We start from the raw sequence: 72,089 nt of genomic DNA, 5'->3' as shown, positions 1-72,089 counted from the left end.
GTTAAAGATCATTTTAGCAAATGCAGTTAAAACAAACACTAATATGTGTGTGCCCTTACACTGAATGTGTATCATCTGTAAACCTTGTATCACAGTTATTGCTGTAGATGTCTGTCCTATTACATTCTAAGATTTCTGAGAGCAACAGACCATGTCTTTTACATCTTTATAATCCACAGCAACAGGCATAGGACCTCTAGGTCTTAATATTTACTGATTTACTGGCTGATTGATCAAATAAATGCATGCAAGTTTTGGTGAAGCGACTTCCTATCTATATTTTAAAACCCACATAAATTTCTATTTAAATAGGTTCTTAAAATGCTTTGTTTTGAAAGAGACTGTGGCCCATTTAGAAAGCCATTTTGCTAATAAAGGAAGATTGGGTAACTACAAGGTATTTCAAAAGAGGAGCTGATTCTGAAAGCAGATGTATTTGATTGTGTGTGATGGTTGCTAAGGAAACAACTGAATGTTAATTTCATTTTCCATAAGACTCAGCTAAAATATTGATCAGAAGAAAGGGAAGAAGCTTCAAACCAAGTAATAAAGTGACTGAGAAACTGCTTTCGGACTGGAAGGGTGAAAAAAAGATGATATTTCATGTAATCAATCTCTCTATTTCAGCCATTGTGCATAGATACAGAGAGGAAAGCTGGTCACAAGGACACAGAGAGGATATGCTGTCCTTCTCTTACTCCTTCACAGCTTCTGTCTCATGGCAAGATTCAGAATAGGAGAAAAGGCAAAATGGCTAAATGCTAGAAATGTTATCCATTCAGCACTTAGTGATGTTGATGTCAACTTAAATCTCACATCTTATGGTAAACCTGGGTTGTGTTCAGAAGGGTGAGGTGCCATAATGTGTGTTCTTACAGTACACGCAACCTCTCCAGTCAAAGCACTCATACTGTATCATACTTTATTATTTCTCTGTCTTCTCCTCTTTAATACACATTCTAGGAGACTGGGCCTATCTCACTCTTGCCTGTATCCCTAGGACCTGACCCAGTGACCTGCTACCCTTTTCAGCTTCTTATCTTCCCATTACCCCCATTACACTCTACTCCCAATGGGACTGAAACCCGGTGAATTTCTACAACAGGGCATTCTCTCTCTCACCTTTGGACCCTTCCACCTCTCTCTACCTTGAGTCCCTAAGCCCCATCATTCCTTGCCAAAATATTTCTCCTCTTTAACCTCTCTGCTTATAAATCACTTCCTTCTGGTCCTCCCTAGCTTTCCAAGTCTGAGTTAGGGGCCCCTCTTATGTGTTCCAGGCCTACCCTAACGACACACTCATCTCATCTCATGGTATTGTAATGATTTAAGTAAAACCTGAGTTTGTGGGCATAATTCATCCTGGAAACATGCTTGTAATCTAAAGCACTTGTATATCAAAGTGAATTTCAAGAACCATTGGCTCAGTTGTGATCATGTGAGGTTTGGTGTCATGTACTACTCATATTGCAAGACATGGCTCGTTTATCAAGTTAAAATTTATTAGAAATGTTTGCTCGTCTTGTGGAACAGTCAGAACAGATTACTCACAAGCCAAGGCTTTATTGTATTTCATGGTTGGGAAGCCCATCATCTCATCCTGGGCACCTAGCAGTGCCTGACACTTCATTTGAGCTTAATAAATAGTTGATGACTGCCTGAAAAAAATGCATGCTTAGCCTAGACAAAGGAATCTGACAGGTGTGGGGTGATACAGGGATGCATGTGACACAAATTCTCGCTCAACAACATCAGGAAGGAAACAAACAAATACATAATTAATGCCAACACAAGGCAGATGTAATGAATGCTACAATTAAGGCAAACATGCACTCTGAAATTTCTAGAACCATCATGATTTCAAATAATCTATCACATTGTTCCTATAAGTATACTTATACCCGGCAAAGCATGTGTCCTGATTTTCGAGTTCAGCCAATGCAGTTGCTGTAGCTGTAACTAAAGTGGAAGCAAAATGCTATGAGGGATGAAAGATGGAAACATGAGTTCTGAGGAGGACTTATTAGAGGAAGTGCGATTTGCAGTGGGTTTTGAATAGGGACAGTGAAAGGGAGAAATGAGTGGAGGGAAGGGGAATTTCGGGCAAAGGAAATGAGAATAAGCAAAAGCCCTGAATCAGGAAGGGGCAGAATGGGGCCAAGGAATAATGAGTAAACCAGTATGACCACAGAAGGGAACACGAGGGCATCTTAAAGCATAAGGAGCATTAGAAATGGCAAAAGAACTACTGACCTTTGATTAGTTGTAAGCACAGACTTATTCTCACCAGGCAGCTGAATTGATGATCTACACAAGAAGAAAAGCCACAAGGTCTGGGACACTTGGTGAAGGTTCCAGAGGTGCCAGAGCCATGAAAACTTCTTGGGGATGGAGAGCAATGTTAAAGCTAAGAGGCATTATAAAGAAGCCTTATAGGGCAGAAGGATGGGAAGACTAAGAACACTGTATTTATTTTTCTTAATTTATCTTAAAAGAATGTCTTTAATGGTGATGTAAAACTATCTACATTTTTACAAAAATTTTAATGTTTTATTTTTGAGAGAGAGACAGAGTGAGAGCAGAGGAGGGGCAGAGAGAGAGAGAGAGAGAGAGAGAGGGAGACACAGAATCCCAAGCAGGCTCCAGGGTCTGAGCTGTCAGCACAGGGCCTGACACAGGGCTCAAACCCACAAACCGAGAGATCATGACCTGAGCCAAAGTCGGATGCTTAACCGACTGAGCCACCCAGGCGCCCCTATGTAAAACTATTTATTAAGGAAGTTTATTGGGGCACCTGGGTGGCTCCGTCAGTTAAATGTCTGACTCTTGGTTTCGGCTTAAGTCATGAACTTGCGGTTTTTGAGTTCGAGCCCGGCATCAGGCTCTGTGCTGATACTGCAGAGCCCGCTTGGGATTCTCTCTCTCTTCCTCTGTGCCCCTAAACCACTCCCTCTCTGTCTTTCTCTCAAAAATAAACTTAAAAAAATTAAATAAGAAGCTTATTTAGGGGTTGAATATGATTGAGTAAAAGAACATGCTAATCAATTTTATAGTAAAGCTTGGCTACAGAAAACATCATTTAACTGAAAGCAACCAAAGTATCTAGTAAGGAATACTTGTGAGTCCTAATATATCGATCATATGTGTATATATATATATATATATATATGTATATATATATATATAGATTCACATCGGCAAACTATGCCTTTAATTTATTGATGGGTAGCACATAAAATAATTGCTTAATTGCTTCATTAAAATGGGTTTTGGTAGACAACACCTAATTCACTTGAGTATCTCTTTTTGAGTCTATGAAGCTGGTTATACTTAATTTTCACGCAGGTTACACCATAGCAAAGAAAGCCTTCAAATCAACTCACTTAACCATGTCCCGACTTCCAGGGATAGTTGAGAAAGGAAATTTTTGTTCCTTCTGTTAAACGCATGAGCTGCAGTTCTGAACTGATTCTTCATGGCAAGGAGAAAGTGAGCAGGGGAACACAATGGCAAGACTAGGCCCTTAACCCTCCAGCTCCAGGTCTTCAAAAGCCGTGTCTTATTTGGTTTATTCTACAAATTCAGTTCATCCAATAAGCACAAAATCAAATACATATTTAAAATTCCCCACAGCCGGGGATGCCTGGGTGGCTCAGTCGGTTCAGCGTCTGATTCGATTCCAGCTCAGGTCACGATCTCACGGTCTGTGAGTTCAAGCCCTGCATCGGACTCTGTGCTGATAGCCAGGAGCCTGCTTGGAGTTCTCTGTCTCCCCCTCCCTCTCTGCCCCTCCCCTTTTCGAATGCTAGCGTGGGCACATGTTCTCTCTCTCTCTCTCTCTCTCTCAAAAATAAATATTTAAAAAATTATCCAAAGGCAAATAGTAGTTATTTTTTAATTATTTACACATTTACACTAGACCTTCACCTAGAAGAGCCCAGTGACCACACAGTTCAAATCTCAAATCTTCATGAGGAACATAGAAAACAAAACCCAGATAGGTTAAAGAACTTCCTAGGAGCACTTACATATGACTACACATGGTATTCACTGCATATGGCCAATATGGGAAGAACATGCCTTGAGCCGTGGACTGTATAACCTGACCAACTGTCTGAACACCATGTAGATACTTGGTCATAGAGCTCGTTAACTACAGAACCAGGAAGGCAGTATGATCTCATGGCTAAGTAGTCTCTGGAGTCAAGTTGCGTGAGTTCAAATGCCACCTCAGCCACTGGCTAGTATAAGCTAGCCACCTTATGCAAGTAGCCAAACATTTGTAAACCCCAGTTCACCCATATTTAAGACCAATATTTAGGAACAATGGTATGACCTACTCGGGGTTGTTGTAATGATTAGACACTGAGCAAAGGCCTACTGAATATTAACTTTTTGTTGCTATTGTTATTACTGTTACCAATCAGATCAAAGACCAAGTCAGACCAGCCTCCTAAATTCCACTCATTCCTTTCTATATCTTCCTCTACATGAGTAGGTAGAAATTCACTATATAACAAAGTATTTACTAACTGTGCAATGTTTTCCAGGAGGTATTTCACTCGGGACCCATACTAATAATAAGAATGATAAACATGTAGGGTACTTTTACCAGGTCCAGTGACACGCACATTTTAACACATCTCATTCAATCTGCCCAACAACCCCATGAAGGAAGTTTTATTATCACCATTTTACAAATGAGGAAAGCAAAGTTCAACAGGAATAAATAACCTTATTAAGATCACTCAGCCAGTAAATGGCAGCCCCAGAATTCAAAACCAAGTCCATTTGATCCCAGAGCGCATACCCCTATTCACTGTGCTTCCTCATCCAGTATGATGACAATATCTGAGTCTCTTCCGTATTTCATCACAGGGGCCTTTGAACTGGCCCATTCAGTCCCTAAAACTCTGCTCACTTGTTCACCCAGCCAGCCTTCAAGTCAGCTCTGAAAACGATGTATAACAACCTCCTTCCTTTGCTATATTATCCCATAACAAATGGTAAAATCTCAATCTGCAATGTTACACAAGGGGCTACCATAAAGGGTAAATATTTCTTAGGTGCTAATTTCCTATTCCTCTCATCTTTCTTCTTGTGCTCCTTTGCTGTTTAATGTTTTGAAAAATTAATAGTTTAATTTCCAGTGTTGATTTATTAAAACAACTCTGACAGGCACATCTTAACTAAATATCTTTGAGCTCATCATTTCCTGCCAAGCAGGTAATGGTATTGCTGGGGAGAGAAAAGGCCAGGGAGAAGAGAGCAGGGGAGAAGATCTTCCTTCTCTTTGCTCTGGAGGGAAAATTAGGGCCACGGTTTTGAGCCAGAAGTGTTACTGAGAAACAGAGAGCAAAACGTAAATCCCGTCTTTGCTTTTCATTTGACTCAGTGGCTTCTCCGGGTTTAACATCAATCATAGTGAAGCCTGAATGCCAAGTCAAATGAAGAGAGTTTGATAAAATATGTACATTGTCTATATGTATTATAGATACTGTATGGGCAAATGTCAGCTGAAGATGAATCTTAACATAAATGTGTATAGCTTCTAATTATCAGTGATCGACAGCTATTAATCATAGTCATGACAAAGTTTTAAACAACATCTACAAAAACTATGAATAGACATGTAATTTAAAGTTGTTCCTAACTTTTATAAACTCTCTATGACTTGCAATAACCGGATCAAATACAGCACGGATGAGTTACTTTTCCCAGTAATGGTGAGCTTTCTCGTGCGAGTGCTCTATACACTGGATTAGCTCCTTCTCTAGGGCAGGGGTCCACATGTTTCCTCCTTAAAAGATCAAATAGTAAATGTTTAGCCTTTGTGGGTCACTCAGTCTCTGTAAACTAGGCAGCTCTGACACTGCATCAGGAAATCAGCCATAAGTCATATATATAAAGGAATAAGGTTGTGTTCCATGAAAACTGTATTTACGGACACATAAAGGAATAACCATGGTTGTGTCCCATGAAGACTGTATTTATGGACACTGCAATCTCTATTTTATATAATTTTCACATGTCACAAAATATTATGCTTTATTGCTTTTCCATCATTTAAAAAGGTAAAAACTATTCTTAGCTCACAGACTGTACAAAAATAGGCAGCAGACTGGATTTGGACTTTTGGCCATAGTTTCCAACTCCTAAACTGGGTATGGACCAAGCAAATCCCAAAAGTAGACAGTATATATTTTAACTTTGCTATTTAATCTGTAGAGTCAGAAACAGATAACGATGGGACTTAATGGGATACGCTAATTATCAGGGTCACCTCATGTGTTATGTCTCATGATCCTGTAAGGCTCAGGTTTGCGGAAGCACAAACCCCTCCATAACTGCTCTAAATCTGAGTAGGTCCTAACTAGGACAGTCACTGATGAAAGGGGGGAAAAAACTTGCAACTGGCAGGAGATCCATGTTAACAGATATCTTTTGGCTCCAGAGAAACACCATGAATAAATGTTTTTCAATCATTTCCTTTTTGTTCGATATATAATAGGAAATTGATAGAGAACAATCACCTTCACTTTCCTATTTCGTCGACAGCTGTTCATCTTGGCATCCTTAATTTAGCTTCCTAAAACATGGGCCTCATCCTTCTAGGACTAGTCACTCAATAGCTGGTCTACTCACTTCCTGTAATTGCTTAGCCATGAACATCAAAAAATAACACATCTCTCTCTCACTCATTCAGTCAGTCACCCTGGAATTCTGGCTCACATTACTAAGATAACAGCGGTACCCATACAACGATAATGATTTCCAAACAAAAGAATCCAATTTTCGTTGCGGTCCTTCTAACATAGATTGAAGTTCCACGAGAGTAAAAATCATATGTGCTTTGCCTATGACAGAGTCATAGCACAGTGCCCGGAATACTGGAAGTTCTCAATAAATCAGGCATTATCATATAGTGGTGAAGTGTGTGCACGTCCGAGTTAGACATGGATCTGAATCCCGGCTAAACTTGACCTCGCAAGTCACAGAGGCTCACTGAACCTGTTTTGTCATCCATAAAATGAGGATAATAACACTGAATTGAAACGGGTGTTATCTATAAAATAACAACATGGACCCTGGCAAATGGAAAACGTTAAATAAATACCAGCTGTGATTCCTCTTCCTCTTGCTCCTCTTCTGCTTGTTCTTCCTCATCACCATTATCAATAATGTTTCTCCTCTAATTGGTGCGTTCCAGCTTATTCCCTGAGTCTCAAGAACTTTGTTTCACTGTGGACTAGGGGATCTACTGATATGGAGACCCAGCCCTTCAGGCTGCCAAGGTTTTTCAATGGAGACTATCTTGAATGTTGTTTCCGGATAGGTTCAGCCAGAGAGTCAATAGTCAATCCTGGTTTGACCAGAACTGAGGGGGTTCCCAGGCCTTTCAGTGTTAAAACTAGAAGACAACCTGGGATGAATCTGTCATCATACCCTTAATTTCCCATTCCTTGTCATCTTAACATTAAGGCGCCACCCATAAAAAAAATCTATTTGCATATAGGGGTGGGTGTATCAGAGACAAGGGAAGATGAGACAATGTCTCTGGCCAGGGGACAGAACAGAATGCCAGACAAGAGTACCTGTTTTTCCTCCTGTGTCAAACTTGAAGCTTTTAGCACTCCATACAATGGTTAATCAACTGGCTCCCTCAAAGATGCTAATTGAAATTATTCACAGCTAAGGGAAGTTTGAAAACTCCTTTCATTATATAAACAAAGCCTGAGAAGGTAGTTTTCTCTAGTTTATTACGAGCTCTTGTGCCACAGATCAAGGAACACCCAGGCCTTTTGCAGCTGGCACTCTATTCCTACGAAAATCCACATGTAAGCTTCAGGGCTGGCTGCCAGGGGGCCAGAATCCCTTCCTTAACAAGTCTCCCTCCATATAACTGCAGAAACTGTCCAGGACTGCATTTCTGCTGCATACAGCGCCTCATGACTTGCTTTGGGATAGGGATGGCCTCAGAGAATGCTCTTGCAGTCTCTCTCTTTCAGTTTCCCACTGAAAGAGGGATTATCTCTTTTCCTTTTCCCCAGCAGAAATCCTCCAGAATTAACTGGAGACTGTAGGCTCCACCTGTCAGGAGGAGTGTGAAAACCTGTTGCAACCAAAATAACCCGGCACCTCAGGCACTAGTTTATAATAACAACATATTACATAATATATCATTAATATATGATAAAATACATTACCAAGTGCTGATATTGACTCAACGTTTACAATATTCCAGTAACATTGCTAATGATATTTCATTTAATCTTTTCAAGAAAGCTGTGAAGTAAAGGGCATTATTATCCATGATTTACTGGGAAGAAAAGTCAGATTCTAAGAAGTAATCTGTCCAAAAATCACACATCTACTAAGAGACTGAGCCTAAATCCCTCCTCCAAATTTTACACCTATAGAACCTACAAGGATAAACAAAAACAATGACGAATGCTCCCTTTTTTTCATCGAAGAAAATGAAATTGGAGAGAGATAGTTGCAAGATGATGGAGGGTGGGGAACATAATGTAATCACAAAAAGCCTTCAGAATGTGTTTTTTCACGTACCACTTAAAGGTCAAGAATGACATCTAGGCAATCAGTAGCCTACAAGACATTCCTTGAGACAGAAGTTTAACTACCAAGGTTATATTTTCAGTGGCAATTCAAATAATTTTGAAGAAGAATCAAAGATATGCCAGGATTGGAATGGATTCTGTAAATTTTTTTTAAGTTTTTTTTTTTTGAGACAGAGAGAGAGGCAGAGAGAGAGAGAGAGAGAGAGAGAGAGAGAGAAAGAGAGAGAATCCCAAGCAGGCTCCATGCTGCCAGCACAGAGACCAACACGGGCCTCTATCTCATGAACTGTGAGATCATGACCTAAGCAGAAATCAAGAGTTGATGCTTAATGGAATTGAGCCACCCAGGTGCCCTGATTCTGTAAATCTTCTAATCCAACCTCGTAGTTTATGTTTGAATCTCTGTATGACATGAATTGTCATTTAGTCTACATTTGAACAACTCTATAGGGAATTATTAGAACATAGGGAGAGGGAATGCACTACCACATAAGATCATTTTTTATTATGTCTATAAGACAAATTATCTTTACACTTAAAGAAAATCCATGAGAGTTTTCAACCACTGAGCTGGATTTAACTGCTTCAGGACACACAGACCCACTCAAACTTCTCTACTATGCCCCTCCTCGCTCATATAAATTATATGACATTTACTATATACCAAGAACTGTTTTAATTGCTTTGAATATTAAATTAATTCCCATAGCAAGCCTGTGAGGTAGATGCTGATTATTATGCCCAATTTTACAAATTAGGGAATTGAAGCAAAAAGAACTTGTAAAAGTGAACCAAGGAAACCTCATTGAAAATGGAATCCGGAGGACAAAAGGGAGAGCTCTCCTGCCCTACCGCTCCCTGTAGCCCTTTGCTGACCCAACAGGGAAAGATGTCCTTGCATTTTCAACAGGAAGGAGGCTACGTTACTATTCCAGCAGAAGTAAGATACTCTCCTCACCCTGAAAAGTCCAGAGAGAAAAGTCTCTCTCCAGGAGAGACTGCCACAACTTAGCCAACGAAAATGCATTGTACTTGGAACTCCCAGATTACTGCAATGGCACTATTATAAACAAACAGACAAAGCCCCTCCCACCTCCCCCCTTCCCCCGGTTAAGATGGGTCCTCTCCTCTCCTTTGTTCTTTGGACTGGCCCATGGCTTCTGTGATAGCTTACTCTTCCTGAATTGCAATCCCTCTGCTGTCACGATATAAATCCATTTTACAGGTAAAAGTAACTAGCTATTTCACTTTTAAGGTGAACAGAGTTAAGTGGCTTGCTCAAGGTCATGCAGTTAATAAATTTAGAGCTGATTCGAGTCTGTACTCTTAACTATAGTGTTTTATGGACCCTCAAATCTTTTCTTTTCTAGAAGTAACATTGCTACTTCTTATAAATATTTTTACATGGAATACTTTTGATTCCTCTCACTGTATTGGCTTTCTTTCTTTGAACACATTTTCTGAACCAACAGCCCTGTTTAGTCAGAACTAATTACTGCACTCTAGATGGAGTCACAGGAGAAAGGAGATGTCATCTTCATGGTGAATATCCTCCCTTTACCTTTTCCAATCTATCCCCTACCTGCTGTGTAACCTACAAGATTGAGCTCCATATACTATATTAACTGCACTTCTGTGCCCTATGGCTTCTAGTTGGTTTCGGCTTGTGGAAATCACTGGAAAGATAATGGAGGAGTAACTTGAGGGAGAGAAGGGTATTTTATTCCCCTAGTACTCACCCCTGTTGGGTCACAGGCTGGCTGTAGTTGTGTTTCTCTAATCAAGGCCACTGTCCCCATCAGTAGATCCTCTGTCTAAGCTAACTTTGTGATGTTCCAGGAACAGCTCTCTACCCTTTGCTCCTTCAGGTCTAGGAAAGTTATTGGTTCTGAAGGGGAACAGAATGTACCACCTCAAAATGCACCTCCTTAGCATAAAGGTTATTTTAGGCTGATTATTTTTAAGAAACGGCAGACATAGGAAAAGCTCTGAAAACTGAATAGAACTTACCTTTTGGTATAAGAGACATTTACATTTATAGGTAAAATCTCAATTTGTAAGTGTCTACTTCTATGTAGCAGGAAGAGGGAGATGATTCTCAAACTCTAGAATCTCTTACCCAAGGAAAAGTCAAGGACTTAAATGTGCATAACAATCTTACCCTTGTTTACTGGGCTTATCCTGATAAACTCCCATGGCATGCCTTTCACCCCTTCAAACTGCCAACATCTTCTTTTGTCTTTAAGTTACTCAGTTTTCCTGGGTCTTTCCCATGTACACAAGAGGTATATACTGGAAAGCTGAATAAAGGAAACCTCATTTAAAATGGAGACAGGAGGCAAGAAGGGAGAGTTCTCACGCGCTACTATGTGACCAAGACTTACCTTGGAGTCCCACCGGGAATAAACCTACTTTACTATTCCAGAAGGAGCAAAGAAGAATTTCTCCTTGCCCAGCAACAAGATTAGCCAATAAGAAAATACCACAATACAGCCAATCATAAAGTGCCACCACCCTGAACTCTCACTTTCTTCCAATGAATCTTCCTTGAAAGCACCCCTCTTGGCTTCCTCCTTTTATCCATAAAGTAACATTCCTCTCCTTTGATCTCTAAACTTACCTATGGTTTGCCATAGCTTGCAAGTCAAAATTGCGATCCCTCTGTTATTCCAGAATAAATCCATTTTCCTGAGAAAATAACTAGCTGTTTTACTTTTAAGGTTAACAACATATTACAAAATTTGTGTTTGTTTTTCTCAAGTTAATCTTTTTATGGAGGGGTGGGAGGTGCAGCCAATTACATATTTTTCTGCCCTGCAGTTCCCTACTATTGCTAACCTCGACGTAATCCACTATTTCTTGTTCTTATCTATATCTGTCCCTATGCCTAGGTAAATACCCCTTAATTAAACCGCTCAAATTTGTCTTCAAAGGATATCATCCGTTTCCTGCCAGGTATCTGAATGAATCAACCTCATTCCCTCCACATTTTATGCTTGATTGAATCCAACCTAAATTTGAATTCGCTTGCTGGGGCTATTGTACAGGAGACTGATCCGAGCCTCACATAAGAAATTAAACCATATACCTTGAGGGTTTTCTCCAACCCTGAAAAGCAATAACGCTATGGCTTAAAATCTGTTCTTAAATGTTCAACAGAGAACTCATTCATTCCCTAAGTCTGGTATACACTGAAACTAAAATGAGTAAGCAGAAATCAATAAAACATAATATAGCTGAACCCTGTTATTACGTGGTTTTGGACATACATAGTTCAAATTAAGCTCTTTGAGATGTCAAAACATTATATATTAAAAGTCCTTTAAGAGAATTTGCCTTATGTTAACACTAATATTATAAAAGGGTTTCATGAAAACATAAGTAAATCAACCTCCAAAAAAAAAAAAAACAAATGGCAAAAATTTACTTTGAAAACTATTTCTGGCCAGTCTGTATTTGTAGTTACAGGTTCTGAAACACTAGAATCTAATGATCTGTTACCAAAAGTGAAGTGTGGAGACGGTATTGATTTAGCTTTAGTTACTTAGAAACAGTATCGATCCTTAAGAGATACATTTCAACATTCTGCATTCAGGGCATAAAGTAGTTCCATCCAATTGATTAATAGACACTGTATATCATTTTTGTTTTTAATGAGATCTTTTTCTCCTGGCCAAGAGAGTAGTACTCCAGTGAAAGATTAAAAGTGGATTTTAAAGCTGAAAAGTTAACATAAATGAGTTCCCATTCCATCTTGTAAAAAGGGAGGGAAAGAAACATGGCAAATTCATTTTCAGAAAATGAGTGACTGGTGAAAACTTGATACGATGGTTTAATGCCCATGGAGAAATAGCTACCTCTGTGTTACCCAGACAATCATACCATTTTCCATGCACATTTTCAAATTCACAGATGAAGTGAGAGATTCAAACTGTGCTTCCCCAAATCTCCTTGAGGATACAACAGAAAACACAGAAAGCATTATGAGAATTTCAAGGTTTCTATATTAGACAAGGCTCAAATGGGGTTTAGGGTCCACTTTTTTCCAGTTAAGTAATTATGGCTACTTTCTAACACTGCTCACTAACAAAGAGATTCTGGGTCACTTTTCCATCAGCTGAAACACAAGGAGTGGATATATTCTCCCAAACACTAAGAGAAATCATAGAGCCAGATAAAAAGGACAAAGGGGCACAAAAGACGAAAAAGCACTGACGTGGAAAGGAAATACCTGGTTTTCAAGCCCCAACTCATCATTGGCCCGTGGTGTGACCTTGCACAGGTTTGCTTAAACTCTTGGCATTTCATCTATAAAAACAGTGATAAAAATTCCATTTCGCACAAATGTCCTGAGAAGTCAGTGAAATAATGTTTGTGAAAGAGACTAGGAAAATAATCATCACATAGAACTTGTCTCAGTAAATGACAGTTTCATTTCATAAAAAAAGATTTGTTTTCACATCACATAATCTAGTTCGAGCAATAAACCACATGTCCTGGAAATAAATGGGGGACATTATGAGGCAATATGGACTGAGGTGTCACGTGGAGTAATCTCAGGCCTCGAACTCTGTATTTTGATGAGAACCCACTCCGTAGATAAGTCAGAGGCATATTTAATTCCTAAACTATCATCTCTGCATGTTCTATGTACCTGTACTCAGAGAAAGACAACCGGTAATTCTATCGGTTTCAGTAAATCACAAAAGTAAATCTGTAAATCCCTGATTCGAGTATCAAGGATGTCTAAATTATCTGCTGCTCTTGGATTGATTGTACCAATGGTGTCCTCCTGTGAGTACAGCTAATAAGAAATTTGCTCTTTTGTGTCTGCACTTAGCTCAGCCTGCTAATGAAGAATTTTCAGTGGCTATCCAGTGTATTCAGGTATTTGTTAGCATCCTTCCGATTTATAAAGTGGTTTACGGTTTTCCAAGTGATTTGACATGCATCTGAATTTCCTACTGAGTACTGCAGACAGGACTTACAGATTTGGCTGTTACTAGACTATTTAAATCTACAGAGAAACATTTGCACAAGCTGCCCCCGGTCCACAGAGGCGCATACACAAAATATAGCAAGAGTAAAAATACAGGTTTACTTCCAACACACATGTCTTGGGTCATTCAGAGCAGATAGCACATTCATTGAGCTTAATTCTAAACAGTCTAACTTAAGAATGGCCATAGAGCAGGAACAAAGGAGCATCTAAAATTACAGCAAGCCACAGAAGCATCTCTTACTGATAACAGTAATTTGAATTCAGGACAAAAAATGCAATAAGCCTACTGTGCACAAGCAAACAAGCAAGTGAAGAATTGGGCTCTCTAAACACTCAAGAGAAGGTCAGGTGGGGGGAGGAGCATGTGTCTCCCCTCCCTACCTAACTGTACTACCGTTAGAAATACACTGAACCAGGGGTGCCTGGGTGGCTCAGTCAGTTAAGCGTCCGACTTTGGCTCAGGTCATGATCTCACTGCTCGTGATTTCGAGCCCTGCATCAGGCTCTGTGCTGATAGCTCGCAGCCCGGAGCCTACAGCCTACTTTGGATTCTGTGTGTCCCTTGCTCCCTGCCCCTCCCCCCACCTCTCAAAAATAAATAAACCCTAAAAAAAAGGAATATGCCGAACCAATCTTTATGGTCCTTTTTCTCTTCTACTTTTTGCTGCCAATAGAAAGCATTTATATTCACAAACTTTTCTATGGCTTTCATTTCCTTTAAAATGTCTACATTTTATTCATATAGCTACCAAATTCCAAGGGATCAGAGATAGGACCATGCTTCCTTTGGATACAGTCAGCTCTGAACAGAACCTGGACAAAGGTAATGTGTATCTTCATGGTCTCCGTCAGCAATTGTCTCAGGAGCCCACAGTTTTCCTGCATCCACAGTCACCCAGATCTGCTACTAGAGCATGGAAAACCCTTCCCTGTCCTTACTGAAACATCACTCAGGCTCCTACTTATCACTTTCCAAAGTCATAACCAAAACACCTAAGTCATTTGTGCCAAATGATTGTCATAAGAGAGTGAATGTGACACATACCCTGTGGGTACAGGTATTTTTCACAAGGGTTTATTTCCGGTACACATTGCACCTTGAGCACAACAAAAGACCTCTAATAATAAGGAATTAAGCTGCTTGTAGCAGGTCAGTGGGAAGAAGACTTTGGATCACATCTTCAACCAATTCTGAACTCCTTGCCACTTGCCCTTTGTGTTATGGCCCTGACATTTAAGCACTGGCTTTCCCCTAAAAACTTTGGTTTTGCCCATTCCTCTGATACTAGCTGTTCCCAGGTGCCTTCTCCAGCATTGGCCCCTCAAAATTCACACTTCAACCCCAACACCTGGTCGTGTGGCCCTACCCTACCCACCACAAGGTGGGAATCAGACAGAAACAAAAAAATGAAGATAGAAGAAACAGTTCTCTTTCTGAGGAAAATAGTTTAGAGGGACGAAATAGAGGCATTCTCATTTAAAGACTTCATGTGAGTAGTTCCATCGGAACTAGCAATTTCAGAAGGCTTTATGTAGGAAGAAACATTTACTGTATCTTTAACAGCAATGGGGAGTTTGTGAATCAGGGAAGAGAAGGATATTTCAGACAATGAATATGAAAAAGCCTGGTGTGTTGAGGAAAAAGCAAGACATTTGATGATACTGGGAGATGCCTGACACTTAGTAAGAACTCAATAAATTTTTGTGTATTATTGTGGTAAAATATACATAACATAAATTTTATCATTTTAACCATGGTGAAGTGGAAAGTTAAGTGGCATGAAGGACATTCCCATTATTGTGCAATGACCAATATCAACAGATTCTTGTGAAAGAATGAATGAATATAATGAGACTCTACAGGACTTTGTAAGCCATGTTAAGGAGTATGACCTATATTCTATATGCAATCGGAAAACATTGATGGGGTTCAGGGCAAGCAGCCCCAGAATATGCTACTTTGGCATGTGAGTTATTTCAAGATAAAGACAATCCAAGACTCAAGCAGAGCTTTTTCCCTTCCCTTTAACAGCCTAAAAAAAGTTAGAGAGTGCTGTTACCAAAAACGAATTTTTTCTTTTTATTTCATCAGAAGGACTCTTCCAAAAGAAATGACAAAACTTGGTTTACCAAACATTTGATCTTCCCATCTTCTCCTATGTTGTCTTCCTCCTCTCTCCCTCCCCTCCTTCAACCCTTGAAACCTAACCTCCTATCTCCTACCCCTTAAACCTCAGGACTTCATATGTGCCTCAACAGCCTGTCAGTGGGTTTCATATCTTTGAGGCCCACATACATCCAAAACTAATTTTGTTTTTCTCTTAATCTGTCCTGTTACTTTGATTATTACACACCAGCCAAAGAACCAAAAGGGGTAGCAGGAAACATTAGCATCTCCAACAATATTTAAAGATCATGGGCCTAAAAGAAAAAGAAGGAATCAAAAGTTATTTGGGAGATAAAATTTATAATAATTCTCAACCCTGATTATACATTAAGATATTTAAAAATCACAATCTTTGTTGTCTTATTTTTTTTAATTGCCACAGCCACCCCAACCTTTAGCAATCAATACCTCCAGCAGTCAGCATCCATCAACATCAAGGAAAGACCCTCTACTAGCAACAAGATTACAATTCACTGAAAGCTCAGATGGTGGTTAATTTTTAGCAATTAAGCTTTTTTTAGTTGAGGTATGCACTTTTTTTTTTAGATATAATGCTACTGCACACATAATAGACAACAATATAAAACTACCTTTTATATGCACTAGGAAACCAAAAAGTTCACTTGACTCACTTTCTTGGGAAATTCACCTTATTGCCGTGGTATGGAACCAATCCTACAAAATTTCGGAGGTATGCCCATATTATGAAACGCCAAGACTGAATGCTCATCTGATTTCTTCAGTGGTATGCAGTGATGGTATATTTACTAGAACTTTCTGCCTTCAAAGAGCAGTTCACAATTCTCTGGGGGTTCAATCTCAAATTGCTTCACAAGAGATTTAACAGCAAGGCTTCAGACAAACTTGCTGCTTGAAGCCTACTTCAGTATGTGTATGCTGTAATCAATCAAATTGACTGACAAAGGTATTTGTAATCAGTTTACCTATAAAAACTTCAATAGTTCTTCAGTCTTGGATATTCCTGTTGTACTTCTGACTTGCTTCAAAAAAAAAAAGGGTGGAATGTTTATTAATTAAGTAATTTCCCTTTCCAAGCACAAAACTGACAACTTTAATTTTGCCACAGGAGAGTTAGAGTCTCCTCTTAATAAGTAAATGTGAGGTCCATGGAAATTGATCAATGTGATATTAACAAAATGACTTCCAGAGAAAGACAAATATCATATGACTTCACTCATATGAGGACTTTAAGACACAGAACAGAGAAACACAAGGGAAGGGAAGCAAAAATAATATAAAAACAGGGGGACAAAACATAAGACACTCATAAATATGGAGAACAAACAGAGGGTTACTGGAGGGGGTGTGGGAGGGGGGATGGGCTAAATGGGTAAGGGGCATTAAGGAATCTACTCCTGAAATCATTGTAGCACTATATGCTAACTAACTTGAATGTAAATTAAAAAAATAAAAATAAATGACTTCTACAAGTCTGAAACGAGTAAACACTATGAGCTAAGCTTCAAGCCAGATTTCAGAGCACTCGTTCTCAACTGTGACTACACATTGGAATCACCAGGAAAGTTTTATACATGACTAATCCCTGCATCCCACCCCTAGAAATTCTGAAATAATGTGTTAGGTGAGGGCACAGAGATTTTTATAAACCCCCAAGACCATTCTAACATATAGCCAAGGTTGAAACCACTTTATAATAGAATTTTTAAAAATGATACATAGGTATGAGGTGCCTGGGTGGTTCAGTCAGTTGAGCATCCAACTTTGGCTCAGGTCACGATCTCGTGGTTTGTGAGTTCGAGCCCTGCATAGGGCTCTGTGCTGACAGCTCAGAGCCTGGAGCCTGCTTCAGATTCTGTGTCTCCCTCTCTCTCTGCCCCTCCTCTGCTCATTCTCTCTCTCTCTCTCAAAAATAAATGTTCAAAAAAAAAATTTTAATGATACATAGGTAACTGTGGAGAGCAATACAAAGTCATTTATAAAAAAAATCTATTTGAAGACGAAAAGATACCAAAATCTAGAGTCCTGAAAAGCATTACTTAGATTCTTAAATAGGGCAGACAAATGATGGAAGCAGTTTTAGGAAAGGTAGTCTAATACTGCTACTCAAGATGAACTGAAAAGGAGAATGAATCAAAGTATAGAGAAAAGTGGGGAAACTACTAAAGGGGAAAAAAGCTAAATCATTATCCCATTATTTATACAATTATACAACGAATTTGAATCCTCTTGGGCATAGTATTGGAAACTGTAGCATATTCCCAATCTATGTTTCTAATCTTATCTCTTACCCTACCTCCTTAGGCAAGCTAGAGTCTACCCCAGTATTCCTCAAAAGGGAGCTGGAATGCTAATAGGTATTCTGTATAGAAAAAGGTCCCATGATCAAAAAAGTTCAGGAAAGCTGATTTTTAAAAAGTTTAGTAAGGCTTTTTTTTTAACAGCAAGATTCCTCAGAAACTTTAATAACTCCTTCTTTTAGAGAACCAATGCTTTATAATACAAATTTTCTTTTTTTTTTAATGTTTATTTATGAGAGAAAGAGACAGAGAGAAAGAGAGAGAGCATAAGCCAGGGAGAAGTAGAGAGAGAGGGAGACAGAGAATCTCAATGCAGGGCTTGAACTCATGAACCTTGAGATCATGACCTGAGCCTGAAATCAAGAGTCAGATGCTTAACTGACTGAGCCAACCAGGTGCCCCAATACATCCAGATTTTCTGACTGGACCACATTTCTAGGATGTTTCTTTCCTCAGCATTACTCTCCAATTCTACTTTGTTTATAAATAAAAGCTAAAGAATAACAACCTTATGGTCCATGCTGCTTCATTTTCTTTTATTTCAATGGGCAACATAAACCTTCAGAGACCATGTGAAATAATGAGGGAGACCTGTATGCTCTTAAGATATTATGTATTTTCTGTTCTAATACCTATTAATGTATCATGAAATAGCAATGAAAACCATCTCCATATGACTCCTCCTAAAACACACACATCTCATTATCTGGTTTTCAAAGGACAAATTAAATCAGGCATTACTCGGAAACTGAAGTAAAACAGTGCCATGGAAATATACGTAATACTTTAAAACCAGACCCTATCTTGTCTTCTTTGAAGAGGTTACAACTGCCCAACAGTTAAAGGGATATATCCATTTGTAGCTCTAAATATTCCATGAGAAGCTAGGTCCTGTCAGCAATCTGGTTCTAAAACATGATTTTCAGAATTCTGTCATTTGCCTAGAAACTTACTTTCTAATGGAGTTGGCACTCAAAGTTTTGCCCCGGGGACGATTTTGTTTTTTAAATGTTGAGGCAGAAATCACCAAATTGAGCCACGTAACTGATGTCTCCCCTGGCAGCAGCTTCAGAGAGGTGAGGTAAGGTGAGTGTTGTCAAAGGCAAGATCTGATCTGCACTCTCTTGTAAGAGGCACAAGGGGACAATATACTGCCTCTCCTTAAGTGAGTGAATTCAAATGGAAAGATTTGCTAGAGACTCCAGGGGCTTGCTTGTGTTGGGATTCCTCAGAATATTCATGTGTATTACAAGACCAGCTACTCTTTTATCACTTCTGCCTAGAATCACCCATTCCTACGTAGATTTGTCTATCCATCTACACATAATCGTTAGGTGCCTAGTAAGTGCCAAGCACTAGGCATAGGAACCAGAAGACAGGGTTTTAGCCATGGTTCTGCCTCTATTTAGCCGTTTAACTTCAAACAAGCGCCTTTCCCATCTGAGGCCTCAGTTTCTCTGGCTCTCAAAGCAATTATCACTCCTACCCGATTTGTGACATGGGAGTGTTATAGGGAACAAGGGAGTTAATAGAGATGAAGGCCTTTTGGAAATGTACCAGAAACTTTTGTGCACCAAGTTCAAATTAATCCTACCCATAGACTGTAAGTTGCAAGGATCAGCAACCCACTAAGAGTAGATTTATTTTTTAAAAAAGAATAGGAGATTTATTTTATGACTCTAGGAAATTCTCATAAAATCCTATTGCAAGAAGTATTAGACCTGATACGAACCAGAATGTCAAAAGACAGCCAGCTACTGTCTCCCTTTCTGTCCTCTCTGTACCAGGTGGTCTGTCATCTCCATTTCTCTGTATGTCTAACTTATTAGATTCCTGCTAACCAATTTCTCCATGTTCATGACTCAACACACTGACTTACTCTTTGTAATCCCAAATCCACGGTTGCTGGAGAATCTGATGTTCATCCAAAAATTGTCAGTCACAGCAAGGAGGTTTGGATTGGGTGAGAGTAAGGCAGAGTGTTCCTTCTCAGTAATCAAGCTCACTGAGATGATAACGGGGATGGTGAAGAAAACGGTTGGCACTTTAATGCAGAAGTGTGATGAGCATAAAATTACATAAATAACCTATCACCTCATTAGAGTCTCATTAAAAAGAGAATTACTCTTCCCAAAATCTCAAATGAGGTTGTCTACTTGTAATAAGCAGAGAGAAGACTCTGCATCTTAGGCAGAGGACAGGCATGGTCCCTTACCTATACAGAACTAGTGCTCAAGGGAAGAGGTTAAACATTATCAATGCCTTGTATTTCCCTCATTTTCACAATTCATGGTGGAAGAGAGAGAAAAAGAGCCTGTATGATCCATTTACCTTACCTGTTTCCATTTGCTAATGAAAAACCAATAAAGTTACTTGTAGGGTAGAAAATGTTTTCTCTACCATTTGAGAGTCTTCTGACAGGTCTAAGAATTAAATTGACAGGAGATAAATTAACAGGAGAAAATAAAAATAAATTACATATGTACAGTGAATCCACCTAAACATGAGAGATTTTAAAGACAGGCAGAATGAGGTATATGTCATCCTAAACTAAGGAAACAGGGTAGGGGTCTGGGACTTCAAAGGGAAAGTAAAAGTAATTAATAGGAAGATGAAAAGGAGCAAATGTTTGGTAAACATATATTTGTTGGGCCACAGAGATACAGGGAGACATAGAGAGGAATTTTAGCCAACAGACTTATCTAAGGCTAAGTTACTCCCCGTCTACTACCCCAAATTCATATTCATATCATCATGTAGTTATTTATGGTGATACTGCTCTTTCTAGAGCTAGTCCTTCATGAAAATTCTTTTAAGCAGATAGGAGGAAGGTCAAAATTTCTTTCAGAGTCCTTTTGCCTTTGATTATTTGCAGCTAGAAATAATCTGCATGTAAATCTTGGGGTGATTAGTTCTGAACCCCTACATTACTAACGATGATGCTTTCAGATGTTTGTAAAAATTAACTTAATTTGGGAATTTATGCTTTTTAAACTCAGTGTGTTAAATGAATAAAACATTTTGACTTGATTCTTAATGTGACATGTTTAAGTCTTAAATGTTTATCTGTGAATAAGTAAGTGAGTAAATTTGCCAAAGAACCAGTCAGTTTGAAAATGGGTCAGCCTGCTCAGGCTGAGCTTTGCTAAGCACATATTACCACCTCCTTTCCTAGATCAACCAAGACAATCACCAGTTTCACCCCCTTGGTCAAAATCAGTATGATATGAGTGAATCTAAGATCCCAGTAAATCTTTCCAGCAGAGAGATTTGATGGTTCTACTAAACACAGGAATTTAGAGTGATATGTCTCCATAATTCAAAATTAATCATCTTATTGTATAGATAATGGGTGGAAAGGTAAAAAGTGCACCCCAACCTTATAAAGGATGTGCAACGGGCAAAGGGCGTGACTTCTCTGTCACTGATTAGCCTTGAGCAAGCTGCAGAAGGGCCATAGAGCAGCTCCGCAGTTTATATGGTGAGAAGACTCCTCACTTAGGTGAGCCCAACTTCTCTGTAATCAGAAAGTTTATCTATCCACTCCATGAACATGAAATTCAATAGATAAGGTATGGGACAAATTCTGAGAACAGACAAGAAATAGCCACATAGCTATAAGGTGGCATTTGAGTCACATTTCATTTACTATGTATCTATTCACTGAATTGAGATTACCCAAATTTTAAAAGATCAGCCCATGTGAAAAGATTACACAGGAGTCCAAGAGAGAAACAGCTTAATAATCTATTCCTATTTTCTTCTTTCCCCTATCTCACTTGCCAGGACACCCACAAAATATGAATCTCCCAAGAGATCAAGACTATAATAAAACGAGCCCTTCTTTTGAAAACTTCCCCCATTTACCTACCAATTTCCCTTTCTTTCATGTCGTAGCTCCTTTCAAATCATAGAGGAATGAGTTGGGTGCCCTTGTTATGATGAAATAGAGTGCTTTCTCCCATGTGAAACACTGTTGTACATTCAAAAGACACTTATCGAACAGAGTGTATGTCATGCACTATAAGCTAGACATGGAAATCAGACTTTTTTTCCAGAAAAAAACCCTCACAGGTTGTGTATTTACATCCACCATACAAGAAAAGAAACCCAGTCTACTGTATGAATTGGGGGTGGGGGAAGATGGTGAGGAAAGCAATGACTCATGAAACGCAATTTTTTAAAAAAATGTGTTACTTTAGAGAGAGAGAGAGTATGTGCAAGCAGGGGAGAGGAGCAGAGGGAGAGAGAAAGAGAATCTCAAGCAGACTCCACGCTCAGTGCATAGGGCTCCATCCCATGACAGTGGGATCATGACTGAGCCAAAATCAAGAGTCAGACAATGAATTGAGCCACCCGAGAGCCCCGAAATGAATTCTAAAGGCAAAAAACATTAGCTAGACCAACAATAACCATTGTCACATACAAACATGTTTACATACCTGCAGAAAATACTATGTAGGAAAGTAATTCTCAACTTGTTTGTATGTTTCAGAATGACCTAAGAATTTTATTAGCATGTAGATTCTCAGGTCCCAACCTGCTAAGTCGCTAACTTAGAAAATCTTTGGTAGGTCTAGGTAATGCATATATTTTTGTCACCCCCTCCCAAGCACTATGAATGGCTCTGATGCCTTCTGTTAAGCTACAGCTGCCAGTAACCCATTGTTAAAAACACATAATATAAACATATTGACCCATGAGCTCCTAGTGGCTCCATTAACAGAGGTAGACTTATTAAGTAAGTTAACTCCTGCGTAGAATTTCACTTAGGATGGAGGGAAGAAGATGACTGGACCTTGAGGTAATACTAGGGTAGAAGAAGAGCAACAGGGGGACCTTAGTCAATCCAGGGGTAGCCTGAGGCAATTGTGTACAGGATGAGGGCATTTATGATGATGCCAGATAAAAAAAGGAGAGACATGAGAGCAAGTGGTGGATAGTAGAAATTCGATTTGACTTCCTTTGCATCCAGCATGCCCCATAAGAGAAAAAATAAGTGTCCCAGGAATATGACCAAACAGTCAACAAATCATCCTTGCCACCATCTCTGCTGCTATCTCTCTTGGTCACCTGCTAAGTACTGAGGGTAGCAATGTCGCTAGACAAAAGATATGGAAGACAATCATGGCACCATCAGAATCATTTCCATGAATGTTCCCAGCAAAATGGTGCCACAGAAAGAGCCACCGACCAGGTCAGTGGACCTATGTTCCAGAACAAGCTCACCACTAATTTTACTTCACCTTTTTGAGGCTCATTTGTAGCTCCTTCAGCTAGAATCCATTTACTCAGTCCTAACAGGCAGGGCAACTGAGGAAGCCAAGGGCTGAAGCAAGGAAGAAGACGGCTAAGGAGACGGGAGCCAAATCATTTAAGAACAGAAGAGCTCTCTTTGCCATTCAGCCAGAGGACTGACTTCCGTTTCAAAATTAAAAATGGAAAAGAAAAAAAGGAAAAAAAGACACACAGGCAGATTATTTACTGCTGCATGTAACACAAGAAGTGCAGCCAAATTCATCAACGTCCGGCATTTAGAGAGAAGTACACAAAAACCACATCGCCAATAAAGCTTTGTACAGAAGCCTGCAAAAGCAAAAATGCAAACTAAAGAAAAACCGGAGAGGCAGAGCTGCCCCTGAGGGGGAAGTTCCAGGCCTAGATCTGTGCCCAAATGGAAGGAAAAGGTGCAGATTCTGGCCATATGGAGAGTCACACTCTGGGCAAAAGCCTGAAATTGCTAATTAAATAATGTGTGTCCTTTAGCAACCCAGTTGCTCCTATTACTGAATCGCTGTAGTTCCTCCGGGCTGCTATGCCCTGCCCAAGTATTCATTGTCCTCCCGCTCCCAGTCCCATTGCTTCCCAAGAAGCCCTCTGGCTTCAACACCTGCTCTTTTGTAGGTGACTGCAGATCAGAATCAGATGAACAGGGGCTCCTGGGTGGCTCAGTTGGTTAAGCATTGGACTTCCGCTCAGATCATGATCTCACTGTTCATGGGTTCAAGCCCTATGTCAGGCTCTGTGCTGACAGCTTGGAGCCTGGAGCCTGCCTGAGATTCTGTATCTCTCTCTCTCTCTCTCTCTCTCTCTCTCTATCTCTCTCTCAAAAATAAATAAAGACATTTTAAAAAATTTTTTACAAAGAATCAGATAAACAGACATCTCTAACCAGTGAAAATGCACATGTTTTGAAAACACCTTCAAAAAATAATTCTAACAGGCAGAAATGTCATGCTCTGCAAGCATTTGGTGGAGGACAGGGTTGATGCAAGGCATGACTGCAAAGTAGAGGAAAGTTCTACTGTCTCAGTCTCCCCCTTCTGTACTTTCATCCTTGCCCACTCTCTACAATTAATCGTGCCTCTCAACAAGGAACCAGTCTCTTCATTCTCTCCCCTCCTTTCATTAAAACTTGCTCCCATGAAAGAAACTGCATTGTCATTAATACCTCCATTAGGGTAGGAAACCATTTTCTTTTTGCAATGGGGAGTGAATTTAAAGCCCTCTTTTTCCTTGAGAAACGACAGAATTTGTCATCTCCTATTGAAGAAATTTCTGGATTTAGTGAGCAATTGGGGAAGGAGGGGGGCATAATTTGAAACCTCCTCAGGAACCCTGAGGTCAGAGACTCAATCTCAAACTAGGACTAATTCCGAGTACAGACCTGGAATGTCAAATTTATCTTGGTATTACTCATGGATGTTGGATTCAATAACATCACTGAACTCTAAATCACTTATCAAATTTTTTATTTCCATGTAATTTCTAAGCACAAATAGAACTGGTCTATGAAATAACGACCCTTAAAGCTGCTACTTACATGCAAAGCACTATGAAGTGGTAGAACAGAGGAAATGTTTTTCCAGAGTGATCCTTGATTATATCAAGGCCTTCTCAAAAAAGAATTTCATGATATCCTTATGGACAATATGAAGAAATGCAGAATGTCTAGATAATAAAGTGGCATACAACCTTAACTGATTGATGCTGAATACTGTTTCAATGTCAACCTGGGAGGAGGTCTATAATAACATATAAGGCCCTTGTCCTTCACCTAATCCTGTACAACATGGTAATCAGTAACTTGAATGAAGATATAGACAGCCTGTTGGTCAAAATTCCAAGTGACAATTACTTTGAAAGAATACCAAATACATGGGTTGACAAAATCAAAATATAAGAAATTGTAAGAGAATAGAAATAAAGTAGCACACCTGTATTCCTACAACCAAATGTATAGGCACAAAAGAGATGTGACACTAAAAATGTCTTACAATTTTCTATTAGCAACAAATTCAATTGAGTCAATAATATGCTGTGGCTCCTCAAAACTGCCAATATCACTACTTAAGAGAAATGTAATTATCAATCATTACAAAGCCAATAAATAGGGTGCATTAGGCAACGGATCCAAAAAATAGAGTGGTTCTTCTTCATAAGATTCTGTGTTTAATTATGATTATTCTCATCTAGAGGCAGTATTGCAAGAGAATTCTACAGTGTGCAAGAGATTTTGATAAGTATGCAGAATTTTCTTGTCTAAAATGTAAATAGCGGGGCGCCTGGGTGGCTCAGTCGGTTAGGCATCCGGCTTCGGCTCAGGTCATGATCTCGCGGTCCGTGAGTTCAAGCCCCGCATCGGGCTCTGTGCTGACAGCTCAGAGCCTGGAGCCTGTTTCAGATTCTGTGTCTCCCTCTCTCTCTGACCCTCCCTCGTTCATGCTCTGTCTCTCCCTGTCTCAAAAATAAATAAACATTAAAAAAATTTTTTAAAAAATAAAGCCACTTTAACAAAAAAATAAAAATAAAATGTAAATAGCATAAATCTGCAATGAAAACCATTTATTAAACTAACAACAGAAACTAGGATTGGGAAGAATCAAGGAACCACGTCACAAGAAGCACAGTTGAAATGACTTAGAATATCTAACCTACAGGAAAAAAGGGGGCTCAGTAATAATAACTCTTTTGTATATGAAATTGTGGCTAACTTAATTGTGTAAGGCCTCATAATTAACTAAGAGAGAGACTGGCCAGGAACTCAATAGCTGGAAGCAGATTATTTGAGTGGTGGGTGGGAGGGAACGTCGCATTTGGAACATGCCAATTAGGGCTGTGAGGTCTTACTGCCAGCTTGTATTGTGTAACAAAATAGCAGGGCTATCATAAAGATTAAAGAAAATAATGAAAATGATGGCTCCATTCCATGTCTATATCATGATAGTTCAATAAATACTAGCTGTCAGTATTTTGAAGCAGCTGGTTTAGAGTCTAGATTCAGATTTTAACTGTTAATCCAAGAAGCAGTGTGCAAGGTGGTTTAGCAATGTGGATTCTGAAACCAGACAGCCTGTGCTTAAACAGTGGTTCTATTATATTCTAGCTATGATCCCCGACAAGTCATAGGACAAGTCTGTGCTTTGATTTCTACACCTTTCAAGCAGTAATAATAATAGTACTTCCATCAAGCTGTTGTGATGAGTAAATAATTATGTAAATCATACTTCTCCAAGTGCATGTCACACAGGGAACGTTACATAAGTACTTCCAGCAATTTTCACTGTGACTGACCTTTGTAACCTTGAACAAGTTACTTAGAATGGCTTCAAGTTCCTTGTCTATAGAAGGACTTTTGTGAGGATTTTTGTGAGGATTAAGGAAAGTACTACATATAAAGCTTCTAGTATTACACCTGCTGGGCATAAAACAAGTATGTGAAATATTAACTATCATCATTATCAGTGATAAAAGGCACCAGGTGCACCAAGCTAATCAATCCTTCTACCGTTCTAATAAGCAGATAGTTAACATATGATATCACTTTTCCTGATATTATTTGTAAACAAGAAGAATCTCTGGGGGTACCTGGGTGGCTCAGTGGGTTAGACATCCGACTGCAGCTTAGGTCATGATCTCACTGTTAGTGGGTTCAAGTCCCCCGTCAGGCTCTGTGCTGACAGCGCAGAGCCTAGAACCTGCTTTGGATTCTGCGTCTCCCTCTGTCTCTGCCCCTCCCCTGCTCGTGCTCTAAATAAACATTAAAAAAAAAAAAGAATCTCTGGAAGTAAGGCTCAGGCCTCACTAGTTTTCAAAATTTTCCAAACTGATTCTAATATGCAGCCAAGGTTGAAGACCACTGTGTCAGGCACTGTCTTTCCCCAACCTCCATCAAATCACACAGAGAGGCAAGACAAGAGAGATGACCAGCTCATCTTGTTCCAGAAGGAGAACGCTGGGTAACATAGGAAAAATGAAAACACCTGAACAACAAGCTTTTCAAGATGAATCTCTTTTCCTCTGATCTGAGAATCATTCCAGTCGAATTTTCAGAAATTTGGTAGACAGTACAGTCAAAGCAGCAGTCATGAACATAAGACAACTTTAGAAGTTCATGTCTGTGTTTAATTTTAAGCTGCACGAATTTTGCCTTCTACTTCATACTGTACCTGTATTTTGACTTTAAGTTGCATTGGCCACAGAGTGAAACTGCCTTTCCAAGAAGAGGCATCATGTGCATCCCACGGAGCCTCAACAGTTTGGCACGATACCACCTATTTGAGGCAGGCAGCTTTCCAAGGTACGCCCCCACGGTCACTGCTTCCTGGTATTACTGCCCTTTTAAAATTCTCCTCCCCAAGGAACCACCTTTTAATGAACAGAAAACACCAAAGGTGATGGAGTGTCACCTCCATGATCAGGTTACAAAAGACTACGGTTTTGATCTTTGCCAGTCATGTTAGGAGCTGCCCTACGGAGAAGCGATGAGTCAAGGAACTAAGAGACACCTCCAGCCAATAGTCAGCAAGGAACTGAGGCCTGCTAACAGTCCTGTGATCTTGGCAGCAGACCTTCCCCCACACAGCCTGAGTAAAGGATCTAGTTAAGCTGTGAGCAGATTCTTGACCCACAGAAATAGTGACAAAATAAATGTGTGTTGTTTTAAGCCCCTAAGTTTCAGGATAATTTGTTAACAACAATAGATGATTAAGACAAAATTATACTTGCACCATATTTATATTTCAATTTAAGGCTGTTGCTGCTACTCTCACTAGAGCTACTACAAATTGCTATCATTTAGGGAGCCATTCAATTTTTGATGCATTTTGCTAAGCACTTAACACACAAGGTCTTCAAAAAAATGTTTTTTAATGTTTATTTATTTTTGAAAGAGAGAGAGAGTGTGAGTGGAGGTGGGACAGAGAGAGAGGGAGACACAGAATCCTAAGCAGGCTCCAGGCTCTGAGCTGTCAGCACAGAGCCGAATACAGGGCTCAAACTCATGAACTGTGAGATCATGACCTGAGCCAAAGTCAGATGCTTAACCAACTGAGCCAAGGCACCCCACACATGAGGTCTTTTTAAATCTTTCTGGAAATCATATAAGGTAGGTACTGTTACTATCACATACATTCCAACATTTCACAGCTCAAGAAACATAGGCACTAAAACTGAAAGCTTAGTAACTCGCACAAAATCCAAGAGCTAGGTAGTAGCAGAAGCATTATTTTGACTCAAGCAGTCTGGATCCAAAGCTTCTGATATGCATTGAGATAGACTAAGGTTTGAGTTTCAATCTCAGTTCTGCCATTTACTCTTTCTGTGTCCTTGGGGAACTCCTCTCAATGCACTGAACCTCAGTTTCCTTACCTGCCCAACAGGGACACTTACATTGCCAACTCAGAGTTCTTACAAGGATCAAACAAAATTTGGTATCTAAAGCATCTGTGACTAAACCTCATTTGGTAATCTGTTGCCATTATTAAAGGCCCTGTACTAGTATATGTGGAGCCTGGGACAAGAGCACAAACTGAGACCCACATAGCAGATGTCTATATATTTTAAAAATAGAAATCACAATTTTAAAATAGTTAAATAAAATACGTTCTCTCCTCCTATCTTGAAAAATAGAATTTGTAACAACATTGCAGGGCAGGTTCAAATTTAGAATTCTCAGACTCCCCGGAGTTCTGCACCAGAATATAGGAGTATAGAGACCATTGGAGCCAAGTCCATGGCCTCCTGGCTCCTCTTCCCACTCCAGGATCTGTCCTACAGAATGAAGGGCCTCACTCACAAGCATGAAGACATCCCAGCCCACAAATCTGCACTCTCATTATATTAGGGTTGCCAGATGCAGCTATTAGAAATCCAGGCAGCATTTTATCCGGCAACACTAGACGATTCCCTTCCACACAGTTTCCCTCAAGCCAAGGGAAGCACACGGTGGTGGCACTAAGTCCTCTCATCGTGGAAAAGAGTGGCCAAAGGAGGGCCAGTGTAGGGCACTTTAGAGCACAGAGATCAAGGCAGTAGCACATCTTGACCAGGAATAAGACTGGACAGACCCCAAGTAATCAAATAAGCTTTACTTCTGGGTCAGCTTTCTAATCTCCATTTATGTCTTCTGCACTGCTTTAGCTCGCACAAGTGCACTCAGACAACTTCTAACTTCCCAGTTCCCTACTTCCCAGTCTTAAGATTTAAGCCTTGCCCAGAAACACTAACATAAAGCCTGTCCGTAGAGTTATATTTATTTGTATAATCTATATAAGTCATAGCTGAAATCTTTCCTCCTCTCCCCACTCCCACTCACGAGTCCTCACCCTCTGAATTATTGCCCAACATTTCTAGACAGCAGTGAAGGGAGGGGAAAAACCAGACGTGTGTTTCTGTGTGCATCCAAAAAATAAAAAAAAGACTAGTAGTCCAGGTAAAGTCCTAAAACAAAATGATGGAATGGGCAAAGGCAGCCAAGCCATCATTAAATGCACCACATTAAGAAATGGGATTAATTTGGTTGAATAATCATCTTGTAAAGGCCTATGCATCAAAGACTCACCAAATGTAATAAAGCAAGGCACAAATAGAATGGACAACAATTTCACTCTATTGCTTTAAGTGTTATATTTATAATCTGTTCATCTATAGAAATGATTCTAAAGTTAAGGGAAGCCACACACCACATTTTCATATTCATAGCAAACCCAGAGATAAAGAAAAGTCAAGTCAAGGACATCGATCCTGGCACTGAAATTACATCCATCTCTCAGGAAGATGACACACAAGCCAGTCAAACAGACAGATTTGGTCAAAATGTGTCTCAAAGAGGTTGATGGAGGTTTGACATCATAGCATAGTTCTGGAAGACAGGAGTAATTTCCCAGGAAGACAGAAAATGACTTGAGGGTTTAGGGTGATTGTAACCTCAGGAGGCAGTAACAGTGGAATGTATCTGCCAAAAATGCTAATGCCATCTTAGGCTGTTTAATAAATATGAATAAAATAAAGTTTTATTCTTTATGAGGCTCTTATATGCCAAGTACTGAGCTAAGTGCTTTTTATATACATTATCTTGTTTAATCCACACAACAGCCAAGAAAATACTATTATTACTCCCATTTGACATAATTGGTTAATGGAAGACCAGAGAGGTTAAATACCTGGTTCAATATAACACAGTAAGAAATAAACGTACCATTTGAACCTAGATATCTCAACCATTGATGAGAGCACTCCTGATTCGGAACCCACACACCTAGAGGGAAGGTGGTGGCATGGCCAGGGGAAGAAAAGTAAGGCTGTGAGGGAACTCCAAACAATGCCCAGTGTAGTAAAAGTTCAAGAAGCTAAACATATTCCACACTAAAAGATAAATAAAATAAAATAAAATAAAATAAAATAAAATAAAATAAAATAAAATAAAATAAAATAAAATAAAATAAAAAGATTCAGGTAGATATAACATACATGAACTAAGAGATTGTGTGTCTCCCATATATCCCCAATTTGTACCACAATGCCTAAAATATAGGTTATCAGTAAATATTTATTAAATAAGTGGATGAGTGAATTAATGGAAGGAAAGATAAATGAATGACTTTAGTGCTGCCTTAAGAAGTATAAAGGCTAAGCATGTAGAAGAGATAGTACTCTAATATTCTATTTGGCTATAGAGGCAGAAGTTCTAGGGTGGTAGATACTAGCAATAAATAAGAAAGAGGTTTATAAAAAATATGGTCCAGCAGGGCATAGCTGTCTTGAAAAGTCACAAACATCTTCCTAGAGGAACTATTTTCTATTATTTATGATCAACAGATAAGACAGTGGTGTGTTTTTGTTTGCCTTTTGTTTGCCTTCTTCTGTAGAAGAACAGAAAGGTTTGCTGACTTGCTAAAGGTAATCAAGTTGACCATTTAGATTCAGGCCACCATTCTTACCTTTTGAGTTTAAACTACAACTTTGACTTTAAATTTGAAAAAGTGGGTTTTTATATATGCAAAGTATATTTATATAGATTGAGTTTCTGAATGTGATTTGAATTTTACTATTCCAACTCTATCTTTAAGCCTCACTAACAAGGCCCTAGAATTGCTGACTAATAAACTGCTAAATAATACATATGAAAAACCAACAGATCAATGCTATTTGAGGAAGTTTGCTCACCCTAGTCAGTTGCTTGGAACTCAACACTCATGACCAGATTAAATTGACCACTGTCCAATTCACAAGAGTGTGTTTTACCAAAATGGAGAGATGTGGATAAGACTAAGAATTCTAATAGTTAAATTATACATAATGCTGTGGGACTATGGTCAGACATAGACAGTTGATCCTTAATATTCAAAACTTCCTGATTTCCACAAATGCATACTCCCTAAAATCTATTTGTAACCCCCAGATCAAAACTCATAGTGCTTTCATGGTAATTCACAGACACCTACATGTGCATAGCAGAGAAAAATTTGAGTCAGCCCATGAACGTTCCCAGTTGACATGGAACAAGTAAATACTCTCCTAACTTTCAGTTCTCCTACTGTAAAACAACAACAACAACAACAACAACTGATCTTTCAGTCTTTTTAGTGCCACTGTTTTAACTTTTTGTGGGGTTTGGTTTTTTTTTTTTGGTAATTTCACTATTTTAAATGGTCTTCCAACATAGTGCTGAAGTGCTATCTGATGTTTCTAAGTACAAGAGGCAGTGATGTGCCTTACAGAGAAAATATGTGTGTTAGATAAGCTTCATTCAGGCTGAGTTATATATAGTGCTGTTAGCTATGAGTTTGATATCCATGAATAAGCAATATATATTAAATAAGGTGTCTTTAAACAAAAAACACATATAATGCAAGTTTATATCCTGATTGGTTAACAAATCAGCTCACAGAAACCTAATCTAACCAAATTTAGTGTTCTGAACACTGAAGTTAGGTATTAGAACATAACTATCAGAAATAACAAGACTCAACTGCATATTCTTCTAGAATCTCTTACTCCTATCTGACATGAAATGGGTTTGTGCTCAACACCTACCATTTCATCCTGGAGATGACTGCACATGCTTCCTGGAGATCATGTGCACACCTGGACAAGCATCTGGGCACAAAAGACCAGGAACAGAGCCAGTGAAACAGAGACTCCAAGGTCTCAAGCTCAGTGTCAAGATGTAGTATCTATAATTCTGAAAAGCTCTTGAAACTAGGAGACCAGGATATCCAAGCCCTTCCTTAGGCTTATCAGTCCCAGCCAAAAAGCTACCAATCGAGGTAAGGATGACCTACTTATGGCCTAGTTAAGATATATTTTCTTCTTAACAAATAAACGTTAAATTTTTTTTTTAAAGACATATTTTCTTCTTCCTGCCAAGGCTCATGCTGGAGAGTAGACTTCCTACTAAAAACCAAAACTTTTCAAAGATTTCTACTGTTATTGAGAAATAAGACATCCTGGTCAAGGACTGTGCAATGGGAAACAAGGTACAGACAATGTAGGATTTGGCCATATTCAGTTTGCCAGGGTACATCATGGAATCACACTCTCAGCTTGACCAGACCAAGTGAGCTGAATGAGTGAGACAGGAGAGACACGCTGGGTCTCAGAAGCTTCCCTCCCCAACACAAAAACCAGTCAGATCTAGGGGCTACAGAAGTGCTCCCCACTGATAAAGTCAGTAAAATATCCACCACATCCATGAAGAAAGAACTCTCTCCACCACAGCTGGGAAACAGAAGTCGACTCTACCTGGCAAAATGTCCAACTAAGAGCAATTAGCCCACCGAGCGCCCAGAAGGTTCGGATCACAGTATTTGCCACAAACACATGCCGCCCACTACCAAGAGAAGTTTCTAAAGAAATGAAGTGCTGTTTTTTTTTTTTTTTCCCCCGCCGGGAAAAAGAGCACTTGACAAAAGGTACTAAAATACTCAGAATAAAATCTCAAGTTGAAGCTGTCAAAGACATCAGGATAAAGCACTGCAAATACATGCAGGAAATGTGCGGTTTTTCATCAAGCCAGACCACACTGCCACCTACTGAACAAGAATGCCCTTTTCCTTGGCCTTGTCTATCCTGAATGCTTTCTGAATATTCATTCTGGAAAATGTGGCCGTTCTCCCCCCACTTATCGGGGCAGTTTAGCAACAGGGTAGACAGCCCCCTCTGTGAGCCAGCAGCACCATCTTCTCTGGCGCCCACCCACAACAAGGAAACTTGAAGTAATTGGATGGCAATGCGGCACCATTAGACACTGACTCATTTGTTCCATGACAGAAGTTGGGGGAGGCAGAGTCCAAATGAATGTGAGGAGATGCACACCACACAGAAAACAACTGAATCACAAGGCAACCATGGGGAAGAAACTGCTGACAAGCGTTTGAAACAAGGCACCCATAACCGTGAATCACGCAGCCTAACAGCTGGGTACCAAATGATTTGTAAATCTAGAAGATTCAGAAATAACTCTGCAGGGACAATCCACATGAGATCCAATTCCTGGCCCACATCCCTTGGACTGAGGCCACTGAAAAGCACCAGTGGGGCTGGGATTAATTGCTTCCCACATCATTTATTGCCATCAAGGACCCAGAGTTAGTACCCCAGTTTCAAGCCTGAAATCCCAAATTACAGGAGGAGAGTCTAGGAGGAAACTGGATGCCCAGGCTGAGAGGTCACTATCGCCACTTGCCATGTAAGTCTATACTACATTAGTAAAGATCATTTCTCAAAACAGAAACTAGAGGCAAGGTGAATGAAAAATGAGAAAGAAATAAAAAGGCAAGAATAACTGTGATAACTCCTTTTACTGAATGTATATTGTGTGCCTGATACTTCTCCAGGCATTTTAACATGTCACTCTTTCTAATTCTCTCAACAGTACAACTGCTTTTACTGAAGAGGAAACTGAGATTCAAAACACTAAAGTACTTGCCCAAGATCATACAGATAATGAGACACAGAATCTGGACTGTAACAAATTATTATTAGAAACTGAGGAAGAAAAGGAAAGAAATAACTTAGACTGCTCCTTATTGTCAGATAAACAAGAAGTATCTTCCATGCCAAATTTAGGCAGAGAGGAATAGCCACTTGAAATATGATCAATTTTGCGAGGAGTGGAATTGGTATTGATGTGTCCAGAAAAGACAAAGCCACACCCATGAGAAGTCATTTTCCTCTATTCCTGTCTAACTGAATGACCCCCATCGTCAGAGAGACAGTGAGCCTTTAGAATCATGAGAATCTGTGCATCAGGAGAGGGGTTAAGGCCTTATGCACCAAGATGAAAAATCCACAAGTCACTGACTACCGGCCAAATGAATCTATGATGTACCTTTAACTTCTCACTAGAAACAATACTTCTGGAAATGGAGAAACCAAGTTCAAATAGATGCCAAGAACCATCCTAAGAAGAGCCGACTTCTCACAAACATTCCCTAGTGCCAAGGACCAGCAAAGCATTTGAATTATGTCCAAGTACACATCAACCTAAGATGCTACAGCCAGAAAGGAACTGAGACATCACCTAGTCTGATACTCTCATTTGACAAATGAAGGACAGGGGAGAAAATGAAATTCCCCATCCAACTTCCTCCCTCCATCATTCATTCAAGAGTTTCAAAGTTCTGTTTTACTAGTGCAGTAGCATTGAAGGGGATCAAATTTTACAACCCGAAGTTGTACCTCTGTGGCATATTATTTTAAGCTGTTTATTTCTACAAAATAGCAGACACAGATGAAGCTCTGAAAACCTGAATAGAAGTTACCCTTTACTGAGGTACATTTACATTTATAAGAAAAATCTTCATTTATAAGAATGTTTACTTCCCTGTACCAGAATGAAAGGGATAATTCAATCTCTAGAAACTTATCAATGGAAAAGGAAAGGATTTAAACCTCCATAACAACCATATCCTCTTTTACTGTGCTTTGCCTGATAGACTCCCATAACTGGCTCCACTGGCCATCTACCCCCCAACATTCCCCATCATCCTTAGTTGAAAATGATATTGAAGGTGATGGATTCAACCATTTCAGAGAGTTACTAAGTTTTTCTGGATCTCTCCCAGGTATACAGGAGGTATACATGTTATTAAGCATTTATTGGTTTTTCTTGTAGTTATCTGTCTTATATCAATTTGGTTATCAGATGAGCCAAATAACCTCAAAGAGAAGAAGGGAAATTTTTCCACCCCTACATCATGTTCTGTGAAACATCAAAAAAGTGGGAGACAATTTTTGCCCTGCAAGAGTTTCTGATAGAGATCTACTTGTAGGTCCTTTAAAATGGATCCTTATAAAACATCACAGTATTTTGTGGATCTTCCCATGATACCAATTATACATATAGTGTTCACTGATCATGAGAAAAAATGGACCAAAAGCTGGTATGTGAATGCAGTCATGCTCTTAAATACTTTTGTATTTAAAGTCTGTACATGAATCTGAAAAATAGTATGAATTTCTGAGAAATCATTTGTTCAATGACCAGATAGTTCTTCTTAAGTGCACTCAGGCAATACTTATACTGCAAGTCACAGGCAGGAAAACCCTGAAGACACTGGAGCCCTATCCAACTTTATATTCTGGCAGAATTGGAGGTGACCTACATACTATGTTTTAATAGGTTGTAGGAATAGTTACCCACCCCAATATATTCCTTTCCCCACTCACTGAGATCTTTCTCTTCCCTCAGCCACACTCCACCCTTTTAACTTTCTAAAATTCCAACAAACAAAGCAGATACTGTTTCATAAGCAATACTGCCCTAATGCAACCCTCTCCAATAAGTAAACAATCACATACACTTTTACATGATAAATTCCTTATACCGACCTACTGGAGGTTTAATAAAAGGTATTATGGAAGGTGGATGAATACAAGGTTACTTCTAGTTGGGAATACCTAAAAAGGACTCTGGGCAGGTTGTGCGAGCACTTTGGTAGGGATAAGGACATAGAAATTGATAAACGAGCACAAAATACTAGACTCAAGAGAATGGTAAGGAACAACCCAAGTGTCCATTGATAGATGACTGGTTAAAGAAGATGTGATACACACACACACACACACACACACACACACACACACTAGAATATTACTCAGCCAAAAAAAGGTTGAGCTATTGCCATTTGTGACAATGGATGGAGGTAGGGTGTATTATGTGGAGTGAAATAAGTCAGACAGAAAGACAAATATCCTATGATTAAACCTATATGTGGATACTGAAACAAACAAACAAACAAAAAAAAACCAAATGAATAAATGACCAAAAAGTAAAAACAGACCCATAAAATACAGACAGCAAACTGTGGGTTGCCAGAGGGGAGGAAGGTTGGGAGGATGGGCAAAATGGGTGAAGGGGAGTTATAGATACAACCTTCTGGTTATGGAATGAATAAGTCACAGGGATGAAAGGTACAGCACAGGGAACATAGTCAATGGTACTGTAATAGTGTTGTATGGTGACAGGTGATAGCTATATTTATGGTGAGAACAGTGTAACATATAGACTTGTTGAATCACTATGATGTACACCTGAAACTAACATAACATTCTGTTTCAACCATAACTCAATAAAAAGATTTCAATAAAAAATATTTTTAAATGAAAAATTCCCTAAAAGCAAAACAAATGGACAAAACAAAACAAAAACAAACTCATAAATACACAGAACAAACTGGTGGTTATCAGAGGACAGGGCCTTGGGGGAATGGGCCAAACAGGTGAAGGGGGTTAAGAGGTACAAACGTCCAGTTATAAAATAAGTCACAGGGATGAAAATTACACCATAGGGAATATAGTCAATAATATTGTAATAACTATGTATGGTGCCAGATGGTAACTAGACTTATTGTGGTGAGCATTTCATAATATATATAAATGTTGAATCATTAAGTTGTACAACTGAAATGAATACAATATTGTATGTCAACTATACATCAATAAAAAAAATGTTCCCTTGAATTATCTCATTCTACAGAATATCACAAGAATACATCACAGAGTGCTAAATCTTATGGAACACAAACTAATTCACAGAGCAGTTAAGAAAGCGAACAAGATCTCTTCTCATGCTGGACCATTTTGAAAAGGCTTCATGGAGAAGTGGGGTAGAAACTGGACCTTAAAGTACAGGCAGGATTTGAAGGTAAGAAAACAGTGTCCCAGAACTAGAGGAAATCATTGAGGAAGTGAATATTGGGAAAGAAGTGGAAAACAATGATCAGGTCAAGTCCGCCTAGATTAAGCAGGGGGTAGCTATCAAGAGTCATGAGAAATAAAATTGGAAGGCTGTGGGGATATATTTTGTATAGACGTTGTTTGTGTGACTTATCATACATATCTGCCCAAAACCACACATACACATGGAGGGGGCTTAGTTGGGTTGTATTCTGTACCTAGCCTTGGGATTAGAACTGGCCCTTCTGTTCCTGATGCCAAGAGGGATTAGCTTGCCTCACCTCCTTCAGCCAGACCAGGCTGGCCCCCTGGAATGGATCAGGGAAGAAAGAGGAATAAGCAGATGCCCAGGCTCCTGAGACTGTGAGCTACAATAAGAGAAACAGAAAAACCAGCTCGCTCGGGACTGCACATTGGCAAACTTAGTGACTAACCAGAGATCACACACAGGTAGTGCATATATTGCCCTGGAGGCAATAGCTAGTTGGAAGTCTCACCTGAGGGAAGGACATTCAGCCCAGGACTCTGAATGGGGCTCCAACCGGGCTGGTCACTGTGAGGCCTCCCCAGCCAGAAGGGTGGGTGTTGTAAGTACCCAATTTGATGTATTAAGCCTTCTTTGTTCTTCTGTATACTTCCCTCCCTATTTGTTTACTATAATTGTTTAATTCCTTATATTCCCTTTCCCTTGTAATTAAAAAGTTTTCCTCCACTAAACTGAATGGATCTATGGTGAAATACTATTATTCAGAACAGGATACAAGGTCATGGGAGGCCTTAGAACCAGATAAAGGTCCTCATTTAGTTTTTGTAGTCACTGGGAATCTCCACATGTTGAAAAGGTGAGTGGAACAGTGAAAAGGGTATACTGGTCTGGCACTGATATGCAGGGTATTTGTTATTGGTGCATGGCCTTCAAAGTTAAAATGCCGATTTTTTTCATCTTATTACGTGTGAGGCCATGGGCAAGATATGTAACCTCTCTGAGACGCAGGATTTTTAATCTCTAAAATGTGCATAGTAATATATACTCCATCAGGTTGTTAGGAGAATCAAATGAGATAATCTACATGAAGTGCATTAGTATACTGCCTATCACACACTATACAATAAACAGTGGCGATTTCTAATAACCATCATTACCTTTCCCAACAACAAATGGACTATGGAAAGTAATTAGGAAGCTGAGACAGTAATCTAGAAGTAAACTATTATTTAAACCTAGATAAAGTCCAAAATCAGGTCATTTGCTAAGGTCACAAAAGCAGTAACTTCAAATACATTCCAAGGAGAGACTCAACAGGATTTGGGGACAGATAACACATGAAAGTTGAAGAAAAAAGGAATGAGAAAGAAGATTCCAAGGCCTAGGAGCTGTGGGATGACAGAACCACATACAACCAATAAAAATGGAGAAGGAAAGAAGAAAGAGAAGGTTGTTTGGGTGATAGAAAACATAATGAATTTCTTTAGTAAAATATTAATTTTGAGGTGATTGAAATATACCCAAGTGATTATCTCCCCCTCCATTTTGACAACACTGTACTAATGTCCATAAGACAGGACTGGAAAGGTAGATTTGGAAAGTAACTACAATGAGATTGTATTTGAAGCCAGACAGGAGATAAACTTGCCAGGAGAATGAATATTCAAGAAGGAGAATAAGAGGCAAAGACCAAAGTAGCGAGAAACAACCAAAATTACGGAATAAGGTAGAAGGAAAGTGTAGGAAGTGTCAAACAGGTGGGGAGAGAGAATAAGTAGTTACACTACTGTGCAAGGAAAAGAATTCAAATGAATCACAGAAGTGAATGCCCAAGCTAACACTGGAAGTGTCTTAAAAAAAGATATGCTTATCGGTCTGTAATAATTTATGGTTCACTGGCAATTCAAAATGGAAGTATCACTTAATACATTCATTTATTCAAAAAGCATCTACCAGGGTTCTACAAGGTATGACATTAAGTGATTCAGGAAACAAAATAAAGTACACAAAGTCTGTCCCCATGGTGGGGGTTAAGAGATACATTAATACCTGTATTTACAAATATTTAAATCATAACACCAGAGTTAATTAGTCATTTGAGACAATAGTTGTCACAGGTAATATGTAACTATGTGTCAGCTAACTGCTAGCAGTTCAGACAAGAAAATAATTGGATCTAGAGTGATCAAGAAAGGCTTCCTGGACGAGGTGAACTTTAACTGGGATTTTTTTAACCACGATTTATAAACAAAAATTGAAACAAAACTCTGATACTTTAAACTATTAATCTTTGCTATAAAATTTATCTAGAAGGGTCTGTCCTGAATATTGATCACCTGTGAGTCTACAGAACGAGAAGCCTCTCCAAACTGATGTTCCTACAACTTTCTCAATATGGTAGGGATCTTCCTGAGCAGTTTAGGAACTCTAATTAGAATCTTACAACTGTTATGAATGCAATGTCCCAAGTCCTAGAAAACACACTAGGAAGAAAATCTTCATAAATAGAAGATGGGCCTTGCCTTTTTCCACCTATTTCCTGAGTTTCATGTTTTTATATACAAGGCAAAGCTAGAAATCATTAAATGTCAAAGGGCGACCAGGGAAATAAAATCATCAGGTAATGACCTGCTGTGGTTGAGGAGCCTTGCATTCAGGGAATGGAAATACATATTGCAAAAAATTAAACACTAATGTAATTTTTAAAATCCTGATCCTCCAGGAGAACTGACAAAGGGAGCGAAGAGGCAGAAAGAAAAGGTCTGGGTTCATTTGGCCTGCAGGAATATCAGCTTTGAATATGCTTTCCTGGTAAAGTCTGATATTAGGATGCAGGAAATGGTTTTTAAATTATACATATGTCTCATTCTATACAGCACAGAGCTGCTGACTATGTCTGAAGTAGAAAGGAAAAGTGGCCATGTCCCCAAGAAGGCACTGCCCTTTGAGGAGAATATGAGGGTTATTGTCCTTTTGCATTTCCCAAAGACAAGCCGGTGAAATTTCCCACAGCAATAACAGGACCACTTTGCAGAAAAAGGAACAGCAGGAAAGTCTGTGCTAACTAGAAGCACTTCACATTAAGGAAACATGATATGTGATTTCTTTTTCTTTACAAGAGATTAATTGGAGCATTTATTAGATTTGTAAAAGTACTCATTGTTGCAAATGAATAACAAAAAATAATAATAATGGTAAGAATAAATTTCTTAAAAGCAAAAGACAAAAATGTTCCATGGCAACTAGCCACGTGGAATTCACTTGGGGCAATTATACAAAGTGAAATCTGCAGGTGTAGACAAAAAGGGATAGTGATAGGCTTTATATTTTTCGGTAAATATCACAAACTGTGAAGCAGGTGAAGAAGGCTATTCCTTAGGCAAACCAGCAGGGATCCACAGCCTGGAAAGAAGCTATGCTAACAGCAAAAAGTCAGGGGGACTAAGGGAAAGGAAAGGTCATGGCAAAGACAGAATAAAGGGAAAAATCAGAGCCAAGACCAAATTGGTGAAGGGCATCAGGAGGGCTAAATTCATAGATAGGTGGAATTTCCTAAGTATTCTTACGAAGCCCCCATTCCTCCTTCTTGCTTCCTTTTGGAGGATTCCAGAGCAGGCATTTTGTGACATCTAAGACAACATGTAAAAAAAAAATATGGTAAGTTAAAAGGGATATATGTACTCAGGAAATATTTCTGATTTTTAACACTGGTCTTGCAGAACCAATGTCCTGATCTTTACATGCAAACTGAGATCAATGGTGGGGATTTCAAACCAGATAATAAGGGCCAAAAGCAGAAAGGCTAAATTAGAATAATACAAATCTCTCACACCAGAGACAAAGAACTGAGTGTTTGTGGGGAGCAGTGGGAGGGTCTGCAGTCCCAGATTATAAATCTCTGTTGCTGAATCACCCAACTGGTGAGTTTTAGCTTCTTTGCCCAAAGTCTCTTTCAATATCCAGACTATTACAATCTTGTAGAATTCCTTGAGAAGGTTAGAAAAAGCTTTAATATTTGAAAACTTGCTTCTGCTGGAATTTATACATTTTATAGTTGCCTGCCTATCAATACCTGAGCTTCCACACAGGAGTTTAGGGTAGGTCAACTTCTTTATTCACAGAACAAGCCAGTTTGAACTAGCATCTACTATGTTCACAGTACTGTGAAATAATATAAAGGAAATTAAAAACAGAAACAGAATGGTAATAGGAATCATAATATAAGGTGTTATTCAGTAAAAAACCACTTCCCGTCTGAATTTGACCACCCAAAGCCTTTTATTTTTTTAATGTTTATTTATTTTGAGACAGAGAGAGAGAGAGAGAGAGAGAGAGAGAGAGAGAGCGCGCGCAGGGGAGGGACAGAGAGAAAGGGATAGAGAGAATCCCAAGCAGGTTCCCTTGGGAAGTAGGAAGCTTAATGGACTGAGCCACCCAGGTGCCCCAAGGGCAACATTTCTGAAAAAGTGTTGTATGTAATATTAATTGATGTTTCATGAAAAAGTTTTGTGGTCAATTAAGTTGGCTTAAAGAAGGTTAAAGATAACCAAATGAGCCACCCAGGCGCCCCACCCAAAGCCTTTTCATCCTTCAAGGCCATTGTAGGCTCTGACACCCAGCCTGAAAAGTTCCCCAATCCCCACTGTAACAATGGATATAAATGCAAATGATATAATTAGAGGAGGAATCATTTTCAACTGGGGTGATGACAGAATGCTACAGAGATGGCAAGCAGGAGGAATCATCCCATGGAGCATAAAATCTTCTGGGAAAAGAGGTACGTGGGTAGTTTTAAAAACAGAAATTCTAAACTGGTAATTTCTTTGATTTGTTTTTAGTCACACTAATTTACTTGGAAATTTAAAACAACAGTAAAGACATGACATTTTCATGTTTATCAAAGAGGAGCATCAGTTAGAAAATAAAAATCTTTCCCTGGATCGAAGAGATCATATACACTACATTTTCTGAACAAACTAGAATCCTGTTTTCTTACAACTGTTAAGTCGTGTGCCATTTTTGACTAATACCATTTAGAGGAGAAAACATAGGAGGTTGGAGAAGACCACATCCTGCCATCAAATAATGACAAGGGGCATCACTGGCACGAGAGGAAGACTTCAGAAAGAATGCTTATATTGACTTTACCTTGGAATTTAACTCTATAAATGAGATCTCAGAGGTGAATTAACAATCATCCAGGCACCAGAAAGACAATCCACAGCAAAACTGATAAATGATTCCTCTGTTGTAAAACAGAGGCCTCAAAAAAGCATGAGCAATTTAGTTAAACTTGTCAAAATGTTTAGTTTTTCCCTCTTCCAGGAATGTAGTTGTACATCCTGCCTTCCTTGTGGTTCCCGGTGATTCCAAATGACCACTTCTGTGCAAAGAGTTGTGAATGGACGTGATACATGCCAATTTTGAACCAGACAACTGTCATTGTAAGAACCTTCAGAAGTCTCTTCATTGTTCCCTATATTTGCACCTCCATCACCCAAAGTCACAGAGTGAGGGTGATGGCAACACAGAGCAGAAACCCCAAAGGCCTGAAATGGATGTGTAGCATGGGAATCCAGGAAATAAAGCTTTCATGTTTGAAACCACTAAGATTTCAGAGTCCTTTGTTCCTGCAGCATAACCTAGCTTATCCTGACTAATAGACCTTGGTTTACTATAATCAACATAGTTTATGTCCTTAAATTGTTCTGACGCACATTTCAAAGTTTAGAATTTAATTGATACTAGCAATTAACATTCTTCCAACAATAAAATAATAGAGAAGAACAAACTTGTATTTAATTATTGAGACTAGGAAGAGAGAAAAAGAACATGCAAAAAAAAAAAGTATATATATCAGTAAATACAGTAGTTCCAACATAAGAAGAGACAAATTTTGAAACACTTTCAGGTGGCAGAACAGACTCTTACCATCCATTCCTATAAGGGAAATCCATTAGATACAAAGGGAAATGTCTTGAGAAACTAAAATAGTAGACCACACACAAGATGGCACACTAAAAATAGACCATCCTTAAGACAGTAATGGGAATTCCTCAGAGGGGAAAATGAGAGGTAAAGAGAATTCAATAAACACACACACATGAGTCATTCTAAAGCTAACACAGTAACACTTCTTATGTGAAAAGCATTTTACATTACATGAAGCTCTTTCATGTGTATTTCCTCATTTGAGGCTCACAATTACCCAATGAGATGAGCAGGGCAGGGATTATCATCTACATTTCATGGATGAAAATGAATAGGCCCAGGTACATTGCGAATTGTTCAAGATCAAATAGCTAACACACAACAAAGGTGGGTTTAGAACCTATGTGTCTTAACTCCCAGTCTATCCCTTTTGGATATCACATGTATTGCTAATAAAACCCATGCAGTCACTTACTTTATAAAAATCATTCTGCCAGAATCAAATTCATAATGTCAGCTTCCTGAAATCACTTGCGATCTAAGTGTAAGATTTATTTGATTAATTACTATCTGAGAAATAGGTATAATAGCCATTCTGTTCAAAGATGAGACACTTACACCTAAGATTCTGTACACTATGCATTAAACATGCCATCCTGTTCATTCATTTCTCAGCTGATGATGGTTCTGGATGTAAATCAGCACCATGCTTTTTCAGATCCAACAGATGTTTCTGGGTTTTTATTTTTATACTTTTTTTCTCACTTGAGATATTACATAGAGTGAGCAGGCACAGCATGTATGGACAGAGAGCTTAAGCAGGGTATGAAGATTATTACCAAGAGTCCTACAAAATGGGGCTCTCTATAGTATGGGGATATAATTCTTCATTTTCCTTTACACATATCTCTTTGAAGGTATTTTATCCCACTATTGCCACCTAGATACTAAAAATATTAGACATATAGATGGGTCTTCTTTTCTACACCACGGGTCAGGTACTACCTATAGAGTTCCATATTTTTAGCACTCAGTAAAAGTCTTTACCATAGTGATTGCTATAGAAACTGATTGCATAAATTTAAAAAAAAATTTTTTTAACGTTTATTTATTTTTGAGACAGGGAGAAACAGCATGCACGGGGGAGGGTCAGAGAGAGGGGGAGACACAGAATCTGAAACAGGCTCCAGGCTCTGAGCTGTCAGCACAGAGCCTGACGTGGGGCTCGAACTCATGGACCGTGAGATCATGACCTGAGCCGAAGTTGGATGCTTAACCGACTGAGCCACCCAGGCGCCCCTGATTGCATGAATTTAAATAGACTCCACAATAGTCCTCACATTGAGGAAGCACTGCCAACATTGCCAACCATTAGGTACTCAAAAATCAGACACAGAGTAGGATAAAACAAGTCACACTGCATGCAGATGCATAAAGAAAATGCAGCTTATTAATTTATTCCATAATTGATCTGATAGTGTGCATAAACTCTCACAAAGTTGATCATTTGATAGAAGAGAAAAAATTATCTAGTTTGTTCATTTTAGTCTAATCTAATAATTTAAACTCTTAATTCAGTCTTTAAAATGCACTCTCCATCCTACTGCTCATCCCCAAGATGGCACCTGGTCTTTATGATCGGTTTAATCTGACACCTCAGAAGATTAAGTATAAAAAAAAACTATTTGCTAGTATGCTTATATTCCAAACTGAGGCTCGTGAATAACCAATGCAAAAATTTCAAAGAATATCCACCTCTGGCATCACTGAGTTGATGCTGACGATGGATTGGAAAATGGAAAGTAATGATCTCTTTCAGAAAGATCGTTGATTTCTAGTAACATTTCTCTTCCTTCTCCCCATAAGAGAAGGGAGTTGGTGTTTTCCTCTTAGCTCAACTCAAGTGAGAGGGTCCTCAAGAAGAACATTCAGAGAGCTTACTTTGCATCCCCTGCAAATTAGGGGTCACAAGAAGCTAGTGTCTACTTGGAAATCTAAAGGGCAACAGGTTGCAGCTGGCTAGCTGCTCTAAGAATAGAGTGAAGAGAAGATGGCACACTAACACTAGCCTACAGTCTAACAATCTGTCCACATTAACTTTGCATTGTATTGCTTTTAGACATGAAGCTCTTTCCTGTTGCTCCTGTAACAATTACCATAAACTGAGGGCCCTAAACCAAAGTCAGAAGTCTAAAATTAGTTTTACAGGGCTAAAAAAGGTGTTTGCAAAACTGGTTCCTTTGGAAGGCTTAAAGGGAGAATCCATTCTTGTCCATTCGTACTTCTAGAGAGGGTGAACATTCCTTGGCTATGGCCACAGCACCTGAATCTCTACTTCCACTGTTACATTGCCTTCTCTGCCCTTTGACCTCTAGCCTCCCTATTATAAGAACCCTTGTAATGATACAGAGAACTCCCTGATAACCCAGGATAATCTCCTCATCTCAAAATCCCTAATCACATCTGCAAAGTCTCTTTTATCAAGTAAGGTACCATATTCACAGGTTCCAGAAGACTGGGACACTAAAATCTTTGGGAAACTATTATTCAACCTACCATAGATCAGAAGTGAGCTTCCTTAAATACTCCATCACAAAAGGGCAATGGGACCTCAGCACAAGTGAATGAAGGGGTTTTTTGTTTTTGTTTTTGTTTTTTAAATCAGAATTAGGAGTTGGTTGAGTGGGAGGGACTTCTTTAATAGCAATCCAGAAGACAAACATTAACTTTGTTAAGGAATCTAGAAGTAGAGATCACTAAATAACCCAAAACAGAATACAGTAACAGAAAAACAAATCAGGAGTAAGGTTTAAACACCTGCCAAATAGGTACATTAAAGTCAAACCACAGAAAGGCCTTTCAGATAAGTCTTTTCTCATTCCTTATGTATCATCCTTCCACCCACCACTTCCCACAGAGTTCAAAAATGTGGCTCAGAAATTGGGAGAAGGAGGAGCACAACGAGGAGATGTGAAGGTGAAAATATGTTCCTTGTCTACTACAGTTAAGTCTGAAACTGACCATGCTCAGAGATGGAATGAGTTTTAACTTCAAAATGAAGTTCACAATATTGACTAGTACATAGGACTTGGCATTTTAATTACTGAAATGAGACTATTCTTGTGGCCAAATGTGACCAGGGGATTTTTAATTATCCCAGAACTATAGAAGCTTCCAGTACATCACTCAGTGGCAAAGAAAGAACAAACCATGATGCAGGTTTGAGTATGCAGAGAGGGAGATGGAAAGAATGCAACTGCTTTATGAACTCAATTCACTGACTTCCACTTTTCCCATGTAACCATTACATAAGCTTATAGCAGGAGAAAATGAGAGGGGAACTCACAATCACTCACAGCTACTTACAACTCTCCTCTGACTTCCTCATTCCTTGGGTCTGTGTGGCAATGGGCCTTGCCCACCTGGTGACGGTTCACTCTGTTAGCATTTGCTGGTGAATTCTAAGCTGTTTTCTTTTAGTATAGTCAGGGCCCAATGGTCCTCACTCCTGGTTAGGCTCCACCATAGCACTTGTTAGCACAACGTTTGGCTTTAACATTTGGTCCTCAATCCAGACCGGCCACCCCACAATGCTCGTCTAGGTAGCTACTTAACTACCGACATTAAACCCACTCTGGCCAACTTCCCAGCCAGACTCTCAGCTAACTTCCATATACTCCTCCTCCCAGTGGGTTATAAAGGAACTTCTGGTTCCAACTCCACAAAGGAACAGAGAACAACCCTGGAGCAAGACTAGCTACAAAATCTAGAAGACTGAGTGCAAAATGTAAATGTGGGAACACTTTATTCAAAAATTCAGAATTTCAAGGTGATGAGCAGTCCATTAAGGCAAGTACAGGGCCACCCTAAACAATGGGCCCTTTGTCACTGCCCAGGGGCACTCAATTATTTCTGTCTAACCACACTATACCGCCAGTTTTACATTAGTGTGTCCTTTCCCAAACAAAGAAGTGAAAGGCAATGTAATATCAGGGAAGAACAGGGAGAAGGGAGTTAAAGATATCAGCTAAATGTTCTTAAACTATTATCCTGAGCTTTATATAGCTTTAATAGCTCTTTATAGCTTTTGGGTTTGCAACATGCTTTTATATCTATTACTTCATTTGTTCTTTGTGGCACCTTTGGACAGTGGAAAGCAGGAGTCTCATTTTACATTTGAGGAATTAAAGGCTACAGAAGGTAAAGGATTCATCCCACGAATATACAGGCAAGAAGTCAGAATGAGGGGCACCTGGGTGGCTCAATTGGTTAAGCATCGTACTCTTAATTTCAGCTCAGGTCATGATTTTGCAGTTTGTGGGTCTGAGCCCTGCGTCAGTCTCTGTGCACAGCATGGACCCTGCTCAGGATTCTCTCGCTCCCTGCCCCTCCCCCACTCGTATTCACGCTCTTTCTTTCTCTCAAAAAAAAAATAAATAAACTTAAAAAAAAAAGAATTATACAGAGGCCCACACTGGCCTGTCTCCAAATGTACTAAATTACATACTTTACATTACTTAATCAAAAGAGTCATAAGACTCTTGTTATAAGAAGTAGAAACTAGGCCTGTGTTTCCAAAAGGTCCAAAGTGGATGTCCATGTGATTTGCTAAACTTACTTCCTCTCTCGTCACTACCCCTCTGTTTTGCAAGGCCAGTCTCCACCACACCACCAGCTCCCCCCCCCCCACTCCCCCCAACACACAGTGTCACAGAGCAAGTTAGAGACTTGGTCAGCCACAGTTCAACTGCCACTCAGTGTGGATATCAGACATCAGATTAAAAGAGACTAGGGGAACCCCGATTGAATATTGGGTGGGGGGAGAAGGAGGTACAGAAAGATATTACTTGTTAATAAATACCCTTTCCACTGAAGAACTGATAACTGAAAATCTCCTGTGAGAGGCTTTCTTTTGGGCTTTGTCAGCTTTTTCACATGCAAATGACTTAGGAGAGGGGCTCTACTATGAATTCCTACTTTGGATTCCTTACTAAAAACAAGTTTTGTGAGGATACAGAAAGCATGTGGCGTCTCCAAAGAAGCTAAGGAGATGGACCATCCAGTGAGAAAAATCTCAGAGACCAGAGGACCTACTATATCTACTCCCCAAATATGCCTGTTGTGCTTATTTCTCACATAAATACTGTTGGACCTTTGAAAAACAGGGGCCTTAGCAGCTCTAGCCCCTAAATAGTCAAAATTCCATATAAAACTTCTGACTCCTCAAAAGCATAACTACTAACAGCCTATTGTTGAACAGAGAAGTCTTACTAACAACAAACAGTTAATACATACATGTAGGTTATAGGAATGATATACTGTACTCTTAAAGTAAGCCAGAGAAAAAATATTAAAATCATAAAGAAAATACATTTACAATACTGTAAAAAAATCCACATCTAAGTGGACCCACACAGTTCAAACTCATACTGTTCAAAGGTCAACTGTACATCCCAAGTGACAGGAATACAGATATTTAAGAAACTAACCATTCCTGCTGGGAGAATGTGGCTTAACACGATTTTTCCTCACAATTAATTAATTCCCTTCTGCCTAATTGAAAAGGAATGCGTAACCCTGATACCCCTAAATTATTAGGGCAATTTTAAGGGCTCTTTCTAGAAGTTCCATTTAGATGTACTCACATTTCTTAAAGGGCCTAAAGCTCTGGAAAGGAATCCCACTTCTATGGAGATGGAAAAAAAATCAATACGGGTTTACAAAATATAAAGTCAAAATTGCACATAAAAGGCTCTCTCCAGAACCAAGTTTTTTAGGATAAATGTATACTTAACAAGAAGAGCATTCAGATATCTCTGAGGTAATAGTTGTAGTTTGCTCAGATGCTTAGAAAATTAAAACGGTATGGGCCAAGAACGCCAACTTTCTGATTTACAATGTAGTATCACTGAATTAATAAAACCCTGATATCCCTAGCATTCCAGAAGACTCAACAAAAACGTGATATACAACTAAAACAGGTGAGGAATTTTTTTAAAAGGCTGTAACATTTTAAGCACTCTTCCCTAGAATAACTGTCAGAGTACAAAGCACGTCAGTACAGAGCTCGTTGAAAAAGATGCTAAAAGGCTCTTTCTCTGCTGTCTGGCAGCCATATTTGACTAACTACCACTCTAGCCCCCAGTTTTTTTTTTTAAACAACTACTACCTACACAATTCTTTTCCCCAGAAACAATTACCCTTTCTCCTCTCCTGGCACTAATCTCAAGTGTCTGCAGTATATAGTTCAGGGATAAAAGCAATCCAACTCTGCAGGTAAATTCACTATCTCGCCAGAAAGAGGCACCTAGGGACAAGCAGATAAGAGAAGTCAGTGTCCTTATCTACAGCAGGAAGTCTTGTAAAGCCACAGATTTCAGAAAACTGCCTGAGCCACACGGTTCCATCCTTTGAGGCCACAGCCCAAGAGCACCTAGTACAAAAATAGACACATTCAGCCATCCCCACCGTTATAGGCCAAACACCCCCAAAGAATGACTGACTCATAATTACCAGTGGAACTTTAAAAAGGCAATTTGAGAGCAAAGAGTTAAGATGGTTGCCTGGGAAGTTGAGGTCATTAGTAATAAGAACCCCTTTTTCTACTATATTCTTTATTCCCCCACTAGGAACATCACCTCCCTGAGAACACAAAGTAAATTTTATTCATTGCACAGGATCTGACACCCAATAGGTAATCAGGAAATCAACTAATGATTATAAAGTCCAGTCTCCGCACCTCTGTGTCTTAGAGTTGACAGCTTCCCACAGCCCCCTTTCATCCAGTGGAAGAAAGAGATGTTTACAGTTTCAAGGTAACTTCAGAGTACTTTTGTTACACGTTCACTTTTGCTTCCACAAATGAAGAAAAAATTCTAAGAGACTGAAGTGGGAACCACGTTTGGATGCTCTCTCCCTCAAAGCACCCTGTCATGGCATCAAGACCTCAGAGGAGGGGCGCCTGGGTGGCTCAGTCGGTTAAGCATCCAACTTCCCCGCAGGTCGTGATCACATGGCTAGTGAGTTCAAGCTCCACATCAGGCTCTGTGCTGACAGTTCAGAGCCTGGAGCCTGCTTCTGGTTCTGTGTCTCCCCTTTTCTCGACCTCTCTGCTGCTTGCACTCTCTCTCTCTCAAAAATAAACCTTAAAAATGATTAAAAAAAAAAAGACCTCAGAGGAAAATACGTGCCCAGAGGTCTACAAAGATGCTAAATCCTAGAGGCTCTAAAACTCAGCAAAAATCCATGGAAGCCACAGTGGACCTTACCTTCAAGAGATGATGCAGGCTTGGATGAGGAGTGGGTCAGTGTATGTATGAGGAGTACATCAGTACAAACAAAAGATCAACGTCCTTCCTGCATGTCCTGTTTGGCGCCAGACTCTCAGGACCATAACACAATGTAGGAGGGTAAAGTGATAGGAAAAAGACCAATAATAATTTAGACTGAATTTCCAACCAGCCTGATAAACCGGATGCTCAGAATAGATGAAATTTGACTTACAGGAAACACATAAAATATATCTTGTACAACGGAGTTTATGAAATTAAGTTCATGGTCACTATACTACCTTGCCTCCTTTCCTCACACCCACCAGAGATACAGAGCCACAGAGAGCCTCAAAGATACAGGCTCTAGACCCTGAGGAGTTGACCAAGATGCCTCATGCATCTCTGGCAAATTCACAAGAAAAAATACTGAGCTCCAAAAAGCAGTCACTTCAGGCAGGTGAAATCAGCATGCTGAATAGGCAGGTACAATGTGGGCCCTTCTTAATCTTTACCAGTGTGGCTTATGCTTTAGGGTTATACTCACAGTCGTCTCACTCAGGTACTAACGCAAGGGGTAGTGAGTACGCAGGATTCTCCAACTGAGTATTAGAAGAAAACAGCTAGATTAACTGAGATACTCTTGAGGTAGAGCTGATTGTAAAACACCCAACTGGGGGACTCTGCAGACTTTATACAATCACCTGTATGTTTGCTGCACTCCTGGGTCTGCCACAGAAATCACAGGCAATCAAATTAACACGTTTTACAATGTGCACCAATGAATTCCCAAGCTTCCAGCACAGCCTGATTAGTATTAACAACAAATCAAGGGAAAGAAGGATTAAGGGATAAACTATTCAGTCACCATGGTATGAATTAAATAGGTTCAGTGGTGACTAAACCCTAGCTTATGTGGTTCCATACAAGCAATACCCTTCTCCCTCCCTCTGGTGATCTCCATCTACCAAACCCTAGCTCCAGCCCTTAACTTCTATGTGAATTCTCAACTACTACGTGGAGGTTATCCACCCAATCAAAGCCTAGCATAAAAACAATATTCTACAGAAGTGCCTGGCTGGCTCAGTCAGTAGAGCATGTGATTCTTGATCTCAGGGTTCTAAGTTTGAGCCCCATGTAATAATAACAACAACAACAACAACAACAACAACAACAGCAACAACAACAAAAGGAATATACTACAAATCACTAACTACTTCAAGCCATGGAAAGTAGGACTTAGTAACTGAAAATAAAGCTCCTTAGTCAGAAGGACAGGCACCTATATTTCTTTTGTATCATCTTAATTAGTGGCTATTAAAACTATGAATTTCATGCATAAGCAAAATTTCCACAAAAAGACTCTGAAGATCTGATAAAAGTTTCTAAGTTGTTTTTTTTTAATTTGGCCAAGAAGACATTTTAAAAACAAATAGCAGATTTCTACTTCATATAAAGGTAAACTAGGTATTAAGGACAATCTTTCCCCCAAAACAACCAGGAAACCTGGCATAAATATTTGAACAGTCATCTCTAAGTTGGAGAATTAACAAGGTGGTTAAAACTTGTAGAATAAAGATATAAAAGGAGAAGAAAAACAAGACAGGTGACCTGGACCTTTCATTCTGGAACACACAGCTTAGAAGCTGAAAACTAAATAATACACTTGAAAATCTGAAGAGGTTGTGGGACAAAAACTAAAGTCCAGAGTCTACTGTGGAGGAGGGAGTGCATGCTGATAAAAGCTTTAGGTTGGGGCCACAAAGGTTTAAATCCTAGGAATAAGGGATGAATTTATAAATAGACCAAATCACTCAGAATGTATGCCTACTAGTCACTGAAATTGGATTAAGATGATCCAGGACTGTGAGTTCCGATAGCCATCTGTTAGCTAAAAAGAGTGGGGTGGGAGGAGGGGTGCCTAAGGAAGATACTGTCATTTCAGGGCTCAAATGCTTTCTATAGTTTTTTAATGTCTATTTTTAATTAATTTTTAAATGTTTATTTATTTCTAAGAGAGAGAGAGACAGAGAGACAGAGAGACAGAGTGTGAGTGGGGGAGGGGCAGAGAGCGAGGGAGACACAGAATCTGAAGCAGGCTCCAGGCTCTGAACTGTCAGCATAGAGCCTGACACAGGGCTCCAACCTATAAGCCATGAGATCATGACCTGAGCTGAAGTCGGACGCTTAACCAACTGAGCCACCCAGGCACTCCTTCTACAGTTTTTTATGTACAATATCCATCACTAAATCAAAGAACAGTACACAGATGAGGAAAAAATATTAAAAAATGATAGAGAAAATAAAAAGAAATATCAGAAAATAAAATTAATGGAGATATCAGACACAGATCTTTTTAATAAGCATGGTGAATATATTCAATGAAATAAAAGAAAAATGCCAAGAATGTGTGGAGAAAACTAGAAAGCATAAAAAATAAAATTTCTAAAACTAAAAATACAGCAACCATAATTACAAATTCATATGATGAATTTAATAGTAAATGACAATATATCTGAAAAGAAATTCAGTAAACTATAAAATAGGTCATTAAAAAATAGGCAAAAAGAACCATGAAGAGACAAAAGAGTGGGAAAAAAATAAAGTAAGTCTCAAGAGGGGAAGAGAAAATAAAGAATAGAGGGGATATGACTGAACACATTCTGAAACTAGAGAAAGACATCAAATAAATGATTCAAAATGCCCTATGAATTTGAAACAGGAAATATAATAATTAAAACCACTCATAGTAAAACTGATGAAAAAAATCTTAAAGGAAATCAGAATACTAAAAACTATGAAATTGTATGTATTAAAATGGTTTAAAAAGTTTTATCTCAAGAAATAAAAAAAGAATAATAATAGATGATGTCCAGCATGTTAATAATCATATTTGCTGCTTACCTCAACAAAGACAACAAAATCTACGAGAAAAGCAAACAGTAATCTCAAAATGCCAAAAGAAAATAATTATAAACCCAAACCAAAATTGGTTTTTTACCACCCAGACTTACACTGAGGGAAATACTAAAAGGATGCTCTTCAGGAAGAAGGAAAATAATCCCAGATACAAACACAGAAATAAAGGAAGAAAGGAGGAGATGGGAAAGCAGAAATTTTGGGGTAAATCCAGAGGACTATTGACTGTAAACAACAACAATGATAATAATATCTGATTGAGTTTAAAATATTTCTGAATTTAGGAGCACCTGGGTGGCTCAGTCAGTTAAGCATCCGATTTTGGCTCAGGCCATGATCTCACAGTTTGTGAGTTCAAGCCCCACATGGGGCTCTGTGTTGACAGCTCAGAGCCTGGAGGCTGCTTCAGATTCTGACTCCCTCTCTCTCTGCCCCTCCCATGCTCATGCTCTGTCTCTGCCTCTCAAAAATAAATAAACATTAAAATTAAAAATATATATATTTCTGAATTTAAAACACACAATTCAAACAGCACACAAGTTGGAAAGTAATAAATGGAGTTATTGTATTTGAAGGTCAGAAGAAACCATGGATAGATGCTGTAATATCTAGGGTAGCCATTAACAAAATAATTAAAAAGTATATAGTGAGCATGCAAAAGAAAATGGAAAAAATAAAAAATACAAAATGGATAGTAAATCCAAAAGAAGGCAAGATAAGAAAGAAGACAAGAACTTAAAATGGATGGAAGACATTGGATGGATTGAGGAATATAGATTTAAATGAAAATATATGTACTGATTATAGAGAATCTAAACAAACAAGATATTCCAGCCAAACAATTGTCAAACTAAATACAAATATATATGCTTCTTAAAGGAAACACATCTTAAATAGAAGAAAACAGAAAGTTGAAAGTAAAAAGATATGCCATGCACACTTAAAACAAAAGGAAGCTGACACAGCTAGTCTACTATAATACTATGTAAAACTCAGTGGAGTAAACTTAAAGGAAAGAACTAACGCCAAAGACAGAGAGGGATGCTTCATTACAATAAAGGAGTCAATCCATTAAGAAGATAACACAGTTCTAAACTCATAGGAACCATTAGCATAGCTTCAAAATATGGAAGGAAAATTTCACAGTATTGAAAATGGAAAAAAAGGTGGTCAAAAGGCACAGATTTCCTGTTAGAAGAGAAATAAATAATAGGGACGTAATATATAACAGTATGGCTATAGTTAACACTGCTGAATGGTACATTAAAAGAGTAAACATAAAAGTTCCAGGTCACAAAAAATATTTCTTTTCCTTTTCTTTTTGTGTATCTACATGAGATAATGGATGTGAACTAAACCTGTGGATTTCACAATATATGTAAGACAAGTCATTATGCTGTACACTGTAAGTTTATACAAATGCTGTATTCTATTATATATCAATAAAACTGGGGGAAAAATATAAACACACACACACACACACACACACACACACACACACACACACAGAATGGAAATGGACAAATTCACATCCATAGTGGGAGATTTTGAACACAATTATCTCGCTTACTGATAAATAAGAAAACAAATAAAATAGAGACATTATAAATAAAATTGTTAACAAATTACACGTAATTAGTACATATAAACAGCACAACGAACTAAAGAGTTATGTGGAATTTTACAAAATTATACCAAAAATGACCATAAAGCTTTAAATTACATAGAACATGCTCTCTGCCCACAGTGGAATTAATCTAGAAAACAATAAAATGTAACTTTAAAAACCCTTACATGTTTTGAAACTAAGCTATACAATTCAAAATAACCATGGGGCAAAAAAGAAATCTCAGTGAAATCTTTAATATTTTGAACTACATAATCATGAAAATAAGCTATATTAAAAGTTGAGGTTTAGAGAAAAATTTATAATCTTAAATGCATAACTTAGGGAAAAAAAGGCTGAAAAATCAATGATGGAGGTAAAGAGCTAACAAACAATGGCCCACAGGCCAGTTACCTGTTTTTGTTAACATTCTTAGGAAAATACAGTCAAGCTCACTTGTTTAAGTATTGCCTATGGGTGCCTTTGAAATACAATAGAAGAGATGAGTAATTGTGAAAAAGACTGTATTGGTCACAAGCCTAAAATATCTACTATTTGGAGCTTTAAAAAAAGGTGATCTGATCTAGTCATTTCTCTCAAGAAGTTTTAAAAAAAGTCACGAAAATATTAAACAAAAAGAAAATTTAGTTAAAATTGAAGGGAAACAAAATACATGAATCTGAAATATGCCACTTTAGCATGTAGATTATTTGGGGCTGAAAGCAATCAAGACCACGTACACTCAAAAACTTTTACCTCTCCCTTAACGACCTAAAAGAATTTAGATACGGTCTTTGCCCCCCAGAAAGAGAGCTATTACCAGAGATAACTTTGATATGAATGTCTATCTGTATGTCAAGACAAACATCTAATCACTAAACATATGCTCTTCTTATGCTCCTGTGAATTGCCCTCCTACTCTTTGGAGCAAAGAGCCCCTTTCCCATTGCTTAACTCAGGATGGCATATAAGGCTGTAACTGATTGCCAGGAGACATCATATTTTTATGAAGCTCCCATATATACAAAACTAAATTTGTATTTCTCCCATTAAACCTGTCTTATATCAATTTAATTATTACACAAGCCAAATAATCTAGAAGTATAGAGGAAAAATTGTTCCTAACCTGCAAAATAGACAGATTTTTACCTAACTTTAAACTATAAAAGGAAGGGTGCCTGGGTGGCTCAGTCGATTAAACATCTGACTCTTGACTTTGGATGAGGTCATGATCTCATGGTCATGGAATCCAGACCCCCACCCCACCCTGGGCATTCAGCCTCCTTAAGATTCTCTCTCTCTCCCTGTGCCTCTCACCCCCCCCCCACACACACACACTCTCTTTCTCAAAATAAAAAAGATTTAAAAATCTATTAAAGGAATTGAATTTGTAATTATGTTCCCACAAAGAAACCTCCAGGCTCAGGAACCTTTCCTGGAGAATTTTACCAAACATTTAAGGATTCATAAATATATCATATCAGCAATCTTTAACTCTTACACAGCTTACATTTAAAAAGAGGGAGCTCTTTTCCTCCCTCACTGCTTGAAGCTTGGCCACCATCACGAATAGCACACTAACTATCCAGATCAGAAAGTTCAAGACCAACCGACTACATCACCACAAACAGATGGTCATTGATGTTCTTCACCTCAGAAAGGCAACAGTACCTAAAACAGAATATTCAGGAAAAAACTAACCAAAATGTACAAGACCACACCAGATATCATCTTTGTATTTGAATCAGAACCCATTTTGGTGGTGGGAAGACAACTGGCTTTGCCATGATTTATGATTCCATGGATGATGCAAAGAAAAATGAACCCAAACATAGACTTTCAAGACATGGCCTGTATGAAAAGAAAAAGAGCTCAAGAAAACAGAGAAAGGAACACAAGAGCAGAATAAAGAAAGTCAGGGGGACTGTGAAAGCCCACGTTGATGCCAATAAAAAGTAAGCTGGAGATTGGACAACAGGAAGAGTAAAGATTCTGTAGTGACTTTTTCTGCAGAGACTGTGCAGATTTTTCATCAGAGGATTAATAAACTAAGAAGTTAAAAAATAATAACAATAAAAAGAGAGAAAAGTTCAATTACCTAATGAAATCACCATACTTTCAGCACCAATACCTGACCAAAACCAAAAATTATGAAAGATGATTATATGCCAATATCATTCAAGAACATAAGTGCAAAACTTTAAACAAAAAGTTACAAACTGAATCCTATATCGTGTAAAACGGACTATGGCAAGTTTATTCCAAGTATAGAAGATCTTTTTTAAGATTGATTTTAGAACTTTACTTACCACATTAACAGAAGAAAGGTTAAAAAAATAACAATCAACCATTTTAGGAAATGTAAAGAAAGCATTTGATAATATCCAGCACATAATTTTGATAAAAACCTCTTGGCAAATTAGGAACAGAAGTAAATATGTGATATAATTCAATAAATAGCATCCAAAAGAAAATCATATGTAATGGTGAAATAATGGCCACTTGGTCCCTAAACTAAAAAATCAGATAAAGATTTCACTCTCATTTCTATTTCATCATTGCCCTAGAGGTCCTAATGAATGCAATGAGATGGGAGTTAAAATATTATCAATTAAATTGTTAATTTAATAGGTCAGTAAACAACAATCAATTGTATTTTATTCTAGGGGAAAGCAAATTGGGAAAGAAAACTTATATTGTTTATAAATAACATCAGCATAATAATATTGAAGAACAAATTTGAGAAAAGTTGTGTAAAGTCTCTATACTGAAAACTAAAATATATTGATGGCAAAAATTAAAGAAAACATAAGGAGATTGAGAGATCTATTATGTTCATGGACTGTAAAACTTCAAAATATCAATTCTACAGATCCACAGGCAGAAGACTTACATCATCTACTCTATTTAGGGGCACCTGGGTGGCTCAGTCAGTTATGCAACTCCTGGTTTTAGCTCAGGTCATAATCTCACAATTCATGGGTTTGAGCTGGCAGCATGGAGCCTGCTTGAGATATTCATTCTCTCTCTCTCTCTCTCTCTCTGTCCCACCCTTGCTCATGCTGTCTCTGTCTCTCTCAAAATAAATTTAAAAACTTAAAAAAATTTAATTAAAAAACAGTAAGGACTTACTGTATTTAAAGATACAATTCTTAAGTCATGTGGTTATCAGAACAATAGACAAATCAATAGATAGAATAAAAAGTCCAGAAACAGACCCATACAATATATGGTAAATTGATTTTCAAAAAGGCACCAAAACAATTCAATTAGGGAAAAGAAAGGCTTTTCAACATCTAAGAATTACAGGACAATTATGTTTTTAATATGAACCCTTCATCCCATAGTACTGGAACAACTGGACATTCATAGCCAACCTCCCCACAAAAAGAATCTAGACACAAACATTATACCCTTCACAAAATTTAATTCAAACTGCATCACAGAACTAAATGCAAAATAAACAATTATAAAATTTGTACATCATAGGAGAAATCTAGACGACTTTGACTGTGGTGATAGATATTGAATAACACCGAAGGCACAATCCATGAAAGAAAGGAGAAGCTACACTTCAGCAACATTAAAAACTTCTGCTCTCTGAAAGTCAATATCAAGTGCATGAGGAAACAAGCCATAGACTAGGAGAAAATATTTGCAAAATACATATCTGACAATGAACTGTTACCCAGAATATTCCAGAAACTCCTAAAACTCAACAATGAGAAAACAATCTGATTAAAAAACTAGCCAGGGGCGCCTGGGTGGCTTGGTCGGTTAAGCGGCCGACTTCGGCTCGGGTCATGATCTCGCGGTCCGTGAGTTCGAGCCCCGCGTCGGGCTCTGTGCTGACAGCTCAGAGTCTGGAGCCTGTTTCAGATTCTGTGTCTCCCTCTCTCTGACCCTCCCCCGTTCATGCTCTGTCTCTCTCTGTCTCAAAAATAAATAAACGTTAAAAAAAATTAAAAAAAAAAACTAGCCAAAGACTGTGCAGACATTCCGCCAAAGAAAATATACAGTTGGCAAACAAGCACACGAACAGATGCTCAACATGATATGCCATCAGGGAATTACAGATTAAAACAATGAGATTCCACTACACACCTATTAGAATGGCCAATGTCTGGAACGTTGACAACACCAAATGTTGGCAAAGATGAAGAGCAACATTAATTCTCATTCACTATTGATAGCAATGCAAAATGGAATGCCCACATAGTAACATACTTTGCAGTCCTACAAAACTAAACATACTCTTACCATATGATCCATCAAATGCATTCCTTGATGTTTGCCCAAAAGAGTAGAAAAATCAGGTCCACGCAAAACATTACATACAGATGTTGATAGCAGCTTTATCAGTAATTGACAAAATGTAGAAGCAACTAAGATGTCCTTCAGTAGGTGAACAAAGAAATGTGGTGCATCCGGACAATGGAATATTATTCGACACTAAAAATCAATTAGTTATCATGCTATGAAAAAACATGGAGGAACCTTAAATGCATATCACTAAGTGAAAGAAGCTTATCTGAAAAGGCTACATACACTATGATTTCAACTATATATGACATCCTAAAAAAGACAAAACTTTGAACACTTTCTACTGAAAGATCAGTGGTTTCCAGTTAAGGAAAGAGGGATGGATGATTATACAGAGGATTTTTGGCAAAGTAAAACCATTCAGCATATGAAAATGGTGGATTTGGGGGCACCTGGGTGGTTCAGTCGGTTAAGCGTCTGACTCTTGATCTCAGGTCAGGTTGTGATCTCATGGTTTGTGAGCTCAAGCCCCACATTGGGCTCTGCACTGACAGTGCAGAGCCTGCTTGGGATTCTCTCTCTCCCTGTCTCTATCCCTCCCCAACTGTACTTTAAAAAATAAATAAACTGAACTTTAAATAAAATAAAATAAAATGGTGGATTTGTGTCATTATAAATCTGTCAAAACTCATAAAATATACAACACCAAGAATGAAACCTAATGTAAACTATGTACCTTGGGTAATAATGATTTATCAGTGTAAGTTCATCAATTGTAACAAATGTGCCACCCTGGTGTAGTCTGTTTCTGATAATGGAGGAGTTGGTGATATGAGGGGGCAGGGGTTCTTTCCACCCAATTTTGCTATGAATCTAAACCTGCTTGAGAAAAATAAAATCTATTAAATTGTGGGGGAGAAAGAAGCTTGCTCTCTACCTGACACTGGACACAGAATTTGGAGTGTTATAGTAGTGGAGGAGGCGGTGGTCAGGTGAACAGGTAGTACTTCCTGCTCAATTTTGCTGTAAATCTAAAACTTCTCTTAGAAAAAAAACTACTAAACAAAACAAACAAAGAAAAAAAAAAGATGGGTCACAGGTGGAGATCAAGGGTGCATTTTACGGAGATGAGCACTGAATAATGTAGAGAAGTGTTGAATCATATCGTACACCTGAAACTAATGTAACACTGTATTTTAATTATAACTGCATAAACATTTTTTAGAAATTATTAACATTGAAAGAAAATAAACATTGATTTCTACATCCCAATATACACAAAAATTTAATTGATGGATAATAGATCTAAGCATGAAAGCTAAAACTGTAAAGCTTTTAGAAATAAGCACAGGTGAATGTCTTCATTACCTTTGGTGAACACATTTTCATAGGTGGAACACAAAAATACTAAACATAAAAGAAATTGATGGAGGTGCCTGGGTGGCTCAGTCGGTTGGGCATCTGACTCAATTTCAGCTCAGGTCATGATCTCATGGTTCATAGGATCAAGACCCACACTGGGCTCCACACTGGGTGTGGAGCATGCTTAAAATTCTCTCTCTCCCCACCTCTGCCCCTCACCCCTGCTCGTACTCTTTCTCTCTCTCTCAAAAAAAATAAAAACCCAGAAAGAAATATTGAAGAATTATTCTTTATCAAAATTAACTTCTCTGTGAAAATATGCCATTAAATGAATAAAGAGAAAAGCCACAGAATGGGAAAATGTTTTCAAATATATATATCCAAAAGACTTGCATCCAGAACTTAGAACTTCTACCTACAATTAAAAAATAAAATAAAATAAATGATCCACTAAAAATTAGCCAAAGAGAAAGTTCAAAAACGAAGGTATATGAATAGCCAGTGAGCACATGAAGAGGTGCTCAACACCATTAATCATCAGAGAAATACAAATTAAAATCAAAATGAGAGATTACTTCATAGCCATAAAAATGACTAAAGCAAAAAGACTAACACTAGATATGGGTGAGGTTGTTGAGATTCTTAAGGAAAAGACATGAACTTGACTCACCATTTTATCCCATGTAATGACTATTATACTTCTGAATAGGATGGTATTAAACAAATATTCAATAAATACATGGACTGATGAGTAGGAGGGAAAAAAGATGACAGGAGACAGCAGGAGATGAGGGGAAAATAATTAGAATCAGGTAGTTTTTTATGTGAGTAAAATCATCCAGCCTTTAAACTGCATTATTTTAAAAGCAAATTTGAAAAATCACATGAATATCGAATCAATCCCTCTGTAATAAAATCCAAATTTTTTCAAAAATTAATTACAACACAAAAAAGCAAGAGGTCCTTTTTTATAACCAACTTAGCAGGATCTGAAACACACAAAAAAATTATATATTCCATAAGGAACCAAGACCAACAAAAAGACTGAATTGTCAATTCTGACCCGCTCTAAAAATGTATTAGTATACCTCACTGTTTCAATAAGTTCTTCTTGGGAAATTCTCTGTTTATTAAACACATTCAGACATCACTATTAATAATCAAGGCCCAAGTGTATTCAATTCTGTGTTTACCCAATGCTCCTTAAATGAGCCCTATTATACATTTAGGTTCCAAATCACACAGGATTCAGTTTAGTTCTAAAAACCATTTGAGTTACAAATTTGTATTTTCTAGGCAATTCAGACTATCTAAATATAAAATGATACATTCATAACAGAAAAGTATGCTGGTCATCTCACTAAACCTGGTCTATGTTGAATGAGACCAGGTATGTTGCCTTGCACTCCCGTTCACCTTTCAGCAATCAAATTGCCATGTTCCTTTAAATTCTCACCACTGTATCCATTCCTGTTCTACCTATAGGTGAAATCTGGAACTAATCTTGTTACCATGGGTAACAAGTCTCACATAGCAGCCACGGACACCCGTATATCCTGTATATCCATTATATTCTTCTAAATGATTGACATCATGTAAGGTTAACATGTTAACATAAGAGCCTAAAAACCTATCATACCAGAAAGGCTTACCCTCCAAAAATTCTGGGAAGTCAGAGAAACAGATCATCACCTTGGATTCATACTGATTAAAAATTCCCCATGTACCCTATCATCAGAATGTTGCCTTGATTCTCAGGGATCCTCATGGATGGTCACTAGATTACCACTTTTAGCACTTTGTGCCCAAGACCTTTGTTCTTACTTTTTCCCAATAAAAATGTTTCCATCTATCAAATCTTTATCGTTTCTTCTCTGCTAGATTACATGCTGTATAACACGATCAAGAAATTGATGAAGCAGAAGAACCGTTAACCAGGTTGCCTTTCCCCTTACAGGAAATATTTGCAACTGTCACAAGGGGCCTCTAGAAACAACCAGAACACACAACAGACTGAAGGTACTAGTCACTACACAAATCCGGGGTCCAGTATTGGCCTCCACAATGCCAGTTAGTCCACCCCTCAACTCACCTCCACTTAGAATTCCTACACCACAGTAAGAGGCCCCTTCGAGATAAGTCAACATTGTCTGCTTGCCTTCAACATTTTGAGGAGGAAGGAACCATACCACCCTGACATTTTTCGCAAAGAAAGAAGTCAGCATTCAGAACTATGTGAGAAGCCTCTGTATTTCGCACCGTGACCATGCATTAAAGAGCTAACTCATCAGGCCTAGGTTATCCAAATGCTGCACAACCCAAAAGTCATCAGGATGACCCTTGATAGACTTCTGGGAGATTACCTCCAAACACTTGGAACATACTTTCTGAGAGAGCATCTTTGTAAAGCTGGGTCCTTGTTCCACACCAGACACAATATGCTAACACTGTGACTTATCTTGAACACTTCTTTTTGTTATCTGGGGCCCTAGGCAACACTGTATCAGTTAGATCTGAGGGGAGGAGGGTGGTGCTGGAGACCCAGCTAAGGTCAGTAACGTGGAACTCAATGCTTATGTGACTGACTCCTAATAAAATCCTGGCCACCAAGGTTCCAAGAATCTTTCCTATTTGGCAACACTTTTCAAATGTCATCACACATTGTTGAAGAAAGAATTAAATGCTGTCTGTGGGACTCCACTGGGAGAGGATGACTGGAAGCCTGTGCCCAGTTTTTCCTGGATATTACCCTAAGCATCTTTTTTCTTTGCTACTTTTGTTTTTTTTTTCTTTTATTTATTTTGAGAGAGAGAGAGAGAGAGAGAGAGAGCGAGCGCAAGTGGGGGAGGGGCAAAGAGAGAGGGAGACAGATAATCCCAAGCAGGGTCCACACTGTCAGTGCAGAGCCAGACACAGGGCTCGAACTCATGAAACCACAACATCTTGACCTGAGCCGAAACCAAGAGTCAGACACTTAAGTGACTGAGCCACCCAGGGGTCCCTCCTTTGCTAATTTTTATCTGTATCCCTTCACTGTAATGAACCATAATGATAATTACAGCTTTTCTAAGTTCTGTGAGTCCTTCCAGCAAATCATCCAATGTAAGGGTGATCTTGGGGACCCCCAAGACAATATGTTTGCTTGTTTTCACATAACAGATAAAATAGTCTTTTGTTGAGAAATCGTATGCAAGCTTTCTCACACTTACTCGTGCTTTCTCTCTCTATATATATACTGCTCTCCAGATATGAAATTAATTTACCGCTATAAGCAACCATTTTGACAAACTGCAAGAAAAGACAAGTGTGAAAATGAGAGTTATTTATATTCAGACAAATGGCAGACAAGTCTACACAACAGCCCAAAGGCAAAATATCGGTAGCTCTGGGAGGGAGACAAATTAGCCTGGCATTTTTAATTAAAATCGGGATGCTTCCTGGAATGCATAGATTATTTTCAACTTCTCTCTCACCAAAGACAAGAACCACACATTTTTAAATATGTTTCTAAAATAAAAAATGAATACATTAAATTTAAGCATATATTAAAGTGTATTGGTTTACCTTTATTTGGTTTTCCCTGACATCCATGATGTAATTTGAATTTCCAGAACTAAAATATCTACTCATAAAATGAAAATTTGAAGGCACGAAGGTAAATTCTGAACTGAGTTTTGACTTCCTGGCATTTTTTTTAACACTTACAGCCTATTTTCATCATTCAAAACTATTACAAAATGTTCTGGTCTATACAAAGGGGAATAGAGAGAAGATAGAATAAAATCCAAGACGTGAGAAGAGAAAGTAGAAGCAAACCCAATGCTATATCCTGAAACTCCTACCCTTCCTATAGCTCATGGGTCTAAGAATACCCTGCCAGCCATGGTAAAGTAACACAGAAGCAGTCTTATCCTTTGGTGCCCTTTCCACATTCTTCGTCTTGAGCTGCCTTAACTTTTCTCCTTTCTGGGCAGAGCACTACTCAGGATGATCTCCTGACTCCTGGCCACGATGATACCACAGGAGCCCACTTTCTTTCCTCTTGTTTCTTGTCTTTTCAAGACTCTGCAATGGGTAGATGCTAGCTCCCAAACCAGGCAGTCTAACTTTACACTTCAGGTCACATTTATAGTCTATTTACTCCAGAGTGATTTTCCCACAAGTAGAGTGTAATGAAAGTAGACAAGAAAACTCTTGATCTAAAGCTCCAACCATAGATAAAGTCAACTATGAAACAGGCTTGTTACCCCATTCCAATAACTATTGTGTTATAACCTTAGGTGAAAATTGTCTTGCTGATCCTGGCTATAAATGTATCCCAATCTAGAAAACTTGGTATCTCTTCTCTCCCTTAAGGATACTTAGTTCTCGTTTAGTCATCCTAGGTAAAATATTCAACTCAAATTAGATTAAAGAATTCAATCTCCAATCTAAGTGACTTTTGCAAAGTAGCAAAAGTTACAACACATTTTTTCACATATATTCTACTTGGGATAGTTATCATTCCATAGGCTGTGACCAGTGAACACTCCATCAATGGAGACTAGCAGAGGAACCATTATTTCTACTTGAGTTCTTCTGTACTACTTTCTGAGCCATTTCCACTGAAGCTGTGTAAACTTCCATTCAACATTCAAGTAACAAATTATCATTCAACTACTATATACCGGCACCATATTATTTGCCATATTCCATTTCTTATTCAAACTCAGGTGTTTTTGGATGATGGTAGTTCATTGTACCTCCCTTCTCACATAACACTGTTTCATTTCCACAGTGACCTTTAACACCCTATAACCAGGAAGACATTCTAATGGGTCATTTTTATACCATTGAAGTGGAAGGTGAGAAATACCTCTGGAGAATACTTTTGATATATTTTGTAATACACTTGAATTCATAATCTATAAGCAACCAACTAGTCTGAATAATAGTCACAAAAGCTAAACCTAAGGCCACAATTTTGTCTCATATCACCTATTCAAATAAATATGGTAATAATCATCCTTAAGACTGAAGTACTCTTCTAAAATACTCTACCAAGAATGAGACATGAAGAGCATTTGTGCAGGTGACAGTACATAGGTGATTCACAACAATCACTAAACATGTGTACACTTCCTCTATTTTTGGTATTGATTTCATTGACTCCTGAAGCACTCCTTAGACTAAAAGCAGCTTCTCAGCTGCCTCTAGATATCCAGAATGAAGACTTCATATAGCAATCTTAGGCTAAAAGAAGAAAATAATTGATATTTATAATCCTGAGTTTAAGTAATCATGATGAAGTTAAATAATAATGAGCATACTACACTTAAGAATAAGGAAAAGTGGGAAAGAAAGAAACTATTTTAGAATGATACCCCTATAAAATGGAAGTATAGTCATAGAAAAAGGCTTGGAATGATGTCCATGAGGATGATACAATGGTGATTTCTGGTCAACGGAGTTATGAGTGATTTTTAGAAAAATGTTGCTTGGGGTGCCTGGGTGGCTCAGTCAGTTAAGCATCTGACTTCGGCTCAGGTCATGTACTCACAGTTCGTGAGTTCAAGCCCTGCGTCAGGCTCTGCGCTGACAGCTCAGAGCCAGGAGCCTGCTTCAGATTCTGTGTCTCCCTCTGTCTCTGCCCCTTCCCCTCTTGTGCTCTGTTTCTCTCTCTCTCTCTCAAAAATAACTAAACATTAAAAAAATTTTTTTAAAGAAAGAAAAATATTGTTTGACTATATTTTCTAATTTTCTATAATATATTTTAAAATTACTGAGCTATTTTCAATAAAAAGAATTAAAATCTATATGAATACTGAGAGGGGGGCACCTGGGTGTCTCAGTCAGTTGAACGTCCAACTTCTGATTTACGCTCAGGTCACGGTACCAGGGTCATGGAATCGAGCCCCATGTTGGGCTCCATGCTGAATGTGGAGCATGCTTAGGATTCATTCTCTCTCTCTCTCTCTCTCTCTCTCTCTCCCTCTGCCCATCTTCCTGGCGCTCTCTCTCTCTCTCTAAAATATAAAAAAAAATGAAACCTGAGAGGAACTTATCGAAGTGGCGTTTAGGATCATAGACATTTATTAAGTAACATCTTATTAAGATAGTGTAAAAGCATCTAGTACAGTGCCTAACTCCTAGAAAGTGAGTAATAAATGCTCATAGAATCAGAGGAAAATATGACTTCCTTTCTACACAAGAAATGATCTTAGCATTTCAGCTACATTTAGTTTACAGCTGCAATATCAGTATTTGTTATTAGTAAGCTTTGCAATTGGCTTGTACTATGGATATTACCTGATAAACTTTGTTTCTTCCAAATTTATCCCATTTGTCAACTTTGGAAACTGTTCTGGGCAGCAATGGAAAAATCCTCTATTTGATTACATTAGTTTTGGTTTAGCAACATGGTCAGAAGCTCAACCCATGAGTGTTAGTCTAAATCACTCAAATCTGACCCTAAATTTTCAAACCTTCCCGTAAAAAATGTTAAGGCTCGGAATATAACTGAAATAACCTCTGTGAAACCACTAGAAATTCTCTAATGCATGTTTTTCTATAAATTCCAGCATTACCAACACTCAATCACGAGGTAATAAAAGGTTTGATCTCAACAACAGGGTGAGTTTTCTTTGCAGCCCTGCATTTTGAAAATACACCCAGATGAAAGTGTGTCTTTTGCAAAGCTGCCTAATTTTGATAAAAAGCTATTTCTCTGGGCCACATTATCTTATTAATATGCTGACAGAATCCATAAAGGAAATAATAATAATGTGAAGCACAAATCCAAAGAGAGAAAGCAATTGAGAGTTTGGGTACTGATGGGCATTCTTTTAGCTTGAAATGTAAAAATGTATTTTAAAAACAGTTTGTGACAGCTCCTATTGGTTAATTCATCAGCTTGAACCACGTTATTTTTAAATAAGGAAAATCAGATTCTAGTCAGGATTTATCTTTGTTGATGACTGATGCCTTGAAGAGGGTCCAGTGGGTGTCCTCTTCCCCATGAAAGTGAGCCAAGCTTGAACCTCAACTATTGCCATGACTGTGATTAAGAAATCCTTGAACAAATATGGTAGGATGGGCTTAGGGGATAAAGAGGCATCTGCGGGGCGCCTGGGTGGCTCAGTCAGTTGGGTGTCTGGGGTCATGATCTCACCGTCCGTGAGTTTGAGCCCCACATTGAACTGCCCCACATCAGCTGTGCTGACACCTCGGAGCCTGGAGCCTGCTTCGGATTCTGTGTCTCCTTCTCTCTCTGCCCCTCCCCCCACTAGCACTCTGTCTCTCTCTCTCTCAAAAATAAAAACAAAATTTTCAAAAAAGAGGCATCTGAGAGAAACCTCATCCTACAGAAAGAGACACATAGATGGAAGAAGACAAAAAAAAAAAAAAAAAAAAAGACCGTACAACAAAGCCTGAGTGACTTGAGTGGCATGGTTATTCCACATTTAACACAGGACTATCACTCAAATCTGTCCTTGGCCTAGACCCACGGATACATATGCGTTCCAAGAAGAGAGAGAAAATTGGGTGTAAAAGTTGCAAAATGCTGTTTCCACAAAAAGCTCTAACACATTGGGAGATGGGCACACAGCTCTGGAAGTCCTCTAACTCTATGGGACAGAGTGAAAGAGGGGTGTCTTTGCCCCAAAGAACTGCTTACCTGTGCCAACATCAGTGCTTTGAAGGACCAGAGGGGGCATCCAGACTAGCAGCAAGAGTGTCCAAGGGGAGAGTGTAGGCACCCAGCAGGAGACAGACATTTCCCCCACGTGGTAATGCAGCAGCGATGGGGCACGGCTAGAAAGTGTGCAGAGTACCAGTACCCAGTACCACTGCATCTCCACACACACAGCACACTACAGCACCTAACACAGTAACAGCAGTGCCCAGGGGAAACCAGAGGCAGGTAGAAGGCAATACAGAAGGAGAAGTGCCCAGCAGAGGCACACAACACAAACTGTGTGGGTCTGCAAGTTGTATCTGGACATGTAGAAATGACAGACAGAGATAAGAAAGAGCAAGATGGGGTTATAGGCTTTGCAAGAAGCTGGAGGTCTTGTAGGAGTCAAGAAACAAGAGTCCATGAAATTTGAGTTGGTACTATTAATGTTTCTCAGTTTCCTCACCCTTATAATGGAGCTAATCATGGTCATACATCAAAGGGACGTGTGAATGAAGTGAGATGATACATCTAAAGCATTTAGAATAGTATCCAGCACAGATACTATTGATGCTGTTACTGTTGCTATAAAATCATGTAACTGTATATTTGTTTTTGTTACATATGTGTGTGTATATTTTTAATCAAAGGCTAGACTTTAGTTTGAAAATATCAACAATTTGTTCTCATAGGTACTACCCAGTGTAGATTTCTAGGGGCTTAGATATACTCTGCAATTCCAATTCATCTTCAACAATCCCACAGAAATCTACAGCTATGCAAATATGAATAGAACACTGATACAGGGTTATTTAAATTGCATCCACAGATAATTCACTTGCATTTCAGAAGATTGTTCCTTCTAACAAGTAAATTTCACTATAGGCATCATGACTTTCTCTAAAACTCGATGTCAATGGGTTGAAAGATTAGCTTCACCAGCTATTCTATTCACTGTTTAGCACTATGCTTATAATGTGTGTCACTGCCATCAGATATACTTTGGTGACTGGTTTGTGTTGACTTGATGAATAATCTCACCCTAAGCATGGAAAACTTATTCAAAGTTCATTTAGTATATGTATTCTCTATCGTTTTTCTTCTTCAAAATATCACTTCACTAAAGTAACAAGACATATATTCAAAAGAAAGGTACTATCTTAGAGCAAGACTTAAATAAAAACATTTTAGTTCCTAAACTCTCAATTGTTGGGGCACCTGGGGGCTTAGTCAATTGAGCATCTGACTCTTGATTTTGGCTCAGGTGATGATCTCAAAGTTCATGAGTCTGAGCCTCACACTGGGTGTGGGGCCTGCTTGGGATTCTCTCTCTTCCTCTCTCTCTGCTCCTCCCCTGTGTTTGATAGATAGATACATAGATACATAGATAGATACATAGATACATAGATAGACAGACAGATAGGTTTTGAACTCTCAATTGTTAACAGTCATTCCAGACACCTTAGGAAAGAAAAGTGAAAAAAAATGATCCTCTGGAAACCCTGAACCTCTTTCTTACAATCACCAACTGGTGGGAGCTCATGAGTATATACAAGGTTTACTGCAGTAACTTGGAGCTATAGGACTACCCTGTCAAAGAACCTTCTTCACTCTCATATTTTCTCATATGCAACATTGACTTCTAGCTTCCCATTAGAATATCTTCAAAAAGACTGTAGCTGTTTTCACCTATGTCCTAGGCTTCCAACATGTGTCTTCTCTCATAGCAAACAGAGCAGAGCAACAGAAAGAGAAGGAAGGGCAGAACAGGATCCAGTCTACACCTTCCATTAGGTTCCTCGTTTGTACAAGCAGATGGATGAAGTTGCCATCCACTGAAATAGGTAACCCTGGAAAACCATCATTCAGGAAAACAACAACAACAAAACTACCTATTCAGGCAAAGTTCTAAGCTTTTCTTTTGTCTTTCAGCACTCCTCAGCACCAAGTACCCAAGTAATTTATATAGTCATCTGTCTATACGGGCCAAGACCCTTCTCCTAGGATACCATTCCAGACTATTCCTGACTCCTTTCTTTCCCACCAAGCCAACAAGGAGACCCTCCCACTTCTGTGTCCTACTTGCTCAGAAATTTTCTCATTGTGGTTTATTTCAGAAAGAAATCCAAAGATATTAATGGAGGAAAACGGCTTTGGATGTTCTTACCTCCATCTAACCACAATTGGGCTATAATATAAACTTCCAAAGAATTAAAAAAATGGCAATTTGAGGTCCTATAGCAAGGTCAGGAAGGGATACATTTTTGTGCAGGTAGACATTTCGTGCCCATCAAATTAAAATATACAGGGGGTGCCTGGCTGGCTCAGTCAGTAGAGCATGCAACTCAATCTTGGGGTCATGGGTTTGAGACTCACATTGGGTGTGGAGCCCACTTAAAATAAACAAAATTCAAAAATAACTATGATATACAAGCTCCTCATCTCAATTTAATAAAACATCAAAGAAAAGATAAGAAAACCCAGGCATCCTCTTGCATGAAACTTTCTCCAGTTACCATTAGGCAGAAATGACAACTCCCTGCCAGACTCACATAGAATTTTCTTAAAAAAATTCTTTTTAATCTTTATTTATTTTTGAGGGAGAGAGAGACCAGGGGAGGGGCAGAGAGAGTGTGAGACACAGAATCTGAAGCAGGCTCCAGGCTCCGAGCTGTCAGCACAGAGCCTGACACGGGACTTGAACCCACGAGCTGTGAGATCATGACCCGAGCCGAAGTTGGACGCTCAACCAACTGAGCCACCCAGGCGCTCCGCATGGAATTTTCTTTTAAATTTTTTTATAGAGAACTTACTATTTTTATATTTTATGCTATTTACCTGTGCATATGTACTCAACTACACTGAGAACTGACTCAACTCACGCTTTCTTCTTCCTTCCCTTGCTCATTCCTTCTGTTCTCTTACCCACTATCACACACACACACACACACACACACACACACACACACACACACCCCTCCTGCTTTGCGAACAGTGCATGCTCAGTCAATTCCAAAGGAATAAATGATTTTAAAATAAAGATTTTAAAATTCTATTTCTACATAGAGAAAGGCATTCTCTTCTGCTGTAGGATGAAAAGGCAACATAAGTGGGATGCCTGGCTGGCTCAGTCAGTAGAGCATGTGACTCTTGATCTCAGGGTCCTGAATTCAAACCCCACGTTAGGCATGGAGCCTGCTTAAAAAAAAAAAAAAGCAACATAAGCAATAAATTTTTATCTCTTTTGATCACAGCCATAACACACATCTTCTAAAGCCTTGCCTAACCCACATTTGCTTTTATTTTTATTTCTTTAGCAATCTAAAGAAACTACCTTAAATGCTTTAACACTATTGACATTTCATTTAATGCCAAGTTCAAGTGTTAAGATTTCACCTTAAGATACCATGAGACAAAAGACAAATATACATCTACAGATTAGTCAGTAAGAGAACCTCATTCATTTAGGCCATATAACACAAAATTTGTGATCATCTAGAAAAGAAAGTTTAGTATGCTAAATAATAATGGAGACAAAATTGCAAGGAGCATACTTATACTTCTAACAATTTCAATCATTTTAGAAGTAGTCCATTGTTTGCCAATAAC

The 72,089-nt window shown here is 38.7% G+C and overlaps 1 pseudogene; it reads left to right on the top strand.

Moving 5' to 3' along the window:
• The first annotated feature begins 23,122 nt into the window (after positions 1 to 23,122).
• On the top strand, positions 23,123 to 57,157 carry LOC122235292 (annotated as a pseudogene).
• Positions 57,158 to 72,089: the final 14,932 nt, after the last annotated feature.

Source organism: Panthera tigris, chromosome X (assembly GCF_018350195.1).
Source record: "Panthera tigris isolate Pti1 chromosome X, P.tigris_Pti1_mat1.1, whole genome shotgun sequence".
NCBI classification, from domain to species: Eukaryota; Metazoa; Chordata; class Mammalia; order Carnivora; family Felidae; genus Panthera; species Panthera tigris.
The sequence above is the reverse complement of the archived record's forward strand: the minus strand, read 5'-3'. Positions and strand labels throughout refer to the sequence as shown.